Source organism: Quercus robur, chromosome 2, assembly GCF_932294415.1.
Source record: "Quercus robur chromosome 2, dhQueRobu3.1, whole genome shotgun sequence".
NCBI classification, from domain to species: domain Eukaryota; kingdom Viridiplantae; phylum Streptophyta; class Magnoliopsida; order Fagales; family Fagaceae; genus Quercus; species Quercus robur.
Genome location: NC_065535.1, coordinates 83,363,636 through 83,420,945, shown reverse-complemented (window position 1 = coordinate 83,420,945; position 57,310 = coordinate 83,363,636). Strand labels below are relative to the sequence as shown.

Here is a 57,310-nt window from a genome sequence, read left to right as displayed (position 1 = left end):
CTCATTAACCCCATGTCACGTGACGGTAATGGATAATACTACATGTACCACGTGGGCCTTACTGAGACTATTGCTCGAACTACTCCTCTTTGGGTGTTGGAACAAAGACTCTACTATTAAGCCACATGGGTACAAATTGCAAATTGTATGATACCCTTTTTTTTTTCCTTCTTTGGTAATGAAAGGGATATGCATTAAACGATATCATACAACTGTACTTGTACTACACATGTTTGACTTATTAAAGTATAGTCAATGCCCTGGACTACGTAACATATATGACTTATTTTATTATGTGCATATATCAGCATAAATATGTATTACTAACTAAATACTAACAACAAAATGGAACAATACAAGGTATCTATACAACGGAAAATTTATATAGCTTTCAAAGTTTGCCCTCAAAAACCAAATTTGTACTTCTATGGTCTCTTTCAATCCTTAAATATGAGAAGTTGTAAAGCTAAATGAGACAAGATGCAAAAGCTAACGCTCCAAAAAGAATCCCTATCCAACACATCCTAGGTCCCCATTTTAAAAAAGACTTTGGAACCTTTCTTTCTTTTCTTTTTGTATTTTATTCCCTTTCTGAGTTTCTCTTAATTATTTTATTTCATGTATGCGTGCATTTCATCATATGTGAGAACATGATAATTAACCTATAAAGTACTTGTTATTGTTGAGTCCTTTTTCTCATAAACTCGAAAAGAAAATATTAATAAATAAATAAATCGACAACCATAAGCCCTTTTGGACCTGTGGCTAGTAATGGAAAATGTTTTCCAACCCATTCTCTTCAAGTAGCCTTACCTTTTTATTGGCAAATGCATAATATGGGTGCCCATACACATTTTGCCGCCAACACAACACATGACTAAAACGACTATGATGTTTTTAATTCATGCCCAACCGGAAATTCGGATATATATAGATATACAGTGCCGGTTTGGATACACGTTGACGTTTTACATGCTTGCGCGTTTTCAGTTATTTTTTATTTATTTTTTTTTTTAAGACCTGCGCTGGTGCACTGTTCATGGAAGTGCACCAAGACATATATACACTAAAAAAAAAGAGTGAACAGTAATTTTTTACCAATTTAAAAATTATTTTACTATAGTATTTTCAGTTTTCAGCCAAATAAGTTGTATCAAAACAGACTTATATAGTAGCAAAAGAATAAGTATTATGTATATCACCTTAGAACCATACACTGTACCAAGTACCACTACCAATTTGTTTTAGACTCAGATATGTCACACATCACTCAATCATTGTAATTTCTCTTTTTTTTTTTTTTTTTACAATTACAGCTTTAAAATTAGGAAAAATCTTCTTTTTTTTTTTTTTTTGGTAGAATGGAAAATTTTCGTTACACACTCAATAGTCCGTAGACATTATATCCAGAATTATGTGTGATATCCACAATTTTAATACAGATATCTACTATAAAAAGTGAATAGTAACAGTGAGTGAGGACGATTTAGACTAGTAAATGCGTGCTAATCCGTCAGAGAGACTAACTGTAAAAAGAATCTTAATATATGCAAAAGTAAAAACCAGACTTCTACCGATAATTAATGACAGACAAGAAAAAACAAAAAAGTATCATACGCAATAATAGCTTCTAGTGCTGTGTCGCTTTTTGAAACTGTTACACCTAATTATGATTGCAATTTGGTGTAGACCTTAAAACTGGTAATTGATTCAAAGCGAAAAGGCCTAAGTGCATGTCCCATAGGGTTTAAAACTGGAGGGTGCATGCCTTCGAATGCAGGCATTGTTGCTGTAATGGTGTGGCTAGCTATCTTCAGCTTGTGTTGTGCTTTTTTAGAAATAAATTTTGTAGCCATCAAGTCTAGATTCCTTGTAACCAGAATCAAAACTTGAAGTAACGAATACAGGAATCATTCATCTAATTATAGGAATAACCAAAAAGTCAATGGGAATATGGAATACGTTGTTAATTTGATCATCATGCATGTTGTTTGGTACAAATCTATCACAAAAGCTTTTATCTTTTCAAATCTTTATCTCCAGCTCCAGGCCACAGAAGCAATGGTGGGGTGGTTGATTGCTGAATTATTATCTCTTAGGCTCTTAGCATAATGCAAGAAAAGTTGTGCCATGCCGCCCCCCTGTCTCTCTCTCTCTCGGAAAGCCATGAACAATGGTGAGTGATAGCTCGAAGTGACACATGTCAAATTGGGGATAATTAAGCTATCCAATGAAAATTCCCTGACATTAGAGGCAAGGACAGAATCAAATTCCTGATGGTGATGGCTATGGACTATGGTGACCTCCTGAGCACGCTGGAGGGACCCTTCTTTCATTTCGGCAAGTCACTCTTGACAAGAGTTGTTTTGGCTTTTCTTAGTTCTCACCATTTTTAGTCTTGTTATAATGGTTCTTTTAATCTTAGAGTATGGGCACTTTGATTTCTGAGAGACTAATGGAAATATTCTTTTGTGTAAAAATCTTTGCATGTGAATAGAAATTCTGGTGAAATCCCCCAACTTTTAGTTACCCAATTGTGAGCTAAAAATGGACAATGCCAGCCAGCTTACACATGTCTAGCAGTAGAATAAAAAGTACTTCTAATGCTGCCCATCCATTGCTGTCCCTACAATGCACAAATTTCCTACATGCACGAGGCCCATTATTCCGGCTCCCAACCCATCAATCAAATCCATCAGCAAAGTAGAGTCACAAATGAGTCCAACTGGCTTTTGCTTGTTCTCATGGCCAATGAAGCCAGTCTTTCATTGGTAACTTCTTATACAAATCTAGAAAGGTTGCATATAGCAAATATAAGTCATAGTTCTTTCCAAGCCCCACTCCCAGCTAGGCAGAATTTTGGTCAGCTCAGCTTGAATATGCCTCTCTAATCAAAATATCATTTCACAATGATCAATCACACCTTATAAAATGCTTAAATGGAAACCAATAATGTTGGAATTAGAAACCGGTAAGAACATAAAAATGGAAGGCGTGAAGGGTCCTGGAGACCAAAATGCACCCAGAGACACATACAAGATCGCTTACATAATCCATTTCTTGCTGGGTGCTGGCAATTTGCTTCCTTGGAATGCTTTAATCACCGCTGTTGATTACTTTGCGTATCTATATTCAACCAAGCACGTTGAAAAGGTTTTCGCTGTAGCTTATATGAGTTCTTCAGTGCTGGTTCTGATTGTTATGTTGAGTTGGGGTGAATGGAGTCGAAGGCTGAATTTTAGATTGAGAATGAACTTGGGATATTCAATGTTTGTGATCTCTCTAATGGTGGCTCCAGTTATAGACTGGGCTTGGTGCAGCTCTGACTCAAATGAACCACCAAATGGAGCCTATGCTGTGACAGTTGCATCAGTCCTAGTCTGCGGGTTAGCTGATGGCTTGGTGGGAGGAAGCTTGATAGGATCAGCTGGAAAACTCCCCAAAGAGTATATGCAGGCTGTTTTTGCAGGAACCGCTTCTTCAGGTACCATATAAATATCGACTTTCCTACTTTTAGTTTTCTAATTCAACAAACAAAATACTTTGGGAGTACAAAAATTAAGTGGATATAAACTTGCATTAAAGATGAAGTGTGCTGTAAGTGAAGCATTTTCAGACTTGTAACAAAATATGAACGAGCATCTGCAAGAGAAAAGGCTTGGACTATGCGAATAAATTCATGGAAGATGGCTTCATAATAGACACTATGGTTACACTTTGCTTGTATGTTAATGTGCAGTCATTCTAGTCATGTGGCATGTCATGATTGGAGTGAGATTTGTGTTTTAATTTCAAATATTAATGCCTCCAGTGAATTCCTCAGAAAATATTACAGTGCTCACTGTTGGTCACTCATTTCAATTGGTAAAGGAATTCCTCTTGCAAGACAACTTTGATATTCAAAAAATGCAACTGTGCATATCATAACCGATTTTCTGGTTGTCTTGCTGGAACTGAAACAGAACTCTTTGAAAACCTGTAAAATGGATTGTTGGTGATAATGTAACCAGCAGGAATCAGGGAATGCTGTTTCTTCCACAACTTTAGACTTTTAACCATAGGCAAGTCCCATGCAAACAACCCCTGATTAAGTCATTTGCTTGTTGGCAGGTGTTCTGGTTTCGATTTTAAGGATTATAACAAAGGCATCATTTCCACAGACTCCAAAGGGTCTTCGATCAAGTGCTCACTTCTATTTTATTGTTGGCACCATTATCCTCATATGCTGCATACTTTCTTGCAACTTGTTATACAAGTTACCGGTCATGCAGCAGCATAATAAACTTCTTCAAGTTGATCCCTTGTGTTCAAGGCCCAAATTTTGGTCTGTGGCAGGAAAAATTCGATGGCCAGCTTTTGGGATTTTTATGATTTATGTTGTGACTCTGTCCATTTTTCCTGGATTTATAGCTGAAAATCTAGAATCCAAGCTTCTTCGAGATTGGTATCCTATTCTGCTGATCACAATTTATAATATTGCAGATTTGTTGGGAAAGTCTCTGACTGCAATCTACCTTCTAAACAGTATTAAAATTGCTTCATGGGCTTGCATTGCCAGGCTTATGTTCTATCCACTCTTCACAGCTTGTCTGCATGGACCAAAGTGGCTAAAAACTGAGGTACCAGTGGTAACTCTAACTTTTATGCTTGGATTAACCAATGGATATCTTACAAGTGTCTTCATGATCCTCACTCCCAAGTCTGTACCAGTTTCAGAAGCAGAGATTTCTGCAATTGTAATGATTGTTTTCCTGGGACTTGGTTTGGTTGCTGGTTCAGTTCTTGGTTGGTTCTGGGTTATTTGAGCTTTATTAGTTGATCTTTAGTTGACCATGAGGATAGTTTCATAGTTTGCTAGAACCTTGTCAAAGAAAGCCCATGTAAGATGAATAGAAAAGATCAAATCCAAACAATAACTCATCTGTAATCTCAATTTAGTAGTAGTGAACCTGCAGTTTAGTTAATCTAGATTTATTCTCTTCTTTCAAATGACAGCACATCCATTTGGTACTTATAGAAAATCCTGAAATTAGATGTCTGTTGTAGTTTAAAATTATGTATAAAAGAGGACTTTATGGATTGAATGATAAATCACATTCGATTGGTATGAAAATTGGCATGCATGTTAATAATATATAGAACATATAATTCAATGGTTGGATTTTCAAAATATGAATTCAATAACAAGTTATTGGATGGTGTAATATAATATTTATTTTTTTAATAGAAAAAAATTCCCTTAATTTATTATTTTCTTAATTACGATTTATTCTAATCTCGCTAAAAAATAATATTATTCATATTAAGTTAAGAGTAAACCATAGTTAAAGAAATTTTTTTTTAATTTGAGTAAAAGTCTATTTTTAAAAAAGAAATTTTCTTTTAAGGAAGTCGTAGCGTGACAGTGTATGGACTTATTTGTCGAGGAGAGAATGGAATCAGAGTTCTACTTCTCTAAATTTGAGTAGCCACCGATTAGAAATTTGGGGGAATCTAATATCTTCGAGCAGCCTTATTGGGTTAGGGAACATTTTTGGGCCATTGGCCTAGGTTTTTTTTTTTTTTTTTTTTCCTCAAACCCCTCTTATTTTAACTCAGCCCAAGAGCCCATATTCTTATCCGTTTCGGCCCAAGAAAAGAAATGGCCCAAAATAGATAGAATATGATTTTTTTTTTCTCTTTTGTGTAAATATCAAATTTTGGTAGTTAATAGTATTAACAAAGATTTATTACGATAAGATTTCTATATGGAACTATATATTCTAAGATCAAGTATTTGTTATAATTTTGTTTATATATAGAACTATATATTCTAACATTTAAAGAAAATAGGATTTGTCAAGATTCTAATGGATTGTTTAAACACACAAAATAATTTAAATTTAATTTTAAAAGAATATTAAAATAATGACACGTAAAATTGTGAGGTCTCAAAAAGTATGTATAATATTATAAGGTTATCCAGAAGCTAAATGCTTTTAGTTTTATACTTTTTTTTTTATATATACACTAGGTCCATGCAATGCGTGGAACAATTACAATTTTTTGTGTTTATATAATTTTTTAAATATTTTTTTAATTAAAAAGTATGGTGCCTCTTCCAATACAACAAAGTCATCAACATAAAGAGTTTACTTCATGCAGCCTTGTTTTGTCATATTAACTATTTTGAATGCTTGCATGAAAATATATATGATTATTCTTGTTCGAGAATAGAGAGAACGGTAAATTTATTTATAAAGGAATTTCTGTCATAGTATGCTGAATAACTTATACATTACAAATGTATCGAAAAAAAAAAAAAAAACTATATACATTACAAGATGAGCTTTATTTGTCAATAGAAAAAAGCTTTCATGTACTCAAGTGAATTATTTAAAAGCTTAAGAGAACCATAATTATAGAAATCTCTTGATTAATTTCTATATGACTTAAAAATTGATTTTCAAATTCAAATTATATCATATCAAAACACTAAAATTGTGTAATTTACTTAAAAAGAAAGATAATACCACAAATCATTAAATTAAAAATAATAATGTAGGGGCAGTTTTTGGGGCCCAGACCCAGCAAGTGAGTGGTTCTGGCCCAAAAGTCTCTAGACAATGAATTTGTAGAGAGCGGGTTATAGAACTAGGGCTGGACGAAGTGAATGTTAGTTAGTTGAACGCCATGCAATAGTCTGAACGTGAGAATGCTCCATTTAAGTTTACAGGATACTGGTCCGAGAAGACGTATAATGGCACCTCTTGCTCTGGTTACAGACTACAGAATTCTTTTACCTCTCTCTCTCTCTCTCTTTTCTCTAAATTCCCCGATCCTCTCTTCATGGGGATTTCCTTCTCTTATATAGCCTCCTTAAATTGATAAGGACCTTACACTTGTTAACCATCTGGACCTTCACTTGAGTGCCTGTCCTATCGGACATCTTCCTTATCTTTCTGTGAGTTGCACTGGCCAATGTAACACTGTTCGCCTGTCTTCTCCACATTAATGCGGCTGAAAAAGTAGCTTTCTTGCATTTAATGCGGCAGTTGTGGCTTTTCCCTGACGTCTTACATTTTCCTCTTTCCTGCTATGTGAGACTCATCCTACTACCCACGTTCGTCTGGGATGGTTCTTCACTGTGGAGGGGACGCACATTGGGCCCATATTTGTGTGTCCAAAGAGACATTCCTCCTCAGACGTCTTTTAAGACAAACCGGGCTCAACAGGATTGGGCCAGAAGTCTTTTGGGCCCCTATTCCCCTTTGGGTCATGGTTGGGCTTCGTGTGGGGCCCCAGGCCCATTGTTGACTTTGGGAATTTCACCCCTACAAATAATAATATTATTTTTTGTCATCTATATTTTTTAATTCATTCTGATTTAGAATAAGTGTTAAAAATTTGATTTTCAAATTTAAATTATATCATATCAAAACATTAAAACTGTGTAACTTACTTTTTTTTTTTTTAAAAATGATAATACCACAAATCATTAAATTAAAAAATTAAAAATAATATTATTATTTTTTTGTCATCTATATTTTTTAGGTGGAAATACTATTTTCGTCCTTACATTTTCACCCCATTCCCACCTTGGTCCCTACTTCTTCTTTTTTACTGCTTTTAGTCCCTAAAATCAAAAACTGTTTCATTTTGATCCCTAACGTTACTCACTTAACAAAAAATATCCTACGTGGCAAACAGAGTACACTATTTGCACAACAAATACTGACATGGCTAATAAAATAATAATAAAAATGCCACGTCAACCTCCCATTTTAAAAAAGAAAATTAATTTATCAATTTTTACAAAATAAAAAAGAAAAAAACTAAACTAAAATCTAAAAAATACATGAATTTAGATCTAAGTTCATCTTCAACAAGAACTCTAAAGAACACAAATCCAGATTTAAACAAAAGAACACATGCCCAGATTTTCTAGCATTTTCTTGCCCTTTCTTGTCAACCAAACACAAAAATAAAAACACAAACTGATTTCCAGCAAGAACACAAACACAAACCTAGTAATAGATCTTCCTTGTCAACCAAACACAAAAACAAACCCAAACATCAGCAAGAATACAAACACAAACCCAACAACAGATCTTTCTTGTCAACCAAACACAAAAACAACAAACACAAACCCAAACCCAAACATTAGCAAGAATACAAACATAAACCCAACAATCCATCTTCAGAAAACCCATAATCCATCTTTAGAAAACCCAAAAACCCAAATCCAAACACAAACACAAATTCGACCCCACCCATCACTGGAACTAGCCGACCACCAAGCCACTACCTTTCTCTGTTCACAACCACCAACAACTTGCAATTAAACCCATCTCTAGTAAACCCAAAAGACTCAGAATACCCACAAGAAAAACAAACCAAAAAACACATCAGTCATCAAATCTTAAAGCCCAAAAATTCCAAAACCAAACCAAAAAATTCAACCCAGTAACAACCCATTTCGCTTACCTCTAAATCAAAACGAAGAGCTATGTGTGAAGGACTTGGTAGAGAGGAAATTGGAGAGAGCAAAATCGAAGAGTGGCAACAGCATGGTCGACGTGGTGGAGCCTCCTTGCTCCATCATGAAAATGCTGGCCACCACCATCACTATCTCTCTCTCTAATTTCTCAGATCAAAACGAAGAGTTGTGTGTGCCGTGTGTGTGTGTGTGCTCATGGGTATGGGTTGGTTTCAAAAGAATTTATGGGTGTCTAAGTGGGTTTTGAGTGCTTGCTGTGGGAATGGGTTATGGTATTTTTGGTTTTTTGTTTTGATTTGACCAGTTTGGGTTTTGGTATTTTTGGTTTTGTGTTTTGATCTAACTGTGGTTTGGGTTTTGGTATTTTTAGTTATGTGTCTTTTTTTATCTAACCGTGGTTTGGGTTTTGTTAGTTGATTGTGTTAGAATTGTTGAGTTTGATCATATTTTGTATGTGTTTTTGTCTGTTTGGTTGCTAAGAAAATGCAAGAAAAGAGAAGAAAATCTTGAATTTTTAATTTTTTGGGCAACCATGTTCTTGGGAAGAACATGAAGAGCAATTAAATATTTTATGGGGAAAAAAGGAAAATTTTATTTTTATTATTATTTAAATAATTAAATAGTAACTAAAATTTTATTTTATTTTAAAATAATTAAATAAAATGAAAAATAATGACGTGACTTTTTTTAATATTTAAAATGCTGACTTGTGTACTCCGTTTGCCACATAGACTATTTTCTGTTAGTGCGATAATGGTAAGGATCAAAATGGAAAGGTTTTTTTATTTTAGGAACTAAAATTGGTATTAAAAAAAAAGTAGGAACCAAAGTGGGAATGAGATGAAAATGTAGGGACGAAAATAGTATTTCCTCCTATTTTTTTAATACATTTTGATTTAGAATAAGTATTATTAACCCAAACCTGTCTTTATTTTATTTTTAAGTTAGTGCAATGAAATAGACCAAAGTGGACTGAACAGGCCGAAGTGAACTGAAATTGACAAAAATGATCTTGCTGTCTACCATGTCATACTTTTGTGCCATAAACTTTCTATTGTTAATTGAATTGGGGCCTTTCATTTTAGATGCTAACATTTGGAAACCGCTAAAAACTATGATTTTGTGTCCTTCCTCGATAAACAAAAAACTAAAAACCATATAGAATGTATAAATGACTTCATATTTTCAATCAATGTTATGAACTTCTACATTCCAACAAAAATGCTTTAGCATTTCTCTATATTTTAGCACGATTTCAACTGCACATACATATATTACATGTACAACAAAACTACCATAAAGAGTCACCATTATTGCATAGATAAGAGTCATAAGGTACGCTTACGCATATTTTCATTTAGTATCGATGTATTTAATGGCCTCCAAAAGATGTTCCTTTTTCAGTGGTTTGCCAAGATCAACATATCCATTCTAGCCTCAATTGCCATGTTAGCTTCCCCACCTGATGTATGAGCAGTTAATGCAAAGATTGGAATATGAACACAGTAGGACGTCTCCATTTTCCTTATTTGCTTTGTTGCTTCATACACATTCATCACAGGCATCTGTCAAACACAAAATCATATATGATTTAGTTGGAAAGAAATTAATATTATTATGAAAAATATGATTAGCATATATTGTGTGATTAAAGTTAAACTATAGTGCAAGGGATTATAATAACTTATATATATATATATATATATATATATTGAATGGTTAAACATAAAATATAATTGAACAAAGTTTAGCTACAAAATTGATTATAACCTAAGGTTACAACATTACTCAATAAATAAACATTACTACATATTTTGAAAATCTAACTATTGAATTGCGTATTCTTTCCGCTCTTAATATACATGTCAAATTTTGTGTCAATCAGATATTATTTACTATATATCTATAAACTTATATTTTATGCATAATTTTAAATTACAAAAACTTATAATTTAAACAATTTATTGATAACATAGCTATTGATTTTTAATTGCATGAATGATATAAGAAGAAGATGTAATTCAATTAAAGATTTGTCAAAATTCACCTCCAATAAAAAGATATTAAGTAAGGTTGTACTCTTATGCTACAACCAATCTTGTAGCTAAATTTTGTCCAATATAATTGGCCAAGTTTTATAAACACCAAATGGTCCAAAGCTAAAAGATATAGATTTATTAATGGGAACAAGCTATAGGATTTTCAAAGTGCCAAAACATCACGTACTTTCTTTAGTCTTGAGAATAACAGCTTTTAGGAGATTCCGTAATCAAGATTTGTGAGCCGAAGTTGGTGTTCTGGGTCATCTTATGGTTGGTTTATATTAGGCGATCATATATATGACTCAAGGGGATTTCTTGTTCAATCCTTTTTCTGGTGTTTGGATTCCATTGCCTCATCACAGACTATACGTTCGCAATTTAAGCAATTAAACCCTGCAACTCTTCTATACAAAATCAAAAAGACTATATTCTCTTCAGATGCTACTTCCAGAAAACATAGCTGCTGGTAATTGTATAGTTGTGGCAATTGCTTGTAGAAGTCTTTTAGCCTTTTGCCGACTTAATTACCACAAAAATTGGAGTAACTATCAAGTTCATGACACTGGTGAAGGTGCTTTTGATGGTCAAGGACAAGAAGATGATTTCCTTAATGTTGGAGGTATAAATATTTTTAGAGGTGATGATGAAGTTGACGATGATAGTGATGATGAAGACTACAATAGTAGCGATGAGGATGATGATAATAGCGACAATGAAGACTACTATGATTGATGATGCTAAAATCGTTAGTCCAAATGATCGTCCAAAAGGAGAACTGACCAAGGTTGTCCAGAGCCTTGCAAGAATGTAAGATAAAGGGACACTGATGTGGTGCCAGTCACAGCGCCTCCGATGGTAAAGTCAGGTAACTAAAAGAGAAAAGAAAATTCAATGCCTAAGTATGAAGGTGTATTCGTTAGAGTTTTTCAGTACCTCTCCCAAGGTCCTGAAGTATGTATATATACGTGTCTACCTCTTCGTCATAGCCATTGGGGGTGTTTGATGGCAGTCTTCAATGCAATAACTGTAATGCCTCTGAGGGGTTTGAATTAGAGGATCTTGCTCCTCCTAACGACATGAATACTTATTGTTGGCGTGTAACGCTTTCCTCATTGATTGGGGTTTAATGTCTTTCCTTCGTCCAGTGCTGGCCATTATGGACAAGTTCTCTGCCTAAGGAAAATATGTTGGGCTTATCAGTTGCCCCCCTATTCCGAGGTCATCTACTTGAGGACGGTCACAAGAATATGTAAAGTTTTTTTTTTTTTTTTGGCGGTTGTGGCGTTTGGGGATCCACCCCTTTCGTATTTATTACGTGGTGGTGGTGTGGTGCATGTCGTGGCCATGCATCACGCCTGGAGTAGCTAAGGACTTTTCACTCCAGTGAAACTTTTTGGTTTTCCACACCTTTTCGTTTTCCGAGGCAACCTTTTAAGTATCTTTGTGTTTTCCTTCTCTCTTCACTTTCCTTTTTTCTGATTTGCATTTGCTTCTCTGATTTCTCAGTTTCTTCCTCTTTCTTAGGTAAGCCCTTTTTCCGTTCCTTTTTCCTTTTTAGGACTTTTTATTTCCTCCTTTCCCTTGTGTTTAATGGTTGATTACTTTGATATTAGGTGTACTTCTCCCTCTATTGCATTTTTCTTTGCTCGCTTGGGAGCATTTTTAGGTTCCCTTAGTGGTCATTGTCCGTGGGTTGGGGGTTTTGTCTTGGCTGATAGTGGTTTAAAGCTAGCGTTGGTTAGCTTGTATCCTCTGTTGCACCAATCCTTAGATTGGTTTAGGTCTATGCGAGAGGTATTAAGGAGGGAGAGGATGGGTTCGGAGATTAGATCGAGTGATTTGGAGACGGGTCCGTCGTCTAAAGCTGGCACGGTTGGGATTGACACAGACATCGCTGCTTCTATACCCGCGTCTCCCCACCTTTTTGTTTCGCCCTTATCCTGACCATTTTACGCCCTCAAAGAGAAGTGTTCCCTAAACGAGGAAACCCTTGGTAGATTTAGGGATAGGTTCCAGTTCCCTAGGAAACTAGGATTCGTCTTCCTTGGTTTGGTGAGAAATCGTGTGCCTTTGCCCACGGCGAGGTGTGATTTTATGAGGCAGCTTTCCTATGTGGCCTTAGATTTCGCATTCATCCTTTCATAATGGAACTTCTCCATTATCTAAATATAGCCCTAGGACAGCTTATGCTGAATTCATGGAGAATCTTCATAAGCTATATGGTGATTTGGACGACCATAGTTGACGGAGACATGATCATGCTAAATGAGTTCGTCCATCTCTATCGTTTAAAGGAATCTAAAGAGTTTAGTTACTATGAGCTCGTACCCTGGAACAGAAGGTCTCGGCTCATTGTCAATTTGCCTTCGTCCTTCCGATACTAGAAGTCTAGGTATTTTTTGTGTCGGGTGATGGTTGGGAGACCCTTTCCGACGACTTTTGGGGGGAGGTCCCTAGGCTGTTGCATCGGTGAGAGACCCCGCAACTTGGTGCGTTCACATCTTGTGCAAAAATCTTAACTTCGTTGCTTACATTAATTGTCCATTCTAACCTTGTGTGTGTGTGTTTTTTTTTTTTTTTTTTTTTTTTAAAAGAGATGACTACTAAATTTAACCAGGAGTTGTATGCTTGGATCAAGGTGAAAAAAAATGAGCCCCTCTCTAGTATCGATCAACGAAGAGTGAGGGTTGTTATGAAGGAGAAAGAAAAGGAAGTGATCGAGAAGGCTTCGTCCATCCTTGCTCCAGTAAAGGGCCAAGCTGTTTCTCCGACCATTTCTATTGAGGAGATCATTCCTCCTTCAAAGAAATGCCAGACGGGGGATAAAGGAAAGGAGAAGATAGGAGCTAGCGTCTGGGCTGATGTAAGGACAACTCTTGCTCTAGCCAACAAGGTTGTGACACTCGAAGAGATAAAGGACATTTCAAGCGTGTCTTCTCACAAAATGGTGAGCCGTCATGTGCATAAGCTCGTCCAGGTAATCTTCCTTCGTCTTTCATTGCTCATCCATAGGTTACCTTAGTCAATTTTGATCATTGTATGCTTTGGTTGCCAAGTGTTGGGGTAGACGATGCACATTACCTCCCAATATCTGTTGAATGAGGAGAAGGCCGTGGTGGCCAATTCTAAGGTGGAGGCGTTGGAGGCTGAGGGTTCTCGCTTGAGAAGGGACTTGATTGCCATAATGGACAACAGTAATGTGTCTAAGGGGAAGCTCAAGGCTTTGTCCAAGGAGCTCAATGCGGAGAAGCTGCTAGTGAAGTAGAAGGACGAGCAACTTGCGGCGGCCAACCAGAAAATGAAGAATGCTATGGCCAAGGCCGTCCATGATTTTCAACTCACGGACTAGTACAATACAATCATGTTCAACTGGTACTATAAAGGTTTTGAGTTACTGAGGAGATACCTAGTGAAACATGGCCTAGAGACGAACCTAGAAGATCTAGACTTTGAGGCTATCAACAAAGAAATAGAAGCTAACAAGGCTGCACAAGCTTCTCAGACTTCTGTAGCTGTTGATAAGGAACCCCTAGCGTTAGAAATGGGAGGGAATGATGACCCTGCTACCTAGCTCCTTTATCTTTGTTTACTTTTTTTTTTTTTGGGTACTTTTTGGGTGTCTCACTTGTTTTGGGGCTTTTGAACAATTTACAAATTTTTCATATATATGTGTGTGTGTGTGTGTGTGTGTTTACCTTCTTTGCATTCATGTGGTTTGTGAATACTTATATTTCTTGTTTTGCTATACTTTGCGTTGCTGGGGCATGCTTTTCGTCCATCTTGGGACTTAGAAAAAATTTTCGTTGCGGCATGCTCTTCGTCCATCTTGGGACTTAGGAAAAATTTTTGCTAGGGCATGCTCTTCATCCATCTTGGGACTTAGGAAAAATTTCGTCCATCTTGGGACTTAGAAGAAATTTTTTCTACTTATGAATTTTACTTCGCCATTCTACTGCCTCGGCCTTAGTTTCTAGTTACACAACTTTCATCTATTCAAGGTCTAGGCCTCAACGAGCCACGCCTTCTTTAAGGAATCTTATCATCTCCACTTAGTGGGAACGATGTACATCCGTCCAAAGACTTTTATTGTCTGCTCTAGTTAGAAAAAACCTCATCGCTTTAACTCAGTTGGGAAGATTTACATCCATTCAAGGAATCTTATCATCTTTAGATGATGTGGATGACATACATCCATTTAAGGAATCTTATCGTCTTTTCTAGTTAAAATGATTTACATCCTTTGGTGGAATCTTATCATTTTAACTTGGTTGGGGACGATTTACATCCATTTAAGGAATTTTATCGTCTTTTCTAGGTGTGGACGATGTACATCATTTAAGGAATCTTATCGTCTTTTCTAGTTAAAATGATTTACATCCTTTGGAGGTATCTTATCATTTTAACTTGGTTGGAGTTTTTGTGTCCAGATCATGATTTTAGTTTGAACGTGAAAAAGATGGTCAGAATATGGTAATCACCGAATAATATGTTTATTTGTTCTGCTTTAAAAAGTATAAGACAACGCTGACTGCTTACAAATGAGCTACAGTTCCTATTCGTAATACCTCTTTAGATGTTCAACATTCTAAGGACGAGGTAACTTGTTCCCGTCCAAATCTTCCAGGTGGTAGCTTCCTCGCTGAGAATAGTGGACGACTCTATAGGGCCCTTCCCATGTTGGCCTTAACTTGCCTTGTGCTGGATCCTTCGTTGCAGGTGTCACTTTTCGTAGGACGAGGTCTCCGATGTGGAACCTTTTGAGCTTTACTTTCTGGTTGTAGTACTCTGCCATCTTCTGCTGATACTTGGCCATTCTTTGAGAAGTTTGGTCTTTAACTTCTTCCAAACAATCTAGGTTCAACCTCAATTGGTCATCGTTGCTGTGTTCGTAAAGAACTCCTTCCTGAAGCTAGTAAGCCCTATTTTGACGGGAATGACTGCTTCTGTGCCATATGTCAAGTTAAAGGGTGTTTCTCCTATTGGGGTTCTTACTTTAGTTCTACAAGCCCATAAAACGCTGGGTAACTCCTTTGGTCATGCTCCCTTTTCCCCCACTAGTCGAGCCTTGATGATCTTCAGTAATGTCTGATTCGTTACTTCAGTCTGTCCATGGGCTTGAGGATGTCCCAGGGATGAATATTTGTTCTTGATGCCAAGGCTTGAGCAAAACGATTTGAATCCTTGACTGTCGAACTGACAACCATTATTTGAGATGATCGTCTGCGGGATCCTGAACCTTCAAACAATATTTTTCCATACAAAACTTTGTACCTTTGCTTCTGTGATCATGGCTAGTGCTTCTGCCTCCACCCATTTTGTAAAGTAGTCGATAACGATGAGTAAGAACTTTACTTGCTTCTTTCCATGTGGCAGAGGCCTCATGATATCAATCCCCCACTGTGCAAACAGCCAGGGCGAAGTGATGGCCGTCATCTTCTCTCCTGGGACTTGTTAGACGTTCCCATACCTTTGGCAGTTGTCACATTTCTTGATGAAGTTCGCTACATCTTGTTGCATTGTGGGCCAAAAATAACCTGCCCTCATGATCTTTCTTACGAGGGATTTTGCTCCCATGTGGTCACCGCAAATGCCCTCATGAACTTCTTCCAGAACATACTTGGCTTCTTCTTCTTCGACACACCTCAAATAAGGTTGCGAGAAGCCTCTTTTGTAAAGCTCGTCATTTAACACTGTGAATCTAGTAGCTCGTTTCTTGATCTTCTTGGCTTCGTCAAGATTCGGTGGTAATCGTCCATCCTTAAGATAGGACAAGATTGGGCTCGTCCATCCAGTGCGGGTATGCATTAGGAAGGTCTGAAATTCTTTGATGCTGGGAGAGTCCTGTTCTTCCAATCTCCAATCAATCACCTTTGCCTGATTATCTATTGACGCACTCCTAGCCACTTCACCAGCTTCTGCATTTTGATCTCGTGGGATTTGAGCAAACTCTACTCGATCAAACTTGCTAATCAATTGGTTCGTCAACTTGAGATATCTCTGCATCCTTACTTCCTTTGCTTCAAAATCTCCCTTGACTTGCCCTATGATGAGGTGTGAATCACTTCTTAGCAAGGCAGTTTTAACTCCAAGCGCCTGGGCGATATTCAGCCCTGTCAATATAGCCTCGTACTTCGCTTTGTTGTTGGTTACGGGGAAATTAAGTTGAACTCCAGACTTCAAAGTGTCCCCCTCAGGGGAAGTGATGACAACGCCTGCTCCGCCTCTCTTCGGTGTGGATGACTCGTCTGTATGGATTGTTTAGAGTTCTTCCTGGCTGTCTTCGTGTTCGGGGGAGGTGAATTCTGCCAGCGCCTATGCTTTTATGGCCGTTTGGGGTCGATACTTTATGTCAAACTGGCTAAGCTCGATGGCCCACTATACCATTCGTCCAACAGCCTCAGGTCTATTCATTGCTTTCTTAATAGGCTGGTCCGTCATTACTATGATTTGGTTAGCCTGAAAGTACAGACAGAGCTTTTTGGAAGCCACTATCAGGGCGAAGATGATCTTCTCTATTCGCGGGTATCAGGCTTTTATTCCTTAAAAGGCCTGGCTGATGTAATACATCGAGCGTTGTATCCTATTTTCTTCCTTGATCAAGGCTGCACTCATTGCAATTGCGAACATAGCTAAGTAAAGGAACATGTCTTCTCCTTCTTTGGACGGACTCAAGAGTGGGGGGTTGCTCAGGTAACGCTTTAGCTCCTGGAATGTTGCTTCACACTCGTCTATCCAGACAAAGGCCTGCTTTAAGCTCTTAAAGAAATGAAGGCATTTGTCTGTTGCTTTGGAGACAAACCTATTGAGGGCTACCACCCTTCCCGTGAGGGACTGTACTTCCTTGATCGTCTTTAGGGAGGACATCTCGAAAATGGCTCTTACCTTTTCTGGATTTACTTCTATTCCTCTTTATGATACCATGAAGTTGAGGAATTTTCCAGAGGATACCCCAAAGGCGCATTTGGCCGGGTTTAGCTTCATATTATACTACTTGAGTGTGTTGAACGTCTCCTTAAGATCGTCCAAGTGATTCTCCTCTTCCTTGCTCTTGACGAGCATGTCGTCCACATATACCTCTACGTTCCTCCCAATCTACTTACTGAACATCTGGTTTACCAACCTCTGGTATGTGGCTCCTGTGTTCTTCAAGTCGAAGGGCATGACCCTGTAACAGTAGAGCCCCTGGCTGGTGATGAAGGCAGTCTTCTCTTGATCTTCTTTTGCCATCTGAATTTAGTTGTACTCGGAAAAGTTGTCTATAAAGGTGAGAAGCTTATGCCCTGCTGTCGAGTCCATAAGTTGGTCAATCCTAGGTAGAGGGAAGCTGTCCTTTGGGCAGACGCTATTTAAATCAGTGAAGTCAACGCACATTCTCCATTTCCCGTTTACTTTTTTGACCATGACAACGTTGGCCAGCCACTCGGGATAGTAGACTTCCCTGATGAAGTTAGCAGCGAGCAGCTTGTTCACCTCATCCATGACTGCTTTATTTCGTTCAGGAGTAAAAACTCTTCTTCTCTGCTGGACGGGTTGCCTCTCAGGATCCACATTTAGGCGGTGTTGAATGATGTCTGTTGGTATGCCAAGCATATCTTCATGACTCCAGGTCAATACGTCCAGGTTATCCTTCAGAAAGCTAATGATTTCTTTCTTCATCTAGAGGTTCAAACTCGTCCCTACCTGGGTCGTCTTTGTAGGATCTCCTTCGACCAACTCAACCGTCTCCAGTTTCTCGGCAATTTTCAGCGTCTTTTCTTCAATTATCCATGTATGATTTTCTTTTAACGCCAAGATTTCCTGGTAGCATTCTTGCGCTAACACCTGGTCTCCTCTTATTTCCCCAATTCCTCGTTCTATAGGGAACTTCACCTTCAGGCATTATGTGGAAGTGGTTGCTTTCCAATGATTAAGGGTAGGCCTTCCTATGATCACATTGTAAGACGAAGGTGAGTCAACTATCAAGAAGTTATGTTGATTGGTTACCTGGAGGGGGTATGAACCAGCCGTGACCATCAGCATTACTATTCCTCGTGGATACACCTTGTCTCCACTGAAACTGATGAGGAGGGATTCGAATGGACGAAGTCTTTTCGGGGCTACTTTTAACTGCCAAAAGGCAAAGAGATAAATGATATCTGCCGAGCTTTCATTGTCTACTAGAACCTTCCTGGTATTAAATCCTTCAATCATGAGCATAATGACCAATGGGTTGTCATGAGGCTATTTCACCCCTCTGGCGTCTTCTTCTGAAAATAGAATATCTAGGTCCGTCCACCTTTGCTTCAGAGGTGGCATCCCATGAACACTGTTTACCTGCCTCTGGTATAACTTCCTGAGGGACTTAAATGATCCCCCTATTGACAATCCTCATGTGATTGTTTTTATCTCCCTTATGGCACTTTGTGGATGAAGGGATATGTGGTCTTTGTCACTCTGAGAGGCTTCGAATTGACCCTTATTATCGTCCTTGGATCTGTTGGAATCTCCATTCTTTACAAACTTTTGCAACTTCCCTTTTCGTATGAGCTCTTCTGTCTGCTCCTTTAGGTCTCTGTAGTCCTTTGTGTAATGCCCGTAGTCCTTGTGGAAACGGCAATATTTCTCTTATCACGCACATTGGGCGATGAGTGTAACAGCCTAGGCCATTTGAGGAAGTGTTCATCTTTAATCTGCGCCAAAATTTGGTCAACAGGCATAATTAAAGGAGTGAACTTTATCATCCGAGGGTTTTTATCATCTCTCCTTTTGTTCTCTTCAGTCTTCTGACAATCTGCTCGTTCCCTTTTTCGTCCTCTTCGGTCATACTCCTTCTCTCTCCTCTTTTCTTTAGGCTTCTCTACCCTTTCTATTGCTGCCAGGGCATCCTCAGCATTCATGTACTTCTACGCTTTCAAAAGCATTTCTGTCATTGTCTTAGGGGGATTCTTCGCTAGAGAGACCACGAACTCTCTAGACTTCAATCCAACTTTGAAGGTTGTCAACTGTGTTTTGTCATCTGCTTTGTCTACCTTCAAAGTTTCTCGAGTGAAACGCGTTACATACGACCTCAGGGTCTCTTTTTCTCCTTGCCTAATAGGGTAAGCAAATGGTTAGTTGGCCTTTTCGAGCTCTGCTCGCTGACAAAGTGACGGAGGAAAGAATTGCCTAGCTGCTCGAAGTTGTCGATGGACGACGTTGGTAGCTTAGTGAACCACTCCCTAGCTGCTACTTTGAGAGTAGTGGGGAAAGAACGACATAGTATCTCATCATGGGGCTGTTGGAGACCCAAAGTTGTCTTGAAAGTGTTGAGGTGATCCAAGGGATCCTTCAGTCCGTTAAATGGCTCGAGCTGTGGTAGACAGAACTTTAAGGGTAATGGACATTCCAGAAATTGCTGTAGTGAAGGGTGAATTGGTTTTTTTGACCATCTGGTCTAAGCTCTGATTAGTTTTTTCTTTGATTGCACTCCTCAACTCATCCATCTCTTTTCTCATTTCTTGGATAAGGTTCGAACTTGTTCCTTTCGAAATAGCTGATTGTCGATGGTCATCCCTTCTTTGGCTGCCCCCGTCATTGTCCTAGTTGGTCTTGGAACGATTGTCCTCTTGCTGTAGTTGCAGCCTCATTTCTTGGTTTTGCCTGGTAAGCTCCTTCACGCTAGCTGTGAGTGTTTGTATTTGCAGGGATAACGCTGTAGGATCCTGGGGAATGTTGGACTCCATCTAGACTTCATGAGTTGAACGGAATTGTACTTCTGAAACTAGATGCGAAAATATGTCGTCCCCATAGACGGTGCCAAACTGATGATGCTAAAATCATTAGTCCAAATGATCGTCCAAAAGGAGAACTAACCAAGGTCATCTAGAGCCTTGCAAGAATGTAAGACAAAAGGACACCGGTGTGGTGTCGACCACAGCATCTCCGATGGTAAAGTCAGGTAACTAAAAAAGAAAAGAAGATTCAATGCCAAAGTATGAAGGTGTATTTGTTAGAGTTTTTCAGTACCTCTCCCAAGGTCCTGAGGTATGTATATATGCGTGTTTTCCTCTTCGTCATAACCGTTAGGGGTGTTTGATGGCAGTCTTCAATGCAATATATATAATGCCTCTAAGGGGTTTGAATGAGAGGATCTTGCTTCTCCCAATGGCATGAATACTTATTGTTGGCATGTAATGCTTTCCTCGTTGATTGGAGTTTAATGTCTTTCTCTCATCTAGTGCTGGCCATTATGGACGAGTTCTCTGCCTGAGGAAAAATATGTTGGGCTTATCAATGATAATAGTGAAGGTGAAGACTACAATCGTAGCAATGATGATGATGATAGTGAAGAGGAAGACTATAATAGTAGCGATGATGAAGATGAAGCTATTGAAGAACCAACCTTACATGTGGGAGGAAAAATATATTTTAAGGCAATTTTAGTAGTAATGATCAATTAGAAGATGATCAGGAGGGAATAGATGGAGATGGTGAGATTGTATTGTTCGAAGACAACATCTTTTATATGAGGGGAAGTTACATGCCATTAGCATTAAAGCAGTGATCCATGTATGTGACATTAGCAATACTCGAATTTCTTAGAGAAAATTGTGGACACAGTCACTAATAGTGAAAGCCAGAGCATGGTGATTATTTGGTTTGCAAGTATCTAGTGGAATCGAGTGGTGAACTTTTGATGGTTTTAATAAGGGATAAAACCCTTTTTCATCCCTACATTTTCACACGATTCTTACTTTGATCCCTAACTTTTTTTTTTCACCGATTTTAGCCCCTATTCTAGAAAACACGTCTCGTTTTTGTCCCCGACGTTACATTAGAGACGAAAATTGCACAGCTGGCAAACGGAATAAATTAAAAATATTAAAATAATGCACCCTGTGTCCACTTGGCTTTCCACGTCAGCCTCTAAATTAAAAAAAATTAATTTATTAATTTTAACTAAATAAAAAAAAAATTAAAAACAGAAATAAAAACCAAACCCAGCAAGAACAACAAATTTCAAACCCAGCAAATTTAAAACCCAGCAAGAACAAGATCAACAAAACACAAACCCAACAAATTTAAAACCCAAAAAATTAAATTCAAACCCATATTCTGAAAATCTAGATTTGATTTTTGTGTTTGATGTTTTGTGTAAATTTTAACTAAATGAAAAAAAAAGGAAAAAACTGAAATAAAAATAAAAACCCAAAAAAGTAAGAAAATTCAAAACCCAGAAGGAGGAGAACAAGAACAAACCCAGAAAATTCATACCACTGTCACTACCAAACCTTCATACCCAAACCACTAAGATTCATACCCAAACCCACTACCGAGCCACAAACAACCACTAAGATCCATACCCTTCAGTTTTTAGAGACCCACGCAAGACCCAAGATCCATACCCTTCAGTTCTACCAAGCCACAAACCCACTAGCTAAACCAACCCAACAACCACCGAAGCCAACCCAGCCACCATCGAATCCAACCCAGCCAACCCATCAAATCCAACCGACCCACAGCGAGCCAAGACCACCCATGGCGAGCCACGACCACCCCACCCACGGCGACCCACGACGAGCCACGACCATCTCACCCACGGTGAGCCACGACTACCCATGAGTAGACATCGGACCACGGCGATCTGAATCCCACCTACCCAAAGCCTCCATGCTAATCTGTGCCACGTCAATCTGAGGCCTAAAAGCCAATATTGAAAGAGAGGAGAAGCTTTCAAGGTGAGAGGAAGAGAGGAGAGAGCGTGGGAGAAAGATAGAAACTCTAAAAGTGAGAGGAAGAGAGAGAGTGAGATTAAAAAAATAATTTTCTAGGTTTGTTCTTGTTCTCCTTCTAGGTTTTGAATTTTTTGGGTTTTTGAATTTTCTTACTTTTCTAGGTTTTTATTTTTATTTCAATTTTTTCCTTTTTTTTTTTCATTTAGTTAAAATTTACAAATTAATTTTTTGTTTTTTAAAAAATGACGTGGCATTTGTGGGTATTATTTTAATATTTTTAATATTTTCTGTTTGCCAGCTGTGCAATTTCCGCCTTTGATGTAATGTCGGGGACAAAAACGAGACGCATTTTCCAGAATAGGGACTAAAATCGGTGGAAAAAAAAAGTTAGACCAAAATGAGAATCGTGTGAAAATGTAGAGATGAAAAAGGGTTTTATCCCTTTTAATAATTTGGGAACAATGTTTTGCCTCTAAGACTGGTAAATTCTTGGAATTCATGTCAGATGTATCAAGTGAACCAGCCAAGTGGATTAGAGTGGAAAGCATAGGTGATCAAATGCTATTTTTAGGTAGAAATCACTCTAAATCTATTTCAGCGGTTGGATTCCCTGGCTTCAAAGGGAATTGCATATACTACACCAATGACAGAATTGTCCCTTATCAACACAAAGAGAAGCTACAGGTGTTTTGCTTAGATGAATGCAGAAACAAGAAGTTTCTTCCAAAAAATTATCGATCTTTCATTCCCCCACATTCACTCGAGAATCCACATATTTGGACATTTTCAGATAGATGTAATAATTAGGTACCTCCAATGGGATATTGTACTTGGGGGTAGTGTTTATTGCACACAGTTTACAGTGTGTGCAACAGATTTTTCCCTTGAGGGAAATTTTAAATATAAACTCATCTGTCAATTTTTAAGTAGGAAAAAAAAATGATTTTATATATTATGTTCATGTAGCACTATTTACATTAATTACATGTTAAAATTTTCGCAATAAAATAAGGCAATAGCTTTAATATTTGTCTTGTACTTTTATCATTTTGGTAGAACATATTATTTTTTGATGGTAAGCTCCATTTGTTTCGATATTAATGTTTTCTAAAAAATAAATCATTTTTCAAATATATTTTTTGAAAAATTATCTCATTTTCTTTGGTAGTGATCTCAAAATAAGATAAAATTGTTTTCAAAAGTTTCTATATTACCTCTTAACTTCCTTTATTTAGTATAGTGTGAGAATGAGTTGTTTTCTGAAAAATTTTACTAGAAAAAAGTCCCTAAAAAATAAGTAATATTTTTAATAGGGTTTTTCATTTATCAAAGGTAGTTTTTCTTTAACTTATTTTTTCTAATGCTACCAAATACATGAAAAAACATCTTCACAAGAGGTTTTAATAGAAACAAGTTATTTATTTATTTATTTATTTTTTAAGTTTATTATAAATAATTTATTTCAATGTTTATTATTAAAAAATCCACTCCTCCATGATTGACAATTTATATTGAATCGTTCTCTAAGTTAAGAGGAATTTTTTCTTGTCAACATAAAGTCTATTCTTATATATTTTGCTTAAAGTTTTGGTTGGATACTATCAAATTTATGCATCCGTCCTTGTTCAAATTTCTCACAAGCACCTCCACTGGAAAACTTTGTCCATTTGTATAGGACACAGTTATCTCTAAACTGTTTTGGGGGAAAATTCTTCTAACTCACCATGTGAAGATTTGAAGGATTATTTAATTTACTTTTAGTCATTAAAAGAGTCTCACGGCTGGTTTAAACCTCATACAACCTATATTCTCCTCTTACCTATCAAAAGCAGTTCTGGATACCTCACGGTCAATGATCTACCATTTTAGCCGATTAAGCAGCATAGATCAGATTGTATGAAAGCTTTGATTAGAGCAACGCAGCAAGCATTATTGAATTTGAGGTAGGTTTGCAAGGTTTCAGGGTTATTCACAGCCTAACCAAATTTGTCATCAGCATGAAGAAACAGTTGTAGTAAGTGCAAAAATTATACTCTCCTAGCCCTCAGGAAATTTTTCAGATCATACCCTTAATATCTCAGCAGAAAGAGTAAAGATTGTGAGATTTTTCATTTTTGTCACAAACAGACATTGGTACTAAGTACTAACAAGCTTAATTACTTGTGGATGAGTTTAACACAACGTTTTATTCATCACATTCAATGCATGAAAATATTTGGTGTGAACATTAATTGGTTTAAAAAAAGCCTTAGATGAGACCCCCAACAATAGAAGTTGGAACTAAGAAAGAGATGCAATTGAGAACCTAACTTATCTGTAATGATCGATTAGAAAATGATGAGAGAATAGGTGGAGATGCTGTAGCTCTAGAGCACAATGCAATATTCATTGAAATCAATGACAGAGAAGGTATTGCAAGAAACAGAATAGTTGTCAGTGTGTGTGTGTGTGTGGTTAGTGACAACCTGGAATTTATCTTTGGTGTGCCAAAGCATGAATTAGAAACATTTTACTATTTAATGAGAAATTTACTAGATTTAAAAATAAATTTTTATATGAAAATCCAAACTCTGATTTCCAATATTCTTCTAATTAAAAAACCAAAAAAAAAAAAAAAAATCATTCAATGATTCAAGAAGAGAAACAATTGAAGTACTGAACAAACATAATTTGATCCAAAAGTCTTAGTTATATTAGCACCCAAAATATGGGTTCCAAAAACTATCGCAAATGCAATTAGTCCAATAGAAATTAATGAGAAAGAGAGAATCGTAGAGGTGTATCAGTGCAATCATGGCTTATGAAGGGAAGGAAAACAAGAACTGAGAGTTCTTCTCGTGAAGCTAATAAGTGTGCCAATGGGTAACTCAAGTTGGGTGCCAATCTATCTAGTGATTTTGTGTTGTATGAAGTACAAGTCCACCTATGGACTTGTTAGGTGTTTTTTTATTCAAGCGTTCTTCAGATCCTTTTGTTATTCTCTAGTTTCTATTAATGCATTTCCTTCTCTACCAAACAATTAAAGATAAAAATATACAGAATTTAAAGCAGATAAGATTTCTTCTATAACAGGAGAAATTGCCCAGTTGGGGAGGGGGGGTGAGAGGGGGAGAAGAGCATCAGATATAATACCAAAGACGATAGGACTTAATATGGTTAAAACAACCTCAAAATCCTCAGGCACCAGAAGATTCGTTTAACATAGGAATCTCCTTCGCCAAAGTATCTGTAACAAGCAGTGTCTCAAGCATTAGAGAAGTCAAAGGCGAAAGAACACAATCATTTCATTAAAGGAGTTTCCCATACATTTTTTCTTTGGTGGGGTTTAAACCATAGTGGATTATGTTAACTTTGTCTTCTTGGACTTGACATGAGTCTTCTCAGGGTTTCCGGTATCGTCTTCCGAAGAGCTCTCAACAAGTTCATCAGGAACATCATTAGGAACATTATGTTTGGTGATGAATTCCTTCAATATGCCCATGCTTTCCTCTTTCATTGAAACCAATTGATCGGAAAGAGTTCCCTCATTCTTGCAAACAACATAAGTTTCAGGCCCAAGCCGAAGTGTGGCTCTAACCCGATGCTTGGGAGGAATCACATCATTAGATACAGCCTCCATCATAGCCTTAAAAAAGCTGCATCAGTTTAAAAAAAAGAAAAAAATAGATAGATTTTATTTACTGGTCTTGGGGCACAAAGTCACAAACCAACTAAACACATTGACCCACAGGCAGAAACCCAATCACATCATATTAGAAACAAAGAAAAAAAATCTGCTTTTGAAGCGTCCCATACTGCAGGGGGATGGAAAGGTTATTACAAGCAAAGGAACATTTAGAATTAAGAGCATACACTTAGCTTAAAAAAAAAAAAAAACTTAATTACCGGCTCTCAGATTTTTGACCAAAAAAAATACCATATAAGAATTTTCAAAAAACCCATCCCATAAACAAGAAGAAAAAAAAACCTCAAATCCCTTGTTAGTCGGACTCCAAAATCCAAATAAATATACACACACAAATCACATCAGCAAGTTTGAGTTTGAGTTTGAGTGGTGAGCCATACCGTAGGTCTGTAGCCGCGACGCGACAGCCACCTTCGTCCTCGATCTATCTCCGGCGTGGTATGACTTTCTCACTCTCTCTCTCTCTCTCTCTCTCTAATCTCTATCTATGTTCTGTCAATTTTTTTAGATAAGTTCTTGTTCTCAGCCGTGTTCAAGTTTTTTATTTTATGGAAGAAGAGTAAAGCTGATCCGACCCGAACCGAATAGCTTTGGGCGGGCAGGTGGACATTTGGGTCGTGTTCGGGTCTTTCTCTCTGGATTTTTTGGGTTCGTATCGGGTTAACCCGACCCGCCCGGTTTTTTTTTTTTTTTTTTTTTTTAAATTTTAATCATTTCTTGAGTTTTTAAAATGTGAGATGCTGAGTTTTATATTATATTATTTCCAAACATCTTTTATACTTTCCATGTTTTATTTCCAATTCAAATTTAGTCACTTATTTAAAACTTTCTCACTAGACATGTCAAATTAAATCTTAATTTAAGAACTTATTCCAATGGAAACAAACAAAATTTCCCAAAATACAATCCAGAAGTCTTGAGATCAAAATTTCCCAAAATTATCAAAATTCTAAATGGGCGTTTTTCTTAATTATTAGTATTATTATTTTTAACTACAAAACAATTGTACCAAGAAATTAATTATTAATATTATTATTATTAGAAGATTAACTCTGTGGGGCCCAATAGTTTAGGGGCCCGGCTCGCTCGCTTATGGGGAGCCCACAGGCCCTAAACTAAAGGAGGCCAGGGCCCAAGTCCAAAAATAGGAAGCCCAAAGTAGCCCAAAGATACCGCCGAGGACAGCTTAGTCCTCGACAGACCCAAAGTCTCATGGATTAGAGTGGAATACAAGCTAACTTGAAAGATCAGAAAATATCTTGGGGGAAGTTGTCCTTAATACCCTTCACTGATATGACACTGCACCTAACAAAGCCGGATTCTTAGGCTTTATTGATCATCTCCCACAATTTCGGGATTAGATTGATGGGACAGATATCTGTCCTGGAAAGGTCGACCCTACACGTGGACGAGGGACAACGAATGTAGGCTAGTATAAAAGAAAAACATTAGGTAACGAAAAAAGAGGATCCCATCTCACTCCCTGGGGAGAAACTCCGGGAAGGAGAACGCCCGGATAATATATGCGTTCCACCCCGGAAAACCTACCGCCGGATAACCGGAAAGAAACACTAGTGCTCCTCGGACATGGTCCGAGGAGTCCAATCCCTCAATTTATAAAGTTCTTGGGCCTGGATATCCGGACCAAAGCCTTTTCTTGTCCAGGTTTATCTAAGGTCCGGCCTGAATCAATGCCCCGTGACCCAACGCTAGCCTTTGAAGCCCACTCTCTACAAATTTTATTGTGAGGGATCCTTCACGCGCGGGCCCAACGTCGTCGTGGGCCGTTTGAGAATCGTGTCCCTACAATTGGCGCCGTCTGTGGGGAGGCTTGCGTGTTGGCACGGGTGGCGCATGAGTTAGCTCTCTAGCAAGCAGAGATTCACGAGTTTTTCCCATCTCCGGCGACGTGCAGTTGTTGCTCCGCCATAAGTTTCCGCTAGGGGCTACGCCTTGCATCGCTAACGGCGCGGGCAGCTCTAGGGGCTTCCGGCCTCAGGCCAACTCTCTCCTCCCTGGCCTAGGGGCTAACCTTCGAAAAATAAATAAGTATAGAGAAAAGACTACTCAAAAAGGAAATCTTACAAGTTTTGGACAGAACCAAGGCCTTGCATGGTCCTCGGACCCAAGCCTCTGGGGAAACCAAGTACAAACAAGAAATCTTACAAGTTTTGGACAGAACCAAGGCCTTGCATGGTCCTCGGACCCAAGCCTATGGGGAAACCAAGTACACAAAATAAAAACCGTAAATTTTGGACAGAACCAATGCCTTGCATGGTCCTCGGACCCAAGCCTCTGGGGAAACCAAGTACAAACAAGAAATCTTACAAGTTTTGGACAGAACCAAGGTCTTGCATGGTCCTCGGACCCAAGCCTATGGGGAAACCAAGTACACAAAATAAAAACCGTAAGTTTTGGACAGAACCAAGGCCTTGCATGGTCCTCGGACCCAAGCCTCTGGGGAAACCAAGTACAAACAAGAAATCTTACAAGTTTTGGACAGAACCAAGGCCTTGCATGGTCCTCGGACCCAAGCTTATGGGGAAACCAAGTACACAAAATAAAAACCGTAAGTTTTGGACAGAACCAAGGCCTTGCATGGTCCTCGGACCCAAGCCTCTGGGGAAACCAAGTACAAACAAGAAATCTTATAAGTTTTGGACAGAACCAAGGCCTTGTATGGTCCTCGGACCCAAGCCTATGGGGAAACTAAGTACACAAAATAAAAACCGTAAGTTTTGGACAGAACCAAGGCCTTGCATGGTCCTCAGACCCAAGCCTCTGGGGAAACCAAGTACAAACAAGAAATCTTACAAGTTTTGGACAGAGCCAAGGCCTTGCATGGTCCTCGGACCCAAGCCTCTGGGGAAACCAAGTACAAACAAGAAATCTTACAAGTTTTGGACAGAACCAAGGCCTTGCATGGTCCTCGGACCCAAGCCTATGGGGAAACCAAGTACAAACACGAGATCTTACAAGTTTTGGACAGAACCAAGGCATTGCATGGTCCTCGGACCCAAGCCTATGGGGAAACCAAGTACACAAAATAAAAACCGTAAGTTTTGGACGGAACCTAGGCCTTGTATGGTCCTCGGACTCAAGCCTATGGGGAAACCAAGTACACAAAAGCACCATCGGAGTTCCCTACTTCCCAGTCGATTGCTCGGATGGATTATTTAGAGATTATCAGCTTTGGACGGTGTTCACGCACTCATCACAGAATATTCAACTGTTATCCCGGTTAGTTTCCTAAGTTTGATTTACTATGAATTATCGATATAATGCCTGGTAGTATTGATAAATTGGAGTTAGTTAGATTATGTCTCAAGCTATTTTGCTCTAAATATTCTGAAAGAAACACACGCATGTGGCACACTCACTCACAAAGTAGTATAGTCAAAGGAACAGTATCCAAAACAAGTAAAGAAATTTCCATTATCACTAAAACAAAGAAATAGTACAGCGTACAATGAAAAGCTGTAATCAGTTTGTCTCAAAACTCAATACATAACCGAAAAGAAAGGAAGATACAAGAGAATAAAGTGAAGCTGAGGAAGTAGGTCAGAGGAGAGGTTGGCTACAGCCCCAAGACCTTGTTCTTCCTCAATGCTTTCACATGCCCACAACTTAAACAGTAAAAGGGACCCAACTTGAGCCTGACACCGTTGAAGGAAAGGTGCAGAGAGTTGGAGGTTGAGGGGCTTTCTCTAAATATACGCCTGCCGCAAAGCAGAGGCGCTGATGGCGGAAAATCTTTCTTCTGACATACCAAAATTCTGGCATGAACAGAACCTGTTTCGAATTTTGACTAAAAGAGGGAGAGACACCCTTCCCCCTCGGTCGAAATGGAGTATTCTCCTGAACTTATGCTTCCTGTGCCCATACCTTACCATTTGGAGTCTCATGAGGACACGGTACTTCTGCGGCGGAGAGGTTTCTTTCTTCCCAACCCTCGCCTTAAACATGCTGTGCTAAGGGAGGATAGCACCAGATATGGGATTTATGATATGGGAGAAAACTGAAGGACTGGTGCATATATAAAGCAACTCTTTCTCCCTCCTGTTTATTTGAAAAGACAAGGTGGTGGTAGTCAACTCACGCAGCGTCCCAAGGAACGCTACAGACAAAATGGTTCTGGCTCAACTTCCAACGCCAACTGCAACCACAAGATTAAAGAAGCCTCGCAAAGGCGCACCTCGATCATTGGGACGTCAGAGAGTACTGCGTGGCCAGAGGATGCAGAAATATCTCTTAATTCGTGGGGAAATTGAATTTGCGGCCCAGGCCCGCTTTATGTGAAGGCCCAGGTGTTGTGGCCCACACTGAGAAATGGCCGTTGCCGAGGACAACCCCTGCTCGGCGCCTTGGGAAATGCCTGATGAAAGGGAGAATCTGAACTCAAAGAGTTTTGGACAGAACCTAGGACTTGCATCGTCCTCGGACCCAAGCCTATGGGGAAACCAAGTACAAAAAAGATATCTTATAAGTCTTGGACAGAACCTAGGACTTGCATGGTCCTCGGACTCAAGCCTAGAGGGAAACCAGGAACATAAAAAAAAAAAAAAGAGGATATCTTATAAGTCTTGGACAGAACCTAGGACTTGCATGGTCCTCGGACTCAAGCCTATGAGGAAACCCAGCACCTAAAAGAAAAAGTATAAGCCCTAAACAAAACCCAGGCTGTGCTAAGTCCTCGGACTCAGGACTCTTGGAAAACCAACTACTCGGATGGAGAAGTTTCTCGGCTCAAATATTGTGAAATGTTAAGGCCAGTATGTTAAGATGGCAAAATGACCCCCTATTCAATAACCTACGGAAACTGTTCGTTTTACGGATGATATGTCCTCAGATAACTACTTCTTACACCTTATCGAACCCCTAGTCCCCATCTCGACTAATTTTTAAGGTAAGTCTCGTTCCTCACTGGTCGGATTGTTATGTCGAATAATAATTTTGTTAAAGTTATTATGGCGTCTTTTTATTAACGAGTATTTTGGCCTTAGTTGTCATTGGTTCAAATGCTATACTACTGTGCCGAGTAGAGCTTGTAAATTTATTAAAACATATAAACAGAACATGCGAAATAGAATAACAGTAACTTTTATTAATATAAAAATTATTACAACGTACAAGGAAGGGCTTAAGCAAGCCTATACAAAAAATGAACTGTTGAAGCAGTAATAACATCCGTAATACAGATAAGTAAACCGCCAGGTGTCCTTTAAACTCGCCTTCAAAGTCTCTCTAAAATCTCTGCCTCAGTACTGTTCATATCAGAAGAAGAACTTTGTATAGAAAAGGAGAAGGAGAAGGAAGAAAAATTGGAACACATGGAAGCACTTCAGCAAGCTCTTGTCGCTGAGGGGAACAAAGGGAAAAGAAGATGGAGGACATGAGCAAGAAGGAGGAGAAGAAGAGAGAAGAGATGAAGAAAATAAAAAGGAGCAAAAGAGGGAGAAGGGGAATCAAAGGATGGCACCAGTGAACAAAGAGAGGAAGAAGCCAGGGCGTTTAGTCCCTGCCTCAATCCTAACTCTTAGCACACTGGAGCCATATTAGGTATGCTCATGAGAGAGCGGATGGAGATGACAAGGGAGATTTTCGACTCAGTCACACCGGAAGTGAGATGTGACGAGTCCCTGCTTCGGATTTTGGCTAAAAGAATGGGGAGGCAAATCTTGAGTCTCCGCCATCCCTGCCCCGATCGAGTCATCCCAAGTTTTGTTAGGACATGGCGTTTCTGGGAGAGGAAGGGTTTATTCATGACTGACTACTATGGTGGATGTATTAGGGGATAGGGAATAACCGGATGGAAGGAGTGAATTCTGAGAAGGGCCTGAGGGATTCAGATATGAGAGAATCGCCTTTTGTCTTCTCTCTTTATATAGGGAACGAAGAAAAGGATATATACCACGATCAGATCCCCAAGGAAATCTATAAAGAAGAACGCGCCGTTTCGTTCCCCCACGCCATCAGTAACCGTTAGATCTGGGAGGTCTCGTGAATGGGAAGATATTAAAGACACGCTGCAGATAACCAAACGTCATAATGGCAACGTACGCAAATTCAGGAAAACGGCTCATAGACCGGTACATTCCTCGGGGAGGTGAAGAGTCGCCAACGTTGATCAAGGGCTGAACTAAATAAACTGCAATGAAGGCTTGATATTATCAAAACCCACCTTTCCAACCATGACGTTGGACAGCAAGGTTTTGAGGGACTAATGTGGGGCCCAATAGTTTAGGGGCCCGGCTCGCTCGCTTATGGGGAGCCCACAGGCCCCAAACTAAAGGAGGCCAGGGCCCAAGTCCAAAAATAGGAAGCCCAAAGTAGCCCAAAGATACCGCCGAGGACAGCTTAGTCCTCGGCAGACCCAAAGTCTCATGGATTAGAGTGGAATACAAGCTAACTTGAAAGATCAGAAAATATCTTGGGGGAAGTTGTCCTTAATACCCTTCACTGATATGACACTGCACCTAACAAAGCCGGATTCTTAGGCTTTATTGATCATCTCCCACAATTTCGGGATTAGATTGATGGGACAGATATCTGTCCTGGAAAGGTCGACCCTACACGTGGACGAGGGACAACGAATGTAGGCTAGTATAAAAGAAAAACATTAGGTAACGAAAAAAGAGGATCCCATCTCACTCCCTGGGGAGAAACACCGGGAAGGAGAACGCTCGGATAATATATGCGTTCCACCCAGGAAAACCTACCGCCGGATAACCGGAAAGAAACACTAGTGCTCCTCGGACATGGTCCGAAGAGTCCAATCCCTCAATTTATAAAGTTCTTGGGCCTGGATATCCGGACCAAAGCCTTCTCTTGTCCAGGTTTATCTAAGGTCCGGCCCGGATCAATGTCCCGTGACCCAACGCTAGCCTTTGAAGCCCACTCTCTACAAATTTTATTGTGAGGGATCCTTCACGCGCAGGCCCAACGTCGTCGTGGGCCGTTTGAGAATTGTGTCCCTACAAACTCTATGACAGTTAATAATATGTTACCTCTTATAATCAATAACAGTTTAGGAAAAAAAATTATACATTCTGATTTAGAATAAGTGTTAAAAAAGAATTGGTTATCAAATTCAAATTATATCATATCAAAACATTTAAATTGTGTAATTCACTTTTTTTTTTTTAAATACCACAAATCATTAAATTAAAAATAATATTATTATTTTTTGTTATCTATATTTTTTTAACACATTTTGATTTAGAATAAGTATTCTTAATCCAAATCTATCTTCTTTTTTTTTTTTTTTTCTTTTTTTCTTTTTTTTGAGACAAAGGTAAGCAGAATATTATTAAGAAAACCCAAAACTAAAAAATACACCACAAGTTCAAGGCAAATCCGAATGGAAAACATCTTCCACATCCTCAAGCAGAGATTCTACCCATACATCAGTATCTGCAGATAAAACTGTTTTTTTAGCTAAACAATGAATTAACCTATTCCCCTCACGCTGAACATGTTGAAACAAACAGCTCCTCAACGTTCCCCCAATTTGCTTAGATTCATCAATAATGTGACCAAACAAAGTACGACAGCGACCAAAGCCTTTCAAAGCAGCAATAACCCGACTACAATCACCTTCAATAATCACTTGAAACACACAACTCTGCAGCAAACCTCACTGCCCTACGAGCTGCCAAAGCTTCAGCCATTTCAACAGATTGAACCGAGCCAATATTCTGCCGCAAAGCTCCAATAATCTGCCCACTACAGTCACGAACAACTACACCAACACCTGCTGACCCGATTTCTGCAAAGAAAGTTGCGTCGAAATTCACTTTGTAATGAACTAAAATAGACTAAAGTGGACCGAACAAACCAAAATGGACCTTTTATTTTAGATGTTAACAAAGTAGCATTAAAAGGGTGTGAGGTAAAAAAGTTGAACAAAAAGTTTACTTCTTTGTTTGAGTTTCTTGAGCTTGTATGTTGTATCCTTCCATGATAAACAAAAAACTAAAAACCATATAGAATGCATAAATGACTTCATATTTTCAGTCAATGTCTTGAACTTCTGCATTCCAACAAAATGATAAATGACTTGATATTTTTAGTCAATGTCTTGAACTTCTACATTCCAACAAAATGATAAATGACTTCATATTCTTAGTCAATGTCTTGAATTTCTGCATTCCCACAAAATACTATATATACATTTCTCTATATTTTAGCACAATTTCTTTTCTTTTCTTTTTTTTGTGAGAAACATGCATATAATACATGTACAACAAAACTACTATAAAGAGTCACCATTATTGCTTAGATAAGAGTCATAAGGTACGCTTATGCATATTTTCATTTAGTATCGATATATCTAATGGCCTCCAAAAGATGTTCTTTTTTCAGTGGTTTGCCAAGATGAACATCCATTCCAGCCTCAATTGCCACGTTAGCTTCACCACCTGATGTATGAGCAGTTAATGCAATGATTGGAATATGAACACCGTAGGACTTCTCCATTTTCCTTATTTGCTTTGTTGCTTCATACCCATTCATCACAGGCATCTGTCAAACACAAAATCATATATGATTTAGTTGGAAAAAAATTAATATGATTATGAAATATGATTGTGTGGTTAAAGTTAAACTATAGTGCAAGGAATTATAATAAATTAAATTAAAATATATATTTTGAATTGTTTAAACATAGAAACATGTGACATAGTCAAAAGGATGTCCTCTAATATATTTCAGATGTTCTAATCGTGAAATCAAATATACATACATACATACATATATATATATATATATATATATATTATAATACATTTTTTTTTTTAAAAGCCACAAAAAAGAAAATTAGAGGGAAATGATGGTCTTTACCTCACAATCCATTAAGACATAATCGTATGGAAGAATCTTCGAAATTCCAAGTTTCCTTTGATTACTTAGACCTTTGCAAACCAGATCTAAAGCTTCCTGTCCATTAACGCAAGTTTCGGCAGTTGCACCAAGCTTTAAAAGACTGGCAACAGTTAACTTGCGCAACAATACATTATCATCAGCAACCAAGAGTTTCTTCCCACTCAATGGCTTCTCATCATTTGAGTTACCAATTTCTTGTATTTCTTGCTCTTTTGGTGGAATTCCATTACTCGGAGGACTTCTTGGTTTGGACCCAACATGAGATAGAGTTTGAATGGGTGACATGCTTTTCTTCTTAGTTTCCTCAATGCTGCTACCAAGGTCTTGTAATTCTACTTGTTGAGTTGAGTGTTTATTTGTCGAAGAATTCTCTATATAAGACTGACTCCTTGATGAACTAGGATCTTTGGGAACTTTTTCAGCTTGGAACTTGATTTCTTCTTTTAGTTTGCTTGAATTCCCTTGCAATGTACCTCCAAACTCAGGAAGAAGTCTTACCACTTGATACAAACGAGAACCATGAAATGGCTTAGATATTACGACATCATTAGGATCAACTAGGTCCTCTTCAATGTGTTTGAAGTTGATGTTACGCATCATTGGTTTCTCCAACCAAACAACCTTACAAGTAGCATTGTGGAGGCCTTTTCTGAATTCAGCCACAATTCTACATAATTCTAGGAATGGTCCAGCACTTGCATCAATCACAATTAATATGAAACTTGATGCAAATTTAGGAGTAGTCCTTTTGAAGACTGATAGTATGTAGTTTGAACCATCCATGCTACTCAAAGGCACATCCTTTTCTACACCGCTAGAGTTATTAGAAGCAGACCTACTTAAGTAGCCACTTGGAGAACTCAAATCTGATTTTCCTAAAGAATTGTGACAAGAATGGTTCTCCTTATGTTTTATCTTTTGAAGAGTAGAAGGAAGATGTTCCCATTGCTTTGCTACTGATACTTTTATCCTTAAGTTCTCCATGAATCTTTGTGAAGTCCTTCGCCGTTCGTTATTTTGAATCAAGAGAACAACATGGGATGTCGTTACCTTGGGGCTAGGGGTTGTGTGAACTGTCAGCTTTGAACTAGGAGTACGTAACCACGAGCCAGGACTAGGTGTGCTAAGAGTTAGCTCAGGAGTATGGGAGCCATCAACCATTTCAAGGTCTTCTGCTTTTGCATTATTGCAACTAACATTTTCACATGTACTGAGTATCACATTGAATCTAAAGCAAGTTCCCTTTTCACCTATCTCTTTGTCCACAATTGATATATCTCCATGCATCAAACGTACCTAGCACAAAATTACAAGAAAATTAATCAATAAAAGGGATTATAATGATTTTAGACTATTAATCAAGGCACTTTAAAAGCTAGTGCATCAATAAAGTTATTTGTGGCAGTTCTATGAATCAAATCCAAGTTACAACAACAACAAATGCATAATTGAGTTTAAAAAAAATATGTGGTACAATAAGTGGAAAATGTTTATCTCCATTTCAAATTGATTCATTTAATGGTTCATTTCTATTTGTACAAACTATCACGTTATTAAAAGTTTTAAATGACCTATACACTTTTAAACTTAGAAAATAAAATATGAACCATGAAATAGGCATAATGAAGATGACTTTGAAGGAGGGATCATGATCCTACTTAGATTGCATATCTTGAAACTCTAGTTAAACACTGCCAAAAAAAAAAATGATGTGTGCGCTAAAGTTAGTCACTTACCAGAGACTGTACAATGCCAAGTCCTAATCCAGTGCCTCCTTGTCCAAGAGCTGTTTCTTTGACTTGAACATAGTTTTCAAAGACTGAGATTTGCTTTTCCTTTGGAATTCCTTTACCTGTATCATCAACCTCAAAGACAAATTCCATGGCATTTGGATCTTGTTGGGCTGCATTCATGGCTTCTAGGTCATTATATGCTTCATTGCTCTTGCGAAACAAACACTGTAAATATTTCATTAAACCATTCTGATTAGATGCAATTATTGAATTTTGCAAACTGGGTTTCCTAACCCATGTTCGAACGGTTACATGCCCCTCACAAGTAAATTTAACCGCATTGCTTAGTAAATTGCATAATATTTGCTTGAGTTTTCCCCTATCTCCTTTCACTTGTGAAAATTTGATGGCAGAACCATCATAAGGATCTAATACCACATCTACTCCCTTTTTGATACCAACAGGATGATATAAATCAACTACATCTTCAAGAAGTTGGGCCAAATCAAATTCCTCTTCTTCAAGTTGCATCTTGCCAGCCTCAATTTTGCTTGTATCAAGAATAGAATTCAGCAAACCTGAATAAGTACATAAGTTATACATATTCATTGCTAAAAAGAATACTTTATAAATATAAAACAATTTGCCTAAAAATATATGAAGAGATTACCTAGTAGATCCTCTGCACAAGTATCCATTTGTCTCAAATTTGTCTCCAATTCAGAACCAGGATTAGCCTCTTCATAGCACAACTCTATCAAACCTGTAAGACCTGCTAGTGAAGCGCGAACATCATGGCTGGCACTAGCAAAGGCAAGACTCTTGTTCATACTCTTCCTCTCTGCTTGTTGAGTTGCTTCCATTTGTTTTATAAGAGCAGCACACAAGTGCATTTCTCGTTTGGCAGCTCTAATGAAAATATACGCAAAACTTAAAATGGAAACAACCATGGAAGTGATGATCACTATAAGGAGGGCCAATACCACTGTCCTGTTCTTGCGGACAAGGCTAACTAATCCTTTTTGTGGGAAAGCCAACACATATACCTGAAAAGAAATAGAATCCAGTTATACTACATAAATATATGCATAAACTGTTGAATATATCCAACTAATCTCTATACCATAGGAATGACACAATATTTATCGAAAATATTTTTTATCAATAAGCTTCTGAATATCATGGCCACTTGGCTAGGTACAATCTATAAAAGCCACAAGTCTATAATGTGTGGAATAAATTAATGATTAGTGGAGCATTTAGAATAGTATTTTATGCCTCGCACAAACAAAAGCATTTATAATACTTATTTCTTAAGATTTTCTAGAAAGAAAAGGAGAATAAAAAGGTTTGCATTTAATTTCTAACTTGTTTATAACTAGGAATAGCATAATTCTCTCTAATCGAAAGCATACTTGATTATATAAAAAACGTGTAAAGCCTACCTAATGTGTACAAAAACAAAGAAAGAAAAGCACACATGTGATATACATGATCATATAACTTAACAAGCAAAGCTTCTTGTAATGTTTAGTGTTCAATGCAACACAAGAAAATATAAATATATAAAAATGCAATTTTGCATATTTGCAAGATATTTAAGAATTAAAACATACCGATTGGACTCCCACCATATCAAGCGATGAACAATAAAGCATGTATTCTGTTCCTTGAATATTCAAAGTAGAAGATCTTGGTGAGCCATCTTTGATGATGCAAGAAACGTTCCCAAGAACTTTTTGTTCCCCATTTGGCTTCTTCAATTGGACAGAAACCATATTACCAGCAAGAACCATATGAGTATTTTTGAGCTCTTCTATAAGCACTTTCCCATCTTTCGTAGCCAAATACAAGCTCCCACCCTGACGATCTATACTAGTAAAACGGGCGGTTAGTACTTTGGCCGAAAACCCTAGAGAGATAACTCCTTCTCCATTAATTCTAGCTGAGCTAAGTAGTATAAGATCTTGAGAATTATTCCATCCAGTTTCCAATGAGGCATATCCATTGGTACTATTCAAGGCTTCTTGAAACCATCTTTTACTGACCAAATTCAAGGGAGGGCATTCAATGGAGTTTCCATATAATTCTCCTGTCTGATGGTTCACATGTTGGATGTAACAATTGAAGTTCTTTTTTACATTTGGAGAACTTGATCTAGAATTATATGAAGAGTTAGAGTACACTGCAAGAGTTTGATTCTGACTAGTGTAGTATGAGAAAAATAGACCTTCTAACCCAGTATATGAAATTTGAGATAAGTATGGAATTGTAGACCATGCTTGAAATAATGGAGGAGCCACCTGTAAATTAAAAAATAAAATAAAAATTATTAAATCTTTAGTTGTTTCTTATTGAAAGTAATCATTTAACTACATATGATCTTTGTGAAAGAAGCATATGGATACCAACCTTAGTCTCAATCATAGAGAAAGAGAGTTTAGTTCCATTGAGAGACAACTTTAAAACTCCTGCTAAATTTGTTGCTGACGAATTTATTGGATGTAAGAACTTTGTTGTGTTCTCAATTTCATATTGCAACTTGGAGTGGAAGTCATGGGAGTTCAAATTCACTTGACGCTCAACACGACTGATCATAGAATACCAACATGGGATCAATGCAGTAGGAAGAAGCATCACAGCAAATGCCTACATTGGGAGTTTGACAGAATGTGTGAAGGATGAAGGAAAAAAATTGTTTTTCTCATGTTATTCTTCGACCAAGGATGAAGGGAAAAAATTTGTTTATAAAGAAAAATACTGAAAAAAAAAGAAAAAAGAAAAAAAGTAACCTCTTTTAAAATCCTATACAAAGTACAAACAAATCCAATACCCAAGAAGTAGTAAGAATGTGTATTTTCGTTTGTTTTCAATAGTTTCTGTTAATTAGCATGTAAAATACCAAATCCTAACACATGAATAAGAAAGTCACATATGATAACACTGCTAAGACTTGGAGACTTACCAGAAGAAATAAAAAAGAAACAGGTTGTAAAGTTATCATTGAGCCGAGTCGCATCATGATCAGGTCCTCTAGTTGTGATCACTAAAGTGTACTGCATTGAAAAATATGTAGAAAAATCAATTTGTGAATATATATATATTGAAAAATAAATAAATAAGAAAAGTTGCATTCTTTAATATAGTGAATTTCTTTCATATGCATCATACCAGGAACAAATCTCTCTCTCTCTCTCTCTCTCTCTCTCTCTCTCGTTGTCTCATAATAACTCAAGAAGATTGATTTCTTAACCAAATCTTTAACAACCTTTTGTATGGAAGTTTCGGCCTTATTGCTATGTCTTCTATACAGGGAAGTCAAATCTTACTTTCTATCGAGTGGACTAGAATACATGTGAACCATTACATTAATATACAAGTAATAGAATATTTTCCTTGATGATTGAAGCGGCTCATCCATGACTTGTAGAAACTTAGAAAGCTTACTCTTTGTAATAAAAGGGTTTAAATAACTACAAGAAAAATTAGGGTTTTCAATAATGATTTTTATACACCATTAAAGTATGCCTATTGACATCAAGATTTTTTTTTTCCCCTTTAATACTGCAAAGGTGTATAAACTCTGGCAAACATCAATCTTCTATTTACTAAGCTTTCAGACCAACAAAATAAATACTGTACAGCTAGGCAAGTAAGATTCATCAATTCATTATTGTACTCACTCATTTATTGTTCACAGAAGTTGTTTATAGACACTCCTTGCTGAACTATTTAGGAGAAAACTATGTTCAAAACATTTTCTTTTTCACTACTAATAATCAATTAAGTTATGTTTTAACTCAAACTTCCAAGCCTTGCATTATTGGAAGGGTGCAACATTGATTTAACCAAACTGATGTTTAGGCCAAATCGTTTTCATTCCTATGTTTAACTCTTAGATGTAAGTCCTAATTTGTTGCCAGAAAAACACTATTTTTTGCTGACTGCTTTAAACTTCTTATGATTTTTAGTAGCAAAATATAAATATGTATACACACACAACATAATGAATATGTTACTAAGAAATGTAAAGGTCTGTAGTTTAGTTATTTGGTTTATTGTAAGGAATAATTTTTTTTTTTTAGTAATAATTATTTCTTAAATTGAGGAATAATTATTCTTTTCTAAAATAGAAGCAATATCACATATAAAAAAAAGAATGGAAGTATATTTATTCTTTAATACATATAACAACATCTTTTATTCCAAGTAATAATAATTACTATTCCTAATATAATCTTCATAAATTATCATTTTTCTTTTCATTTTGGGGTAAATTCAATATAGTTGCCACTCAATTCCATAAATTTAATTATTTTTTCTTCTTTTTTCCCTTGAAATTTGAGTAATATTTTAAGTGATAGGCTACACATGATTGTGGTGCATGCTAGGTTAGTCATAACTTATAAAGATACCCCACACATACCCTGTATAAGATTAACAATGTTATAATCCATTCCATGGTTAGCAAAAGATGAATATTATATTGTATGTTACATGTTTGCAAATTTAAAAATATATATATACATATATAAATATATATATATATATATATATATTTATCATATAAAACAAAAATACTCTATAAAAAATATATTCTCTACAATTAAATTAAGTACAAAACACATGAATGTGTTTGCCATCAGTTTTTTACTTTACCTTTTTACCTTTCCTAGGTACAATTATATTTTAACCAATTTTCACCATATAAGCAATACCAGCAAAATTTTGCATTCAAATACACATGATCATATTTTTATAAAAATGCATCAATTTGACTAAACTTAAAATTTTTATTTCTTTATTACTTGTATCAAGGATTTTTATAGCTACTTAAGTGTGTTATTATATAGATAAAAACTTATCAAAATCAATATTTTAAATTCCATTTTTTCCTATTTATATTAAATATCAAAAAATTATATTTTTATTATAATCTTTATTTTTTATTTTTTTTTATCTATTGAGTTTTTTAATTACTAGGATGATCTTCTCTAATGTCATATGTACTATCCACGTATAATTGTATTGATGTATATTCAATTTAAACAAAAATCAAATCATGATCTTCTCTAATGTCATATGTACTATGCACGTATAATTGTATTGATGTATATTTAATTGAAACAAAAATAAAATCATTTTAAATTATAGTAATATGAGAAAATAAATAATTTTTTTTTGTCATTTTGCTTGAAAAAAATTAACTTATTTAGTTGTTTGCAAAAATAGCATATAAAATTATACTAAGTTAACACAAATATGTTAATAAATTGGAATATAATAAAAATAATAATGTAACATATATGTGTAAGTGTTCTTTCAGTCCCGGATTTTTAATTCAAATCCGTATATTTTAATTCAAATCCGTATATACTGCCTGTAGTACTCACGCCTACTTCTATTTACATTTTTGCATTTATGTTTTATGCTGAATTTTTAAAATGTTTAAAAATAAAATAAAATAAAATTATTTTGAGAAACAGATAAAATAAACCTTGAACTCACATATATTCCATACTAATTATACTCTACATACTTCAAAAAAAAAAAATATCAATCTACAAGTTATTGTAAGTAAAAAATAATAATAATAATAATAAAATAAAATTGCACCCTAGAATGACTCCATTGACTATGCTTTATTCAACTTCCTTTAAATTTTTTTTTTTTTTTGAATGATATATATATTTATAGATTAATAGTTAGGGTAGAAAGATTTGAATTTTGAATATTTTTGTTAGAAAGACCAAAAAATAGTAGTGAAGCTGCAAGGCTCTTAGCATAACTTGATTTAGTTTACATAAGATAGAAGTAAAATCCATACCAACCTTTTAAGTAAAAGATCCAACAAAATCTACTTTTATAGAATAAAAAACTAAATTGTCCTTTTGGGAAAATGAATTTGTACAATAACAATTTATCCGTAAATCTCTACACATTATATGCATGATGCAAGCAAGAGAGACAAAAAATTATTTCTTACCTTAAAAAAGCAAGAGAGACAAAAACTTTATCAAGCAAGAAGACAAGAAAGAAAAAATGTAAAACCAAGGAAGAGAGAGGACCTGTAATAATGGTGCAAGGCAAACTGGTAGCAGAGAACATGAAGAAAATCTCTTAGTCTTCGTCCTTTGTCTCTAACACAAGCAACACCTTCAGTTTTTCTGGTTTCTATAAACAAAACTATGAAGCGTATATATGTATGTATAAATTGTTAGAATACTAAACTACTTCAATCTTATTCTCCATAGGCATGGTATGAGGAAGAAAACTCTCTCCTCTCTATGCCTATGAATCCATAAGATTCATTCTTTCACCGAATCATATATTTAATGAACTTTTATGTGAAAAGTTGATGTTATATATATGCTACAATGTGTTTTTAACAGGGAATTGTTAAATCCTACTGCCTGTTGAGTTATTAAAAGTATGTCTTAGCCGTTGGATTATATATACAAGATACGCTGTGTTATATTTTCCTTTTGTGGTAAATCCTCTTGACCAATCACTTGTTCAAAACTTACTCCATTTTTTTTTTTCTAAAGGGTTTGACCTACATGAAGAAAGAAATTAGGGTTTGACTCCAGAAAAAAAAAAAGAAAAAAAACCGGTAGTATAAAAAAAAATTGGTTAGTCAAGCCTAGATATTATTTATAAAAAAAATAATTTCGAGGATACTAGAAAAATACCAACTTAACTTTATATGCATCATCAAACCAAGAGTAGTAAACTAAATCAAGAAATCTTTTTAAGTCCTTTTATTACTGCACTGAACAAACCATGTCATCCTTTGATTACCATTAGAAAGATATATATATATACCATACAGCCAAAATAGTAAGATTTGTCAAGAAAATAAATCGGTTGCAAAAGCCATGCAAAACAAGAACTATGATGCATCATATTGACTGGATCTTGATTAAGTGTGTATTGTACGGAGTCTCACAGCTATGCTACACTAGTTAATTTGAGCTTTATTAACAGATACAATGAAACTCAATTATGACTAAACTAGTCCTTTTGGGACATAATGCATATGTGGCAAGCATTTTTCATTAGGTTGATATTGATTAAGGAAAAATTCTTAGATACTTCCGAAGCACGGAGAAATGGTGCTCCCTCCTCTCACATCCACCATGAATTTAATAAGTAGACCCCACCATAAATGTGAGAGGAGGAAACACCATTCTCCATACTCTGGGAGTACCTAAGAATTACTCTTGATTAGGTGTGTGTTGTATGAGTGTGTGTTGAGTTCTACGTTAGAAGTCCTTTTAGGGTATAAGTGGCTAGCATTGACCGTCAAAATGTTAGGATTTGTAGAATTGTTGGTATAAAATTGGTTAATGTCATAGAAAGCCACGAGAAAGAAGGAAGAAGTTGACAAGAGATGAAGGTTCTGTTTGTTTTGAAATAAAATATTTTCAAACGTAAAATATTTTCAGGTATTTGGTGTGACATGTAAAATTTTTCAAACAAACCACCAAAACTAGTGGCTCAGCCACTAGAGCAGCTAGTGCTAGAGGTCCAATGATTAGATTGCCGAAACCGGCAGCCAAAATGGTGGCTCCAAAGACCAGACCATGGTTAACTTTTGTCAAAATGGGGTCTCCAGTGACCAAAATGTTGGTATTGGTCGCCAAAATGGCGATTCCGACAACCTAACCAACGAATGCTACCTAAATAACATCTTAAGTGATTAGACCACTAGCACCAATTGTTAAAACGACGGTTTCTGCCACCTAACTGCAGGCAACTATCTCCAAAACGACAACTCCATGACTGGACCGCCTACACCAATCACCGAAATGACGAATCTAGCCACTGGATTGACAACCTAACCACCATATGGGGTCAAGGAGGGAAGACACTACGTGTTTTTTGAAAATGTTTTGTAAAATTTTTTATGTTAAAACATTTAACACCTTTTATAAAGGATTTTAAGATAAACAAAAAATAAACATTTTTATATACAAATGAATACTTAAAAATGGGAAAACATTTTTTAGAAAATATTTTAATTCAAAGCAAACGGAATGGAAATGAAAAACAAAAAACCTAGGAATGGATGGCTTTGATACCATGTAAAGAAAATGATAGGCTTTGATACCATGTGAAGAAAATGATAGTAGGAAAAATGGCTTGTCACTTTTATTTATTGTATAGTGTGTGTGTATATATATACTAAGATATATGGTACGAATCCCACAATTACATAATCACGATAATAATTAAATTCCTAAAAATAAGTATTTGACTACATACAATCAATTTAAATGATTTCTATAATGGATCACATAATCATGATAGCTGATTTGTGATTCACAATCCAAATCAATTTGAGTTATTATTGAGAATATTCTGTCATTTTAATTGTAGTTTTGACCATGCAAATTATATATAATTAATTTGATTTATTTAATTTCCTGAAATATTCTTGACAATATTTGTTCATTAAATTTTTTTTTTCACATAGAGTGCTTGCCACGTTATGTTTTGAATCGTGTATAATGGAGAGCCAGTTTTAAAATTATACAAAAAAAATTTCCTATTGTTAATTATGCCAAAAGAAATTGGGAAAATGATAGAGAAGCTTGTTGAAACACTCATACAAAGTTTCTATACCAAATTTTTAATCATTATATTTAATTATATATAAATTCATTTTTGAAGCCAGTTATATATGATTTATATAATTTTCTCTAATAAAAATATTTAGCAATGATAGCCTTAAAAGTAATTCTATTTGCTCCTAAAAAAGGGAGAAGTGTTGTTTGTTTTCTACTTTTGATAATTAAATCTATGATAGTACCTATTCGTGTGAGATGAGTGAAACATTACATTACTACTAGAATATTGAATAATTGTCTATTTGAGTTGCATGGAATATACATGTAAGGGGGAAATGCAACTAAATCAGCAACGAACACGACTTGAGCTTTTATAATCATATGAGTTGCTTTTTACTAATTATTGTAGTTCGTTTGTAAAAGATTTCATAAGGAATGTGTTAAATTTCTCCTAAATTAAAATAAGTGTTACTAATGATTCAATTAGTTGTATTTTTACTTTGTATTAAATTCAATTATGTTTCCTCAACTCCAAAAATTCGATTTAATTCTTGGAAAAGTTTGACTCCAAACCAGTTGGAGCTATCTTTCTCCATATGTGGCGATTAAAGAGATCATCCACGAGTGGCTTTAATCACATTACTCTTAATGAGCCGAGTGATTTTTTAAAAATAATACACATGGATAGTCTTATAAATCGTCACGTTTATAGTGAGTTAGAGGAGATATCTCCAAATTGGTTTTAAGCTTAACTTTATCTATGATTTTTTGAGAGATATACTACATACTGCATAGATTTAGAGTTAAAACTATGTATATCTAAAGGAGAAACAAAGACTTTTAAAGATGGTAATAGAATATTTATAAAATATATATTATAACTAGGATATGTATATAACATGTTAAATTATATATATAAATAATTTAATATATATCAAATAAAATATGTGTGTGTATATATATAAAATATATCAGGATAGTGCGAGCAAAACCCATCTCTACTCTGTCACCTATTTGGGGTGGGAAAATTTTGCTTTGGATAATGTAGGACATGGTAGATCATATTAACATCCCTACTTTACATTGAACCAACACTATGTTATGGATTGCGGCTTAAAATTGTTCTTAGAAAGAGGGTGATAAACTTAAAGAGTAGCCTTCTTTATCCAAATCACTACCTTCCTTATATGAAATGAAACTTGGATGATTATAAAGAGTGAAAAGTATAAATAGTTTTAATTTAAAAATATGCGGGATTTGACAATGACAAAATGAAGCGGGAAAGAAAGAGATTTGAATTTTTTTTTTCTTTATCCTATATTTGGATGAAGGGAAAGGCGGGGGTATAAGAGGAGAGACATATAGGGAAAAGAGGAAAGGGGAGAGGTATAAATGGTTTTTAATTTAAAAATACACGGGATTTGATAATGACAAAATGATGTGGGAAAGAAAAAGATTTAAATTTATTTTCTTTATCCTATATTTGGATGAAGGGAAAGGTGGGGAGAGAAGAGAGAAAAACAAGGAAAAGATGAGAGGGGAGAGTTATAAATGGTTTTTAATTTAAATATATGCGGGATTTGTCAATGACAAAATGACACGGCAAAGAAATAGATTTAAATTTATTTTTTTATCCTATATTTGGATGAAGGGAAAGGCAAGGAGAGAAAACGAGAGAAAAATAGGGAAAAGATGAGAGGGGAGAGGTATACATGGTTTTTAATTTAAAAATACAAGGAATTTGATAATGACAAAATGACGTGGGAAAGAAAGAGATTTAAATTTATTTTCTTTATCCTATATTTGGATGAAGAGAAAGGCATGGGGAAAAGAGTAGAGAAAAATAAGGAAAAGATGAGACGGGAGAGGTATAAATGGTTTTTAATTTAAAAATACACTGGAGTTGATAATGACAAAATGATGCGGGAAGGAAAGAGATTTAAATTTATTTTCTTTATCCTATAAAGGCAAGAAGAGAAGATGAGAGAAAAATACGGAAAAGAGGAAAGGGGAGTGGTATAAATAATTTTTAATTTAAAAATACGCGGGATTTGTCAATGACAAAATGACGCGGGAAAGAAAGAGATATAAATTTATTTTCTTTACCCTATATTTGGATGAAAGGAAAAGCAGGAAGAGGAATGGAAAGTGACCGGAATGTACTAAATTTTAGTATATTCTAGCTACTTTCTCTATTCTCCCTCCATCTCCTACCATTTCAATTTCTCTGAAAGTTTTAATATCTCTTGATCCATTGAGATTTGCAAAGTTTTGTAGCCATGAACCTTGAAAAAGGAAGACCAAACAGATGATTTAAGGCTAATTTCATTTAGACGTTGGCTGATGATAGCTGTTACAACAAATTATTTGTGGCAATTTTAAGTTTGACTTGTATGTTCACTTTTTATGCATTTCTTTTTCCTTTCTCTTTGATTCTCCTACTTGCAAACGATTTTTCCAAGGATCAATAATAACAAAAAATGTACGACAGATGTAATCATTCATCACAAAAGATAGCAGAGAAGAATTTTTTTTTTTTTAATAATATATCTTAGATCATTTTCTTAAGTAAAAAGGTGCATGATTTGTAAAAATCCTTAGAACAAACCAAATAAGTAAAAAAAATCTACTGAAATCTACTCTTGGAAAACAAACTATAAATGACCTTTTGTACAGGTTCTTTGTAAATGAATGTCAGGTGAAGTGATATATCTATGTCTCTCTTTTCTTTCGATTCATTATCCATGAACTAGCAAAAGAAAGTTTTTAAGATTAGATAAATTAACCATACCCCACTATAAAATAAGAGAAAGCAAAGCTGAGAGAGAGAGAGAGAGGACCTGCAAGAGCACACCGGAAATCAAAGGGTGATGGAGAAGAGGGTGAAAGCTGTCTTCGTTTCTTTGTTGCAAACAAACGTCAGTTTCAATGTCTAGATTTGTATGTCAAAGGGTACTGCACTCTCTCAGTCTCTCATGGTCTTAAATGGGCGAAATTGCATGTATCAAATATGGAAGGGAGCAACGGAAATCATTCTTAGGCAACGTGTTGAAAAGTTCAATGGAAAAGTGTGCCCTATTTTGGAATTTTTAGTGATAATTGTGCTTTTCACAAAGCAAAAACGGTGGTGAAGATCATGGTTTCTTGCTGAGAATGCACCATTTTTTGGCATTTGGCATAGGTATATTGACTGTTTGGGGCACCTCCATGCAGCAAAATCCACTCTCACTCCTCAAAAAGAAGAGAAAACAAAACAATATAGCTATGACAATTTTGGAGGTCAACTGGAAAACCAGTTACTGAGGAGTTACATTACCAGCACACAGTTTTTAAATCTAAAGAATCTTTCAAATCTGAGATAAGCTCGCACAGTTTCTTTAAAGGATAAACAGAGACTAAAAAAATAATAATAATAATAATAAATAAATAAAAATTCAAGAGTTTATTTATACATGATGAATAGTTGAAATAATACCAATGTTTGAAATTAAAGTATATCAAGTTCTGAAAGTTAAATTTTTTTTTTTTTTTTTTTTTGTGAAAAAAAGAAAAAAGAAAAAAGCTAGAATTACAAGAACACATCTTAAGGCAAATCACAAATTTATCTACATTGCGTTTGTTATGTTCATTTCACCTAATATCATTTTTATTGTTAAGGTGAATAGGTGTTATTTTAACTATAAATTAATTATTAAAAACAAAAAAAAACTATAAATTAATTATTGGTATTATGCTATTAGCTTAAATGTTTTTTTTTTTAAAGAAGAATATTAGCTTAGATGTTAAAATGATAGAATCCTGAAAGCTCAAATATGGATTTCTAATTTTTCAGATAAGACTTAGTGTTCACTCTGGTTGAATATGTGTCTCTAGGTCCCAAAGAAAAATAAAACTAATTGAAAATATATATTTAGCAAAATTATTTTATAATATTTATTGGACCATTATATATCCATTTAAAATATAGCTATTTAAATTTGATGTGAAATTCAATTTTTAATAGTCCAATCAGATAATTAAAAATTTGTCATCAAGATGGAGTGGTGGTTTTCCCCAATTCTTAGCGTCACATGTCACCAGATTTAAAGAGTACATTGCACTAATTTTTAGTTTATTTCAAAGAATATAATTGTGGCATTTTTTTTAAATAGTTATAATATGCTGCTAACTCTGCAACTCGAACCCTTTCCTCAACCTTAGAACCCAATCACTTTGTTCATAGAGAAATATCAATTAAATTACATGACTCTTGATAATAGTGTTGTAATACAAACTTTTTTTTTTCCTCAATGAATGTAATACATATTATTGTAATCAAAGAGGATATCTAAGAGGATACTCTATTAATATGCTAATAATTGCATGTTGTTTTTTACTAGTCTTTAGACTTCTTACCAACTAATGCATTTACGAACTTAATTAGTTAATTATTAAGGAGTTCAAATCTCCTATCCCACTTTTCTTGCTCTACTCTATACTCCACCAATAAAAATTTGTCACATGTTCACCTAACTAATTAAATACTACTATTATTGACTTATTAATACTACCATTATTAATTAATTGTAGTAATTAATTAATTAGGTGTACATGTGGCAAGTTTTTATTGGTGGAGTATAGGGTGGAGTAGGAAAAGTGGGACAGAAGATTTGAACTCCTTATTAAGGTCATAATTCCACAACTTTTTTTTTTTTTTTTTTTAGGAAAGAATTCCACATATAATAGGGTTTTAGAATTCTTATGGTAACTTTACTATTTGTTTAAATATTGATGATATGGCAAAAGTCAATCCACTTATTTTAGATTTGATATATAACATTTTAGCAATTCCATGATAATATTACCCTTGAACTTAAAAAAAAAAAAAAAAAAAAAAAAAAAAAAAAAAAAAAAAATTGTATACATGAAAGTGTTTCGGGTCAATAGACGAACATTTAAAAAAAATAGTATACTAGCATTATGCCCGTGCAATGCACAATTTAATCAAAATTCATATGTAAATAATTTTTTTTATTAATTTACTTAAAAATAAATGTGTATGGGCACCAAGCCCCAGGCCCCCTGGCCTGGCGGCCTAGCCCATCTCCCCATCCCCATTTCGGGCCTATAGCCTCGATCCGAGCACCTCAAGGACCAATCTGGGCCCAAGAATTGAGATGAGACTACACTGCCTTGAACACCCACTAAAAGCCCCTTCCGGTCGTCTTTAACCTGGTCGGCAGTATCATTGCTTGGAGATACCTTGTACTTGGTTGCTCAGTAGTGCCTTCGAGAGTATTGCTGCTGAGCGACCTTTGAAGGTGGAAATTAGTTCCAATGCCATTACTACCTTTCCGACGGAATGCCCACTTAGGAACGATGGAATTAGACCTCCATTCGCACAAGTGAGGGAGTAATCATGACACCTCCACTCACCTCGAGCTATAAATAGGAGAATGAATTAAGAAGTGGGGGTTGGCAGTTCTGGAGAGAACACACAGAGAGAAAAGGGACTATTCCAAAAGAAGAGGGAGTGGCTTTGTGGGAGAGAGAGGGTCTTGCAAAAACAAGAGTGAGTGACTGGGCCGTCGGGTGAAGGACCACCCATAGTAGGAAACCCAAAACCCATAATACAAATAGATTGTGAATCCAATTATAGGTAGAACCCGTTAACCCCACATTGGGTAAGCACAAAATGAATATTTTACTTTTAAGTTATATAATGAATGCATATTGTGTAAGACTAAGGTATCATAAAATACATACATACATACATACATACATATATATATATATATATATATATATAGACACACACACATAATTGAATGGAAGATGGTAGAAATACCTAAAAAAAAAAATTAATTTTCAATAATACATTGAACTTTAAGGCTCAATTAATCATACGTATTTAAATGGATAAACCTTGAATTTAATAATTAAAAACTATCAAAAACAACAATTGAAATAATATTTAAGTTGAAACCTCAATTCAATAATTAAAAAAAAAAAAAATCTAAATTACTAAACATTTAAATTTTTGAAGTAGAGAGACTCACATGAGGATTTAATTTTTGTCATTGAAAGCATGAGAGAAGACATTGAAACTTGAAGTTTAAGTCCCGTGAGTATAAACTCATTAAACTTATAATTTTATTAAAAAAAAATAATAGCTAAATAAATTACAATTATATAATCAAAAGTAAAAATCACGCAACATATTTGTGTATATGCATGAAAAAAGAACTGAATTCAACATTTATTGTAGAAAAAAAGGTAGTGTAGTCTTACCCCTGTCTAGCTAATTCTTGTTATAATGTTATAATCCCTTTGTTTTGTGAGGAGAGAGAGAGAAAAAAGCTTCTTTTGACAAAAAAAAGAAGAAGCTTTTTTACAATTGTTTTTACTTTAATTTATCCAAAAACAATTCTAGTAAATTGGTAAGAACAAATAACTTACTATCTTTTTTTTGGAATGTAAATAAAGATTAGATGGATTAGATGAACTTGAGAAGGATTAGATTACACTACGTTGTTGCTTTTTTTTTTTTCTTTTTCTTTTTTTTTTATAATACACATTGCTATTTTTTTTTTTTTTCCTAATACATGTTGCTTCTTCTTTTTTTATAATACACGTGTGACCTTTTTTTATATATAAATGTTTTCTTTTACATGTAGTATAGCAATTAAATAAGGATTAGGTGGATAAAGAATTTGAATTGTAATTAAATTAAGATATTTATCAACTTAGAAATTATAGTAGAAGAAAAATTATATATATTTTTAAAAATCTAAAAAATTTCTGCAATATGGTGCAGCCACTTGGTGCAACCACAACTTAGATGAATTAGATGAAAAATTTGAGAAGGATTAGACTACACTACATTGCTGCCTTTTTTTCTTCTTCTTTTTTTATAATACATGTTGCTTCTTCTTTTTTGTACTACACATTGCTACCTTTTATATATATATATATATATATATATAAATGTTTTCTTTTACGCGTAGTATAGTAATTAAATAAGAATTAGATGGATTAGATGAAGAAATTGAATTGTAATTAAATTAAGATATTTATCAACTTAGAAATTATAGGAGAAGAAAAATTATTTATATTTTCTTTATAATACACGTTGCTTTTTTTTTTTTTTTTTTTGTAATACACGTTGCTACCTTTATATATATATATATATATATATATATATATAAATGTTTTCTTTTATGTGTGGTATAGTAATTAAATAAGGATTAGTGGGTCAGATGAAGAATTTGAATTGTAATTAAATTAAGATATTTATCAACTTAGAAATTATAGGAGAATAAAAATTATATATTTTTAAAAAAATCTAAAAATCTAAAAAAAATTCTGCAATATGGTGCAGCCACTTGGCACAACCACGGTTTCTAAGCCCAACTTTTACTATATAGTATATGATATAATATTTTAGTAGCAATATTCCTATCGGGATGAAAGTCAAATCCAAATAATGCTAAGCGTCCAAGTCATACAATCTTATGACATTTTTTTTTTTTTGAGGAAACAGTAATACTTATTAGAACACATACGAAAATAATAATAGTATTTTAAACTGGGTTTATAATACATTACATAATTAGAGTACAACTACAAAAGGGTAGGACCTTTGTAGTTATAGACCGAGGCTATAAACAGCGGACACTAAACACACATAACCAATGCGGGATAAACGTCCCTATTTTATTTTTTTGAGTAAATAGTAATACTTATTAGAATACACATGAAAATAATAATAGTATTTTAAACTGGATTTATAATACATTACATAACCAGAGTACAATTAAAAAGGGCCTAACATTTGTAGTTGTAAACTGGGGTTATAATAGTTATGACAAATATTTGAGAACCCATCTATAATTGGATGTTCAAAGAGGAAAGTTTTCAATTCTCTAAAGGACAAAGAGGAAAGTTTTCAAACCTTTATCAAAAACTGGTAAGGAGATTCTAATCAAAGCAATTACACAATTTATACCAACATGATGAGTTAGAATTGATGGGGTCACTATAAGAGAGGCCTAAAATGAGATGGATGAAATGGGTGATACATGCATCACTGCGATTACAGCTTGCTTAATTGGATTTTCTTGGTCTGGTTTGGCAGGTTATGGAGAATGAAGAAGGGCATGTTTTAGAGAAATTCACCATGTTAGTTTAGGTGAAATGGACCCTATGCAACAAATTACTAACTATTTGAGAAACACAAAATGGATTCTCGAAAACTCGATATCTTAAGTATCACAGAGAGTTCATGCAACACTCAACAACAACACCGAACTCTTAAGATTTAATTTCACTAAAATAGATACCTCCATGTCAAGGCTAGTTTAAGGTAAATTTTGATGGTGCGATAATTAAAGAGGAAATATCTGGTATGAGAGTGATTATACAAGACTTGGAGGGGATATTCATTGTTGGGATGCCTAAGCAGGGCTGACTCATCACATTTTGTGGCCAAACGCGACAATATTCTAAAGCAATACATTTTATGAAAAGTTATTAGTTTCTTTCAATATCCTAATGGTGATGCTCATTTAACACCTTTTTACAAAGGCATCAATTTGATTTTTTTTTTTTTTTTTTTACAACTTTATTGGTTTCTTTGTACTAATACCAATAAAGTTATTGAAATATTAACCATGTTATTGAAATGTTAAATGTCTTTCATGCAAATATGACCATATTTCTATGAAGATTTTTCATATATGTAAAATATTTTTAAAAAATTGTAAATTATAAATGGTGTGTTTTTTATTGAATACCTAGATTCAATTTCAAACAAATTATTTTGAAACCTCGCTTAATAGAGGGCCAACCCAACACATTTGGGGATAGACACAAATGTAAAATGTACTGTTACTTAATATTTTATAAGTGATACATGAAATTTTTTTTTTTTTTTTAAATTCCAACATTTTTATTTAATTTAATACATTAATTAGACCATTTCCATGTATTTATAAAACGTATTTTAAAACTATTAATTCTAAAAATATCAAAACAATCAGTGTCATAATAAATATTATATTTTAGACGGTCATTGTTTCTATTGGCAATGTTGGACTTCAGTTATTGATCAATAAATTTCATTAATGAATTTGTCTCGAAAATTATTAATTGTAATTATAATTTGGACAAAGTTTAGCTACAAAATTAGTTGTAGCCTAAGGTTATAACCTTACTCAATATCTTTTTATTGGGGATGAATTTTGACAAATCTACCATTGGATTACATCTTCTTCTTATATCCTCCATGTTTGCAAAATTTCTAAAAAATTAAAGTTCAGTAGTTATGTCATCAATAAATTATTTAAATTGCAAGTTTTTGTAGTTTAAAATTATGCATAAAATATAAACTTGTAGATCATATAGTAAATAATATCCAATTGACACAAAAATATGACATGTATATTGTAGGGATAAGGGTCCCAAGAACATATATTGGGCCTTGGGCCTTGTCCGAGGACACTTTGCGGTCCGAGGATAGATAAACAGTAACGAGTATGTAAGACTCAAGACCCCATGAGCGAGCTATTGGTGAGAATGCTGGGGAAGGTAAGTTGAGGAGGAGTGTTTCCTTGGCTAAGCGAAACAGAGGTCAGAAAGAGTGTCCTGTCATCCAGTGACCTTTCGGGAAATTCTAGTGATAATGATATACATTATGAACGTATAGGACAATTGGGAGGTAGGAAATATCTAAAGGAAAGCTACTACCACCGAATTGAATGCTCTGTAGCTAATTTTCTGGCCACATTAATGAGGAAGTGATACATGAACAGTAGTTTTCAGCCTTACAGCCGCTCTTCAAAGATTTTAGGAAGGTGTTGATGTGACAGGGATCAACACTAACAATCTAATCTACACATGGAAGACAGAGATGAAGGCAAAGGGATAGTATAAAATAGAAAAAAGGCAATGAGAGTAAAGGATCAAAAAAGGGGAGAGAAAACACTGTAGCAATCAAGAATTGAACTTATAATCAAACTTGAGAAGAAATATATAAGAACTGATCTCCTCGGATTGTGCCGAGGATGATTTCCTTTAGTTTAAATCAGTCTACCTTCATATTCTTGTCATCTAGATCCACTTTCTCTCTAAAAATTCATTGTATTGGGTTCTTTAGACCTAAGTTTATCCATCCTTTAGGCTTGGGAGTCAAATTGTGACCTTAAAATTGGCGCCATTTGTGGGAAATTCTGGTATTGTGGTGAGTTTAATGTTCAAATATGGTGGGTTTAGGTCCACACCAGGAGGAATCTATGGGGTCTCGACATCAAGATCATTTCCTTCATCTTGAACAAAGAAGGGACTGGGAAGGAAGTGTGCATACCACTCATACTAGTAGAAGTCAATCTCAAACTGGGAGCTAGACCTCTCATGAGAAAAATGCTAGGAACACGTAGCTGGAGATTGATCATTTGAAGAGGAAGTTGCGCCACGAACGGTGAAGGTGAACTCCCTCCAATTCTGACTTCTCTTCTGACGATGAAGAGGATGGTAGCTATAGACCCAGATCAAGGACTCCTCCTAGTGAGTCTTTCTTGTATGATGAGGACTAGGAGTGTTCGCGGTTCGGTGCGGTACGGTTTTGGGCTATTTTTAGCACCGCACTTTGCGGTGCGGTTTAGCTAAAATCATAACTGCACACCGCACCTTATTTTTGCGGTCACATGTGCAGTGTGGTGCAGTTTAGAGTTTAACCAAAATCATAACTGCATCGCACCTCATTTTTGCAGTTACATATGCGGTGCTATATATAATATGAGGTTTGAAGTTAGTATATTTTTTAAATTATGGGCATTTCCTACCCATCCCAAAACTAATTTTTCCCTTTTTTTTGGCCAAGTTTTAAATTATTTACTAGTTTTTCTTTATTTTGGGTTAGCTTTTCTAGTCAACACTTGCTAAGGTTATCAAACTTTTTTTTTTTTGGAAAACTAGGGTTATTAAACTATTAATAATATATTTAATATTAAAAACAAATAAATATATTAATATATAGAGAGGATGCGGTGCGGTACAGTTTGTACGGTTTTCTTATTATAAAACTGCAAACCGTACTGCACCATGTGGTGCGGTGCGGTGCGGTGTATTATTATTTGCAGTGCGGTGTGGTTATGCTATTTTGCAGGCGGTTTTGGTGTGGTTTTTGCGATTTGTGCGGTTTATGCGGTTTGGTGAACACCCCTAATAAGAACTACCACCATGAGTGCAGAAACAAGAACTCGTCTTCCAAAGGCTTGGGAAATGATGCGATGAGCAAAGCGCTCAATCAAATTTCCAGATCACCCTTCACCCGTAGAATTGAGGGAGGGAAACTTCCTCGGCAATTCACTCAGCCCACGCTCACCATGTATAATGGTCGAATAGACCCTGTGGAGCATGTAAGCCACTTCAATTAGAGAATGGCTATCCACTCCAAGAATGAGACCTTGATGTGTAAGGTATTCCCATCCAGCTTAGGGCCTGTAGCAATGAGGTGGTTTGATGGCCTGGGTGCAAGTTCCATTGATTCCTTTAAGGAGCTCACTTGGACATTTGGATCTCGTTTTAGCACATACAGTAGGGTTCCTCAGCCCTTAGATTCCCTGTTATCCATGTCCATGCAAGAAGGGGAGATCCTGAAAACGTACTTGGACAGATACTAGGAGATGTTCAATGAGATCGATGGGGAATTTGATGACGTGGCTATAAGGACTTTTAAGGTTGGCCTGCCTGCGAAGCACGATTTGAGAAAGTCCTTGACCAAGAAGCCAGTAAAGAGTGTGAGTCGGCTTATGGATCATATTAATGAATACAAGCGGGTTGAGGAAGACCAGCAGCAAAGGAAGGGAAAGGATAAGGTTATCCCTCAAGATAGGAGGGATTTCAGGTCGAACAGATACAATAATAGGAAGCCCTGAAGGGATTTTGCTGGGTAATCTGGGTTTACAGCTCCTTGGGTGGTTAACACGGTGTTCCGAGAGCCAGTACATCAAGTCTTGGAGAAGATCAAGAATGAGCCATACTTCAAATGGCCAAACAAGATGGGAGAAAACCCCATGAGGTGCAACCAAAGTCTTTATTGCTAATACCACCAGAAGCGAGGGCATAACACCGAGGACTATAGAACTCTATGGAACCATCTAGAGCAACTGGTTAGAGATGGAAGGTTACAACAGTTTTTGTATCGGCCCAATGGGCAAAGAGACCAAGCAAGGTCAGGGGCTC

General features: G+C 35.7%; 2 protein-coding genes and 1 long non-coding RNA gene across 3 annotated transcripts; 1 reads left to right on the top strand and 2 right to left on the bottom strand.

Annotated features, from left to right (window-relative positions):
• The first annotated feature begins 2,681 nt into the window (after positions 1-2,681).
• LOC126715406 (equilibrative nucleotide transporter 8) lies at positions 2,682-4,964 on the top strand. Its single transcript, XM_050415989.1, has 2 exons — positions 2,682-3,484; positions 4,111-4,964. The coding sequence occupies exons 1-2, from the start codon at positions 2,932-2,934 to the stop codon at positions 4,803-4,805; spliced, it is 1,248 nt and encodes a 415-aa protein (XP_050271946.1). The 5' UTR covers positions 2,682-2,931; the 3' UTR covers positions 4,806-4,964.
• Positions 4,965-25,340: 20,376 nt separating this feature from the next.
• Positions 25,341-26,491, bottom strand: LOC126715404 (uncharacterized). The gene is made up of 2 exons (XR_007651857.1): positions 26,280-26,491; positions 25,341-25,849 (listed from the first exon to the last, which is right to left on the bottom strand). It is a non-coding gene; the product is annotated as an uncharacterized LOC126715404 (long non-coding RNA).
• A 7,721-nt stretch (positions 26,492-34,212) lies between these two features.
• On the bottom strand, positions 34,213-56,609 carry LOC126704429 (histidine kinase CKI1-like). The gene is made up of 7 exons (XM_050403444.1): positions 56,532-56,609; positions 38,928-39,164; positions 38,132-38,818; positions 37,186-37,561; positions 36,519-37,093; positions 34,741-36,078; positions 34,213-34,422 (listed from the first exon to the last, which is right to left on the bottom strand). Exons 1-7 carry the CDS (start codon positions 56,607-56,609, stop codon positions 34,213-34,215), a joined length of 3,501 nt encoding a protein of 1,166 aa, XP_050259401.1.
• Between the last annotated feature and the right edge of the window lie 701 nt (positions 56,610-57,310).

Bases quoted from the DNA above. Each gene is read 5' to 3' on its own strand.
- LOC126715406 (XM_050415989.1), top strand. From the start codon at position 2,932: ATGCTTAAATGGAAACCAATAATGTTGGAATTAGAAACCGGTAAGAAC. The intron at 3,485-4,110 runs GTACCATATAAA...GCTTGTTGGCAG, and splicing joins TGCAGGAACCGCTTCTTCAG to GTGTTCTGGTTTCGATTTTA.
- LOC126704429 (XM_050403444.1), bottom strand. From the start codon at position 56,609: ATGGAACTTGCACCCAGGCCATCAAACCACCTCATTGCTACAGGCCCT. The intron at 38,819-38,927 runs GTTGGTATCCAT...TTTAATTTACAG, and splicing joins TCTCTATGATTGAGACTAAG to GTGGCTCCTCCATTATTTCA. The intron at 37,094-37,185 runs GTAATCTCTTCA...GTACTTATTCAG, and splicing joins TTGTGCAGAGGATCTACTAG to GTTTGCTGAATTCTATTCTT.